Consider the following 72,089-nt stretch of genomic DNA (forward strand, 5'->3'; position numbering starts at 1 on the left):
TTTCTTGGCTGAGACAGGTGTGTGTTTTACTGGATGTTAAGCCTCTTGATTGAGCTTCTTTCCCTTCTTCGTGTCTCGCAGCTTTCCCTCTAGATCAACAATGTTTATCATGAGATTTACTCTTTCTTCTTGTAATAGGGCATAAGCATTTTTCATATATCGTCAATCTCTTGCTCAATTCTCCATTTAGTAGACACATTTCAGAGTATCCAGCAGCAAGTTCTTTGCTGGTGAGTTCTTCAATATAAGTCTCATCATCAGACTCATCCACTTCTTCTGTCGGGATTCTTGTTCTAGGAACAGGAACCTCTAATTTGGTAGTTCTTTCTTGATCTTTTTCTTCATTTTTTTCTTTGGCCAAAGGACAAGTAGTCAGTGACTTGGAGTTTTTAGGTTCCCATAGATAACAATTATTCTCAGATCTGACTCCTTTCATGACTTCTTCATTTTCTTTATTGGTAACAATACACTATTCTTTAGTGAACCTGACATAGAGTCCTTCATCACATAGTTGGCTGATGCTTATAAGGTTTGCGGCCAGTCCTTGTACAAATAAAACATTATGTAGATTAGGAACACCCTGACCTTCTGTCTTACCAACACCTTTGACTTCTCTTATATCTCCATCACCAATAGTCACATAGTTGGTTCCCTCAAGTTTGAGGTTTAGTAGTGAGTTCATACTCCTAGTCATGTGATTTGAGAAACCACTGTCAAGGTACCAGTCTTCTTTGGCAGGCATTCTTAGAGAGGTATGTGCTATTAGAGCAACATTCTTAGCCACCCACAGTTGCTTTCTGTTATATGTATCATATTCAGGTTTGGCTTGATGGATTTGATCTGGATATCCAAATAGTCTGAAACAGAATGGCTTTATGTAACCAAATCTTCCACAGTGATGACACCTCCATTTTTGGAATTTCTTCTTTGAATGCCTCCTTCTTCTTTTTTCTTGATGTTGTGACATTGGAGCTGACATTTGGTTGGTCACAGAAGTCTCGGGCTTTGCTCTCCTGAATCCAGAGATGAATTCCTCTTTAGCCACAAATCCCACTCCGGACATGTCTCCTGTTCTTTGTCTAGACTCCAGAATTTCTTCTAGAGTATCAGTTCTATTGTTCAGTATTTTGAACGACTTGGTCATTTGATCAACTTTGTAGTTCAACATGCTTACTTCACTACTGAGGGAGTCTATGGTTGCAAGATGTTTATTCTTCTCAGTTTCTAGCTCTCTTATGAATATCTCTTGCTTCTCCACTTGTTTGCAGACTTCAGCATTCTTCATACACAACTTCTTGTATGAGGCAGCAAGTTCATCAAAGGTTAGCTCATCATCACTGGAATCATCATCATATTCATAGATTCTTGTTGAAACTATGACATGTCTTGCAGTTTCTTCTTCTGAATCAGAGTCTTCATTAGACCAAGTGACAGACAGTCCTTTCTTTTGCTCCTTGTGGTAGGTAGGACATTCAGCTCTTATGTGTCCAAATCCTTCACATCCATGACACGGAACCCCTTTCCCTTGATTGGGCTTCTCCTCAGCTTTGAATCTTCTGCTTGGATCATAGGTCTGGTTGATGTCATTGGAAGTGTTCTTGACATTTGATCTGGACTTCTGATCAACCCTTTTAATAAGTCTGTTGAATTGTTTTCCAAGCATGGTTATGGCGTCTAATAGATTTTCATCACTTCCACCATTGCTTTCTCTTGAATTATCATCTGTTTTGGTGACAAAAGCTATGCTTTTGTTCTTGTTTTCAACAGGCTCACAGATGCTCAACTCAAAGGTTTGTAGAGACCCAATGAAATCGCTTAGGCAGTGCTTTTGTCCAGCTTCATGTTGCTGATGTCTTGGGCTTCCTCTATGGCAGTTACCTTCATATCAAATCGCTTAGGTAGTGATTTGAGGATCTTTCTTACTAATTTTTCTTCAGTCATTTTTTCTCCTAAGGCTCCTGAGTTGTTTGAAATCTCAAGGACATTCATATAGAATTCATAAATGGTTTCATCCTCTTTCATCTTGAGATTTTCAAACTTAGTGGTAAGCATGTGAAGTCTCAACATCTTTACCTTGGATGTGCCTTCATGTGCTGTTTTGAGGATATTCCAAGCTTCTTTAGCTAGCTCACAGTGTTGCACAAGCCTAAATATGTTCTTGTCAATCCCATTGAATAAGGCACTTAGGGCCTTGGAATTGCCCAAAGCTAGCTCTTCTTCAGTTTTTCTCCATTGAGTTTCAGGAATTAGAATAGTGGTTCCATCTTCCATAATCTTCTGAGGATGTTTCCATCCGCTTTCCACAGCTCTCCAGGCCTTGCTGTCCACAGACTTTATGACTGCTACCATACGGGGTTTTCAATAGTCATAGTTAGAGCCATCCAGGATGGGTGGTCTATTCCCAAACACTAATAGTTCCTTCTCCATAGTACCAGAATTTTGTTATCCCTAGATCTCACCCAGATGTAAATAGGCAGGGTGTCTGCTCTAATGCCAATTGAAAATTCTAGTAACACGCGTTTGATGTCTTGCTGGATGTTATGACATCCAAAATTATATAGCACAGATAATTAAAACAGAATAACATAAAAACAATAAAGAACATACATAATTGTTTATCCAGTTCGGTTCAAACAACCTACTCTGGGGGCTACCAAGCCAGGGAGGGAATCAAATATAAGCCGAATTAATTCGGAGTTAAACTCCCTCGTTTACAACTCCTCACTTAAAACCTACCCAATGCAATTCCAATCTATTCCTAGACCTGAGTATCTCCACTCACTCCCCCTCAATCACAATAGTGATTACAAACAAACATAAACAATTACAGAGAGAAGATACTCTTCAAAAATACACCTTGATCTGCTTAAAAGCTTCAATCAAGAGACACACACTCATGCTTAAAAGCTTAGAGTGACAATTAACAAACACAACCTATTCCAATGCAATCATCAAGGACAATTGCTTGGAGTACAAGAGACAACTACAGAACTAGGGTTCTTCGCAATACACAATCTGCTCTGTCTGCATTCAAATTAAGATTGCAGTCCTTTTATACGCAGCTCTTAGGCCTTGGGCTTTTTTAGAAACAAATTAGGGTTAACCAAGTTAACCTAATTCACACGCCATCTAGTTGTTACAGAATGTGCTGTCAGCAAGATCTTCTGGACGAAATATTCAGCACACAATAAAAGGTTTCCTAAACACAATTAATACAATATAACAGCTTCAACTGTCACATAAGGACGTCATGACATCGGTCATGACATTCACTACAGAACCTGTATTAGCTTAACACATATGCAGCCTGCATAACACAATAGAAACTAGGTATGTTTTACCGCAAATGCAACCAACATGAAAACACCTTCACGATTGATCCAAGAAAGAACCATGTTGTTGGCGCGATCCTAAAGCTGAAAAATTAGGGTCAGAATGTGACGACTTGGTGAGTGTTCCATTGATGAAGTTCAGTTTATTCTTCGATGTCAAGGCACGGCGCATACAACGACTCCAATTTTGGTAGTTATGTTCGTTTAGCGACGGTGTTACGAGTATTGAACTTGGATTTTCACCGAGATGCAGATAGAACAGATTTGAGGGTTTAGCGTCGGATCTTTGGATTCTTTGGATTCTTTATGAGATTTGAGTTCATTATCTGAGGATGAACTGCCATTGTTGGATGCCATGATAAAGAAGGGGGAAAATCAAAATACAGAGAGAGGGTGAGAATGAAAGTGAAGGCGATGATTGAAAGGGACTAGAGTTTTGGTTATGCTTTCGTGATACTATATTACAAGATCTTCGATCTTGAAGCGAAAGAATAGAATTGGACCATTGGACTTTTGGTATTGAATATACAAAAGTATCATATGCATATCTTATTTACAACTGAAGACTAGGTAGAGTATTTATATTACATAATACATAACACACTAGTTATTATGTGGGAGAAATAAAAGCCACTATATTATTATTATTATTATTCTAATAAAACACACACAATCGATCAAACGTAGGTTTCCTATACAAAGGTGTGTCTTTGGGTCTCAATTATACCCCCAAAGTAACTCTTGACGGTTTTTCTATGAGATTTGAAGCCAACAACTGTTGTCCATAAGGTCAAGTATCTGTAGCAACCTGCTTAAAAATTTATGTTAAAACGAGCCGCCGCCCACTTTATTTGGGCAAGTGAGAAACCCTTAAAAAAGAGAGATTTGGGTAAGTAGGTTAATTAGGCAAAGGGAAGGTGTTAGGCACCCTTTCCCTCCCTTGTACTCAAGGGGACCCATTTAGCCTTTAGGTTTTATAAAAAGGTTTAATAAAAAAAATATGCCTTTGGCCAAAAGGGTAAAATCTTAAAGGTTTTAATAGAGTCATTATCAGATCGAGACAACAATGACTACAGACCAAAGACCATGTATGGCAAAAAGGGCAAAACCTCAAAGGTTTTGATAAGGTCATTGTCAGATCGAGACAACAATGACCATAGCTAAACCAAATACAGCAAGAATAAAGTTTTTTTTAATGGAGGCCTCATGTTACATCATTGGCCAAAAAGAGGAACGATAATAAAAACGTTTTTAAATAAAAGGGTGACCTCATACCAAAAGGTTTAATCATTGGACAAAAGAATAAAACCCAAAGGTTTCGACAGAGTCATTGTCAGATCAAGACAACAATGACCAAAAGCCAAAAGCCATATATAGTGAAATTAAAAATAGGTCATTGTCAGATCGAGACAACAATGGTCAGAAACCTCTTTTTTAGGGGAGCCGGCCATTGTCAGATCGAGACAACAATGGTCAGAAACCTCTTTTTTAGGGGAGCCGGCCATTGTCAGATCGAGACAACAATGGCCAGAAACCCCTTTTTTAGGGGAGCCGGCCATTGTCAGATCGAGACAACAATGGCCAGAAACCTTTTTTTGGGGGAGCCAACCATTGTCAGATCGAGACAACAATGGCCAGAAACCCTTTTTTAGGGGAGGCCTCATAGGTAATCATCGGCCATAAGCTTTGAGTTTGAGTGGTTTGAAAATGGCGTTTGAAAGGGGGAAAGGGTTTGTCGGCCGTTGTCAGTTAATCGACAACGGCAGGTTAGGGTTGTTCAAGACAACCCTAAGACAAACCCTCAGAGAGAGAAGAGAAGCGTAGTAAAAAAAGTGTGTGTGAGTGAATTTGTGAAAATTGTACGTGAAAGTGAAAAAAAGGTCCCCCAAATAGGATTGCCAAAGGTCCTATTTATAATGGGAAATTTAGGTTAAAAATCCCAAAAAAGAAATAACCCATATCCAATTGCCCAACAGCCCATATTTTATAAAATTGGTAAAAATAGGAGAAAAAGTGTGAAAATGTCACTCATGGGATTCAAACCCGCGACTTCTTATTTGCAAGTCTTGCTTCCTTACAAATTGTGCTATGTTATTTATTTGTAATAAAAAACCAATTGAAAGTGTTTGAAGCATAGACAAATATTTTCTATTTATTAAAATATAAATAGTTTAAGAGTAAACTATTATACTTTTGATAGAAACAAATAATTACAAAATCCAAAATATTGTAGATAAACCGAGGAAGTTTATAAAACCCGAGTTTAAAAATAATTTTGAATCCTAAAATTGGGCCTCATATTCTTATGAATAATAAGCCCAATTAAATACACACTTTTACTTAATGTATACTCCTATCTTTTGAATTGGACAATTTAAAGAATGGTTACTCTTTTGAAATGGGCTTGCCAATCAAGATGTCAAGCCCACTAGTTTGATATACACCCCTTGTAGAATTTTTACTACGTCCCTGTTAATAAAATGTAATAGCAATAGGCCAAATTTTGGGGTATGACAGTATCAGTTGTAGATATTCTAATAGGGATTAGAGAAAATTATTGATCTTGAATTGGAGGTGGAGAATTCCTCCTTTGCTTGACTTAGTTTAATTCGAGAATTCCTCATAGAGTCTTTGGCATCATTAGAGAATTACACTTGTAGGGTGGATATGTAACTCATATTTCCTCACCAATATACCCATCAACTGGTGTTAGTATCTTTGAACCCACTAAGGTTATAATTTGAACATCGGGTCTTGTTGTGTATGTTGTAGGATTCATTAATCTAAGCGGGTAATATTCTCAATCTTAATATTTATTGTCGTATAATAATTGGGTCAAAATTTTATTCTCCATTGTAAGACATATTCTTTGCTTACACAATATTCTTGTAATGCAAAACTTGTGACACACTAATCCGCTGTCGTGCGCGGATCAAAAACGAGTATTTTGAAAACGTAATATAGCGACAATGGCTCAAGTCGTATCGCAAGGATTCTTATTCTTATTAATTAATTACAATAACGATTAGTGGGGGGTTTGGTTTAGGATTCAAATAAGCTAAAACACAGTATTAAGTGATTAATAAAATAAGCTAAGGGTCTGTTTGGTTCAAATGAGGGGGAGGGGAGGGGGATTTTAATGGAGGGAAGGGGAGGGGAGGGAAGGGGAGGGATTTTTATTAATTATATGTATGTTTGGTTCAAACGAGGGGAGGGGAGGGGAGGGGAGGGATTTTGGTTAAAAATATGTTTGGTTCACGAGGGGGAGGGGAGGGGTTTTATTAATAGTTTACATTTTTATCCCTATGATTTTATATAACTGATATGATATTCAAAGCTGAAAATTTCATAAATAATTTTTTGGAAATAATATTTGTAATATTAAGTGATTAAAAATTTAAAACTTACCACATAACGTTAAAAAAATTAAATACACTTGATACGTATTATAACTTTCGGCGCAAAATTATCTTTCTGTTGATAACAAATTTTGAATACATAAAATAACTTATCGTTATATATTATATATATATATATATATATATATATATATATATAATAGAATGTATAACAAAATGAGAAAAACAATAAATATAAATAAACATAAAAATAAAAATTATAATAAAAAATTGTAGTGATTGTAATTTATATTAAATAAAAATAATAATTTAAATGTAAAAAATAATTATAATAAATTGATATAAGCAATAGAGAAAAAAAAGAAACAAACGAAATAAAATAATAATTTTGAAATAATAAAATAAAATTGAGGGTATTTTAGTAAATATATTAATTTATTAAATATCAACAGTCACATTCCCTCCCCTCCCCTCCGAATCCCCCCGATTCGGGGGGACGCAAAATGTGTGATTTGGAGGGATTTTGCTCCCCTCCCCTCCCCTCCTCTCCCCTCCTAAAAATTGAACCAAACACATTTTATTATAAACATTCCCTCCCCTCCACTCCCATCCCCTCCATTTACCTCGAACCAAACACACCCTAAAACAAATCAACCTACTGTATCGACTTCCGCCTTATAATTGATTCATATAAATTTCCAATTTCCCCAAACGGGTCTGATCCTATTCGATTACAAGAACTATCGACAAGTGCAATAGCAATTATACGAAAAAAGTTTCTGAAATTCGAATTAAGCAAACGGAATAAAAACTATTATGAATCAAGCAAACGCAATTTGATCGAACGCGATAACGCAAAAGCTACGGTAACGCGAATATGATTCAGAAACAACAATAATAATCAAATTTAAGAATTATATCCTATAGCAACAACCAAATTAAACAAATAATTGAGATTATAAGAATAATTCAAAGGAAACAGATTAATATGGAATTTATAAAAGAACCTCAAAGTGGAATTCAATTATAGCGGATTGATTCTTGGAAATTAGTTCGCCATTCGGATGGTACAAAAGCTTGCAAGAAGAATTTTTCGTGAATAGTGAAAACGTGAGATCGTGAATAGTATGGTCAGCCATGGGTAAATGGAAGAAACCAGAATTCGGGTCATAACCCAACTGGGTCAAACATACATAATCCCAGACCCAAAACTAACGACTCAAAACTAAATAAAACTAATGTTGCAGCTTCAAACGAAATTCTGGAAAATATGCGCTCCGAATATAACTTCGAGTCCAACACAAAAGTTGTATCTCTTTCTCTTAACTTTCCAACGATTACTAGAACGCGTCGATCGGATTTCTGGAGCTCCAATTATGATTGTTTCTGTGCAGACTACTAATGCTGAAAATTAAATACGAAAATTAAATAACAATAAAAATAAACTCAAATATAAAAACATAATAAAATAGAAAAATAAACAAACCAAACCATAGAAATGCCTAAGTACAAACATAAAGAAATGTGCATCAAAATGCATTGATCACACACTGATTTGTCAGGGTGTTTTAGGAGGACTCTTAGCCATATGTATTTTTCCAAATAGAAGATTAACCTAATTTAATATCCCATTCTTCATTGACTACCTCCTAGCGTTAGCCTAAAAAGTATTAGATTGAGAAATCAGATGTATAAAAGGTACATGTTATATATGATTTAATTGAAGTTGCAAAAGCTCTGCCATTGCGATAACCAAATGACTTTGGGTTGCTACGTCCATGTGTCCTTGGCACATTTGGATTCATTGAGTGGGGGAGGTAACAAAATTGTCACCTGAATTGGCGTGTTTTAACCTCATAGTGAACTATAAGTGTAAAATTATTTACTAGTTATTAAGAAACTTAATACATGATGTCATGTATTCTCCATATCCAATATGTTGTCCGATGAAAGGTGTGGTTATTACCACTGATTGTTCAGGTGGATCATTAGGTCTATAAGGGTATGAACTCTTTGATGTCGAAGTTGATGCTCAGTCCATGTTGATGAAACTTTTACCATAACACAAGTGTATAGTCTAATTGTACTAGACTCAATCGACTATTTTCATGGGTAATTTGCATTTCTTCCCATTATTTGGTGTACGTGATGTCATGCGTTTTACCCATTATCCCTTTTCCAGATACATTTTTGTTTTCCTTATCCACGCATGAGCTATTATTATCTCAGATCATCCCTGAGTGAAGATGTTTTTACAATTAGTTGTGTTACTAACATGTTACATGAGTAAAAATGTTGAATTATCAAATTGTACATGCCTTTGGTTGTTTTTAACACTCCCTACCTTCATGGACCTTAATAAACTTGAGAAATATTCATTTATCTCGACTATCTTTCATTCAATTATAGAAAATTTGATTAAACTTTATTTCGACTATTTTGTGGTCGGTTAATAACAAAATATTTTTTTGGTATAAACAAAGATAAATATCACAATGATCACCATTCATAATTTCACATATCATTGGAGCGTCCCAAGTAGGTAAACAATCAAAGAAGAGCTTTTAAAGTTGGACGTAACCTTAACGTGTGTCTCTTTGAGATAAAATCATTGATATGTGCAATTAGGAGTGGCAAAGGAGTATACCCTCCTAATTAAAGCTTGCCCGCCAAATTCCATTAAAAAATAGGGTAGAACGATCATAGTAAACATGGCAACATAAAACATTAGCGCGTCCCGCTAAAAAAAAGAGTTGGCCATGCACCCCTTAAATTTAAAAGTAGCAAAAACCTTGTCTGCCATTCTAATGTCCGCTCCCGATAAAACTCATAGAAAATAGGATGAGACCGAGCAAACTTAATAGAGAATACAAACCTAAAATCCTAGTCAACCTCGCAAAAAATTACAGATAAAACAAACATCCCACATAGACCGAACCATTTTATCACTCTTTTGCACAAAGAACAATAGTTATACGAGTCACTTTGGCTCAATATCCAACAATATTCAACATTACTATTTGAACCAAAGCCTTCAACATTTGCAATTACAGTAGCAACTTTTCTTCATCAAACATCCATAGATTCCTCTGTCATTCCCAAAGCCAACACCATCTATCATTCTGCCAACACCCCTCCATTCCACAGTGACATTTAGATCAGTATCAAGAACATAAAGACCGAGATATATAAAATCACAAAAAATCAATTAAATCCAACAAATTATTTTTCTAAAATCCAACTAAATCACCTCATTCCAATCTTATCAAAATGTCATCATTGAATCCATTTGGATATATTCAACCCACAACAAATGCTTCTCAAGAATCGACATAATTCCTTTTGAAATAACTTTTTTTTGAAAAGTAAGTTAGAAAAGTAATTATAATGTTTGGCACAATGGAACAGATTAGGGGTCTACTCTAGCAAAATTAATCAATATGCCTCTCTTATTGAATAAGATTAATCATATCCAATCCCCTAAGGATGAGTTTATTTATGGTGTTGGTTTCCACTTATTGAGAGCATTATAAAAAAAAACAGAATCAAGGTCCCACAAATAATTTGTTTTCATTCCGTGCAATGATTATTAGGTGTAATGAATCATGATCCACAAACATGGACACTGATAAGAGAAAACATGTGGTATGTGGTTTGTTTCTCTGGCATTTGCCGTATCTTTGGCTTTGTTGGTTGGTTTTGGATATCTTTATTCCCTTTTCAGCTTCTTGACAACCACCTATATGCCACATTTTGTAGTAGATAGTAATGTGAATTTGATTCTCAATAATTTTGTGTTGAATTAATTAAACCTATGAGGAAGCATGAAGATGATGTTTGTCCTTTTTTTAAAGTTGTTATTGATATTGGGAATGCTCACTCTCTTTGTCTATTCTTCATTCAGTGAAGCTCGGGTCTCGAGGGTACCGGAAAACAAGATTACATTTAATTAAGGAGTTGTGCTATTTGTACACTCAAATTTAGTACACCGTATATACACCGTATAGGGCTTTAAAGCAAATTATTGTTTTGCACATAAATCAAGGAAACTTAATTATTAAAAAACTAAAATTTGTAGACCATATATCAACATTTACGGTGTAGATGTCAACAAATGGTGTAGAAATAGCTTTTCTCTTAATTAAGTTATCAATTTCTAGAGAGGGGTGTGGTGAAAAGAAAAGATTCTGATTTGTTAAAACTCCCACATCATTTATATGTGAGGCCAATTCACACAGTAAATTCTAATTTTATGGAGTAGTATCAATGAATCAAGTAATATAATGATAGGTGCATAAAAATGTATTCAAAAAATCAATTCTCACGTATTAATAACTTGGGTTATCGATCACAAGTTTAATGTAGTGTTGGGCGTGAGTGAGTTTATATAATTGACGTCATTCATGTTACGAATCAATTTTGTAAAATTGAATTAGGTCCAACTACACATTATTAATTTAACAAGACATCAAGATTCAAGACTCACGTTTAACATTCTATGGACCATATGTTATCAAATTTTCGCTATCAATCATCCACCATTTATTTTCATGGTCCAAATGTTTAATATAAGAGAAAAAATATATTTTTTTTATCTCAAATATAAGAGAAAAAATCATCTTTCATTTTTTTCAAGGTAAAATTAAATGCAAATTACATTTAACTTACATTCTATCTTATCATTTCTATAACCAACAATCAATTAAAAAAATTACATCTTCCAAAGCACTTTATTTCAAGAAAATCATAAGTTAAATAATTGTGTTTTTATTTTTCTTAATAAACGTGATTTTGTTTTTTTCTCTTATAATTTGGGGCAGAGGGAGAATATAACTTAAACATAATTATATAAATGAGACAATTTTTACTCTACAAACCGATTTTATAAATTGAGTTATAGGTCCAACTAGAGGTGACAAAATCGGCCGCCCGCCCCGCCCCCTAAAACCCGCCAAAAACGAGCGGGACGGGCAAGTCCGCCAAGTTAAATGGGCATAAAAATCATATATATCTCGCCAAAATGGCTCGTGGACGAACGACGGGCTTGCCGACTTTTTTTTCTTCTTTTTTTAATAGATTAATAATTTTTTTTACCTTTCAATTAAATTATTTATTTATTTTTTAAATAACTTTTTAGAAAGTATCTTTTAAATAAATTTTACCTAAAACAAATTACATATACTTATAAATAAATGTATAAAATAAAACCATCAAGAATTTGAACTATTGGAATTAACTAAAAAATGCAAACTTAAGGCAAGACGAATTTAATAAATAGGTGAGACAGACTTTAACAGACGACGGAGTTGGCTTAAGCGGACGGCAGATTTTAACAGGACGGGCTTTCACTATTAGAAATACTCGATTTACCTGCGGAATTTTCTGCGGAAAATATTCCGCAGGTATACCTGCGAATTTTCCTGAGAATTTCATCCTAAAATAAAATTTCGTGCGGATCAAAAATTGGCAGAAAATTCCGCAGGAATACCTGCGGATTTCTCTGCGGAATTTATATTTCAAAGAAAATATCTCACTACACTAAAGAATCCGCAGGTAATTTCGCAGGAAATTTTCCTGCGGAATTTACTGCGGATATTTATTATAACAAAACCAAACTATAATACGAAATCCGCAGGTAACGTCGCAGGAAAGTTTCCTGTGGATTTTGCTGCGAATAAATTTTTTAATTGTTATTTTTTTATAGTGTTCTTTATTTAGTTTAATTTTAATTTTTTTTATGTTAGTAATTATTTTTATAATGTATTTGAATTAATTTTTAATTTTTATTTCAATCTTAGATATATTTCATAATTGTTGAAATTTTTCATTTTTAATTTTATTAATTACTTAAACATTTCTCATATTTGAATTGAATCTACTATGTAACTCATATTGGACCAAAGAATTTACCAGTAGGACAGTATCTTAAATTAATATTTTTCTAAAATAAAAGTTATGTATAATTTATTTATTTTTCTATTTATGTCATGTTGGTCCAAAGAATTTACCAGTAGAACAATACCTTAAGTTAATCTGACCAAAATTTAAATTGTGTTTATGAACCCGCATTTTTAATTCTTAAATATTGAGTCAAGAATCTACCAATAAGCCAATAACTTTTAAATGATTGATTATAAAAAATATAATATAATTTTTCTATTAAAATAAAACTTTTTTTTATAAAAAATTAGTAGATTTAAATATTTGTTAAAATTATTAATAGTATTTTATTTAAATTTTATCAAAATTTAATTGATTTAAAAATTATATAATAATTATTTACTAATAATTATTATATAACAATTATATCAGTTTGGTGTTCATTATTTTGCTTAGGTTTTGAATCAAATAAAAAATAATCAAGATTTTTTCAATTTGGTTTAGTTTGTATGGTTGGTATAATCAATTTTTTTTCTTCCACTTAGAGCCCTATTATGGTGATGTCTCGTTTACATTCTTTTATAAATTTTTTTATTTAATGTTAGGTTGTATATATTTTTATTTTTTAAAAGTATATGAAAGTTATACTTAAAAATATTAAATAACATATAAATCTAAAAAAATTAGAAAAATAGTGAAATTTCATATGTTATTGATTCTAAGCACACAAAATTTTCAGCAATGGATAATCCAAAAAGCTCTCAACTCAAAGAATCTCCGTTAGGTATAGACGAAGAAACAGAACAACAATACGCACTTCACTCTAGCCTACTTCAATAATTCACCGCAATCTCTTCTATCGACAAGGCTTGGATTTTCAAATCAGACTCAGGTAAACGAAATTCCACTCTCAAATTTCAAATTTCAATAATCGCGTTTGCGATTGCGATTATTCAACTAAGTTGATTTTGTGTTTTCGCGGTTAAAGATTCTTCACAGGGAATGATGTTTTCCGTTAGTCAACCGAATCTTCTGGCTAACAAGAAACGGAAGTTGATTCTATCGTCTACCGTTACTAAACGGAGTGACGGTTCTGTTAATTTACAGTGGGCTCCGTTTCCGGTTGAGGTGTCTGGAGTTTCCGCTATGGTTCTGTCACCTTCTAGTTCGAAGCTTTTGATTGTTCGAAATCCTGAGAGTGATGGTCCTTCTCGGTTTGAAATTTGGAGCAACAGTTATCTTGAAAGGGAGTTTCATTTACCTCAATCCAAACATGGTTCTGTGTACACTGATGGATGGTAAACTTACTATCATCACTACTTCACTTGTCATTGTTTTCTTTTGTCATTTGATTTATGATTTGAATGATTTATTTGCAGCTTAGAATATAAGCCTTATGCATAAACTATTTCTATAAATAAAATGTCAACTAAAGTTAAATGGTTTTCATATAAGCTACAAGCTATTTTCGTAAGCCATCTTGGAGAGCTTATGAATGTCAACTGAAAATAGCTTATTAGTACTCCCTCTGGTCCTATTTATAAGAAGAAATTTGCTTTTTAGATACATTGAGTAACTAATGTATCAAGACAATATATGGGTCAAATACATTGTCTTTTCAATGAATCTAAAAAGTAAAGTTTTTCTTATAAATAGGACCAGAGGGAGTATATCATAAGTTGTGTATTCATAAGTTCTTCCAAACAGTCTCACAAGTATGAGTTATAAAAGTAGATAGCTGAAATAAGTCAATTCAAATAGGTCGATAACTGGAAACTTATAGTTTTGATATGTCACTTGTTTTTACTTGTTTGCGACCTCTGCGGGAGGTAATACTAAAAACCGTTCAGGCCATAACAGGCCTTGTTCAATATATGTTGTTAAAGCACCGCACAAATCAAAAACCAATGAAAATGAGATCCAGTAAGTTACTTCAGTTTAATTTCTTTTTTAAAGTGATTCTGTTTTATTAAGTTTGGTTATGTTGAGCTGAAGTATAAAAGTATGATGATGCAGCTCAAGTGAAAATGCTCAGGAGCTTAACCTTACTCAAACCATAAGTAGTGCTTTCCTTCCACGGTTCAGGTAAGTTGATACTCACATTCCTAAATGCTAAATAAGTTCTCAGTTTTCATCGCATGATCTAGTTCAACAAGTAATTACTAATAGGTGTGGGAATATGATTTCTACAAATTTGATTCTAGTTCAAATCCTTATAGGTATCCCAAAATTCAACCTTATAGGTATCCTTCTTATTGTCACAACTCAATTATTTGCGTATGGGTTGGTTGGTGCATTGGATTAAGGAATAGCCTGTTCTGTTTCAGAATATAGGGCACAACTATATGCTTATCTCAAGAGTTGGATGAACACCATAGCACCCAATTTGACTGCTATGGTTGGGGAGCTTGTCGGCGCTCGTCTCATTGCCCATGGTGGTAGCTTAATAAATCTTGCAAAGCAGCCTGGTAGTACTGTGCAGATTCTCGGTGCTGAGAAGGCTCTTTTTAGGGCACTTAAGACTAAACATGCTACTCCAAAGTATGGCCTCATTTACCATGCATCCTTGATTGGTCAGGCAACTCCAAAGTTCAAGGGCAAAATTTCTCGATCACTTGCTGCAAAGACTGCTTTGGCTATCAGGTGTGATGCACTTGGAGATGGGCAAGATAACACCATGGGATTGGAGAACAGAGCCAAGGTACTTGTTATAGTTTAAGTTATTTGTCATATGGTTTTTATTTATATCAGACTTTATTTACTCAACTTGCACAGCATCCCAGTCACAATTTTCCAAATATGAAAAAAAAGATATTTACATAATCCACAAAACATTTGGATTATTTATCAAGAAGCACCAAACTTCAACGTGGGTTGGTAAATTCGCAGGTTGTCTCGGATGAAGCAAGAGCAATGTATAATGGAGGAGCAGCAGGGTTAACATATTGGAGTCCAAATGTGAATATTTTCAGAGACCCTAGGTGGGGTCGTGGACAGGAAACTCCCGGTGAAGATCCTGTGAAAGAGGTTTGACTTTCTCTCTTTTGTCCAAAGTACTTGGATGCCATTTTTACAGTTCTTTACATAGTTCTCATTTTTACAGTTCTTTACACCCACATACTCTTTTTGTTAGTCATGCTGATGTGGCAGCAGAAGGGAGAAGCTAGAGATATACATATATCTCCCCCTACCTTTAGGTTGGAAGGTTACAATGTTTTAGTACAAGATATAAAATATTTTGATTAGGATGGCCTAACCTTAAGTTGTTTACCACTCTGACAGGTTTTTCTCGGAAGTTGTTTACCACTCTGACAGGTTTTTCTCGGAAGTTGTTTACCACTCTGACAGGTTTTTCTCTTCTAAATATTTGTTCCGTTTAAAGAATATTTTAGAAGTATCAAGTACATATCTTTGTGCTTATCTATCTTACAAAACTTGACAGGACCTTAAAAAAGAGAGATAATGAAAATAAGCTGAAAACAATTTATCGATTAGGCTTACGGTGAGAATTGAATGGATTCTTCAACTGATTTAGAATTTCTAGCTACATTCTCGCCATCTCGTTGAGCCAGACCTCAGTATACTCCCTCTCTTTTCCCTTACTGTTTGATTGCTTTTCATTGTTCTTGTCAGTCTTTGTGTTGTTCAATTGGTTTTGATTTGAATATTTTCTCTCCGTGTTGCATTTGGTTAATGTTTTTTTTTGGTTGGAAACAGCTATTCAGGCGAGGTTGCAAATGGTGATGGAGGTTAGGGATAGTCTTGAAATTGCTCATCCTGCGAATTCTGGTTCTCCATAGGATTCATTTTCTTCAGCACTCCCACTTCCTTTATATCTTTCTTTTGAAAGTGAACACACAGAGGAACGCTTCAATATGCCGCTCAGTTTGGATATGCCAATCACAACCAAAACGCATAACACGTTCTGTGAGCCTTGAGGTAATCATCTCACTTAAGCATGTTACGTAATAATTCGTTACATTGCTAATTAATAATTAATTTTATAACTAATAATATGAATTATCTGTATTACAGTATAGGACATCCATATTTTGCACTAAGGTTCTATCATGAAGCTTATCAGGTGAATGAATACATGATAGGTACTTTTATTCTATGTTTGTTGAGGATGATTGTTGTTATCAGTTGTAACTTAGAAATTTCTTCAACTTCACCATGTTGGACAAATTCAGAATGTGATGTTAAAAGTTTCTGTTAGACCTCTCATAAAAAATATGGATAAAAAGGATTGGGGTCGAAATTGCTCACGAGATAGTTTAGTTTAGTGGGCAGTTATGTATTTCTTTAGCAGTTATGTCTTTTATATTTCAGCAGTTATTTGGAACGGAGATATTCAAGACACTCAAATTTTTGGAAGGAACCGAACTGTCTATTATGTTTCTGTGTCCTTTTTCACTCATGTTCATTCATGTGTTTTTCAGCATGTTGGGTTTTGGAGAAATAATGGAGAAGAAGAAGAAGAAGAAGAAGAAGAAGAAGAAGAAGAAGAAGAAGAAGAAGAAGAAGAAGAAGAAGAAGAAGAAGAAGCAATTACAGCTAAAACTGGAAGTACTCAAAACCTTCTCAATGCTGAGGTTAGTTAAGCTCTTATTAACTAAGCACTTATTATATAATTCTTCTAGGTTAGTTTCTATTACTAAAGTATGAGTTGTTGTGAATTTTTTCATTGAAATAAGTTGGAAACAAAACAGTTTATGAACATGTTAAACATAAGCTCTTTCTATTAATTATTGAATTTTGTGGCTTCAGATCTTAATTTTAATAATGTGTGCACTTTTTTAATTGTGTTTGCAATGTTGAACTGGAGCCTATAATTGTGTTCCCCTCGCTATCCACTGCTGTAATTTTAATGCGGCAATTGGACGTCGGGGAACTAAATTTTTAACATAGTTTAGCTTTTGTAGATAATGATGAAGATAAATATTTAATCCAACACTTGATCTGATTTTTGTGATGCTAAATATATTATGTTTCTTTTTTTTGGTAATAAATATATTATGTTTCTGAATCTACACTAGTGAAACTTTTGTCCAATAATTGTGATGCTAAATATATTTATATGTTTCTATAATTATAATTTCACAATCTAATCCAATTTATAAAATACATCATGGGATGAGCTTGGAATAAATCTTAGGACACCTTCCTACACAACATATGTTGTGGATGAGATGAATTATCCTTACTGATGATGCACCTATTTTAAACGAGTTTCTCATTTAAATGTCATTTTCATTTGATTTCTTTGTAATTTTTTCTAGATACTGGCCTTCATAGCTAAGGAAATTGTTCCTTTGCAGGAACTAAGTGGAAGTAAATTGCAAAGTGGCTCAAATGCTATACCACTAGTTTATCATGAGGTACACCTCTTTCTTTATCATGTGGAACTAAGTTGATGATAACAGCAATTTCTACTTTCATATAGATTGTGATTAGTAACTATTTGCTTCTTAAGTATTCTCCAACAGGTTGTAGTAGTGATGCACGATGTTTCTAGCTGCTATCCATTTATTTTGTGTGTGCTGATTTGATTTGAGTTAAGAGTGAACTAAATGGATGCTCATGCAATTCTGTTAACATTTGTTGGATAGCTTGCAAACCTTTGTGTCAACAATATTCTTTGCTTTTGATTCAAAGAGGTGGGCAATTTCATTCCACAATGACTTGAATCATTTTGTAAATACTCTAGCAGTTTGTGATAAATGAGTAGGACTCGTGCTGATTGCAATTTTGTGAATCCTTGTAGTTGGGAGGGAGTCACATGTGATCATGTGACAAAGTCTATCAACCAAGTAAATCTCACCAATTTTGGACTAAAAGGTACGCTTCAGAGTCTCAATTTCCCGGTTCTGTTACGGTTTCGATAAATAACCACATGAGCCATGAGGTGCTGAATCAGTTAGATTATTCATTGTTCCACTCTTTGTTTCAACTAGTTTAATAGGTATGTGACTTTGAAGATTTTTTTGTGACTTTGAAGATTTTTTTTGTGACTTTGAGGATTCAAGAAGGGATTCCCTACTAAGATTCCAAATGCTAGAGTTGAAAAGTAGTAAAAAAGTTACTGTTTTAATATTTAATTTATAATGATTCAAAAGTAAATTAAAATAAAAAATTATATTTTATAGAAATTACCTGCGGATTTACCTGCGGATATTTCCTGCGGATTTTGCTGCGGATGTTTCCTGCGGATTTAGCTGCGGAATTACCTGCGGAACTTCCTGCCGAAAATATTACCCACGAAGGTTTTAGCTGGGGACAAGGAACCGCAGGAAAATCCGCAGGTAACGTGTTTCCTGCGGAAGTTTACCTAAAATCCGCAGGTAAATCCGCAGGAAATTCGAGTATTTCTAATAGTGTTTGATGGACGACGGCTCAAAATCTTAATCCAACCTACTATTTTTTAGCGGGTGCGCAGGCTACCGCCCTTTTGCAACCCCAAGTCCCAACCATGATTCATTGTTGGATTGAAAAGACGGTCTATATTTTGAAGTCTCTATTTTTGTTATTTTTAAAAACTTTAATCTGTATTAAATATAAATCGCTTGACCTTAATTTATCAATTATAAATATTATAACCGCTTGAATGTGGCAAAATGTTAACGTAGCGAATCCAATTATTTTTTTTTAAAAGACAATAAAGATTCACTTGTCTCTCCCATAATAATTATGAGTACATGATAACCTAGTCGGTGTCCAATTATTTTTAAAAAACTAATCAATCTAAAAGCTCAACTTATCTTTACTAAAAAAAAATATTAAAATAACTTAACAAAAAAATTTATTCTAAAATAAATTTTATTTTTAATTTTTAATATAATTTTAGTTTTTATCTTCTAATTATATTCTAATATATATTATTTATAATTTATTATTCTTTTACTTTATATTTATGATAATTAAAATATATTAATAACTAATATTTTTTTTATTAGTTAAAATTGATTAAACAACTAACTTTTATAGAAGAATATAAGTAGTAAGTAGTAACACTCACCTTAACTAACTTTTTTTTTCCTATATAACGAATTCGTATTATCGTATATGACCATTTTTAAATTTGTGGTACACACATATCCAATAAAAAAGTCTTATAAAGTAATTGTAAAAGTGAGTATTACTAACCTAATCATTAAACATAAAAATGTCAATTCTCAATTTTAAGCAAATTTTAACCATCAGTCCATCCATCCATCCATTGTGTTATGATACAAATGAGAATAAAAGTCTCTCTTCCCATGTATCCACTTAAGTATATATTCCCTCTGTCCAAAATTATAAGAGAAATTCACTTTTTAGATTCATTGAATAATTAATGTATCTGGTTTATATATATACCAAATACATTAATTATCCAATGAATCTAAAAAGTGAATTTCTCTTATAATTTGGGACGGAGGGAGTAGCATATTTTAAGAAGTAAACACCTCTCTTAGTAGCGGGATCTTGAGAAAAAATAAGAAAGATAATTTTATTATATTTTTTCTCAGGAACGGGTCTATCACATAAATATTTTTTTGTGTTGAATGATAGCTTTGAAAAGATAAATTATCTATCTTTTCTTTAATTTCGGCGAAAGACGATCAAATGGGCCAATTCAAAACCCTTCGATAAAATAAATATCTGCTTGAAAAAAAATAGAGGTTATCAATATATAAGTGAGATGATCCATAAATTTAACGTCTTAAAATTTTAGGTGAAGATGCAGTGTCATTATTACAATAATATATTTTATGACAATTTTCATCTCAGTACAAAAAATCGAGCTATAATGCTAAGGCGCGCCATTTTAAAAAAAAAAACAACATATTTCCTTGATTTGTAAAGTAACCGAGGGAAAAAGCAATTCAGGACACGCTTCGAATCTCAACTATTGCAGTTTATGTTTTTATTTCTTTATAAGTGTAAACTAAATTATCCATCTCTTCGGTTTCCTTAATAACCAAATGATAAAATAATCAGATATTACTATAAAACTGCTTATTAAACAGATGTTATTCTAAACATAACTTATATGTAGTCGCCTCAAACCAGGGTCGGCCCAAAGCAGGAGCAACCAGCTCTGTTGCACAGGGCCCCCAAACTTATTGGGCCCATTTTTACAATATAAATACAAGCCTTGAAAAAATTTATACTAATTATAAGTTATTATAAATGGTCCCACATAGTTTTGGCAAGACAGTGTTGGCACATTCAAAGCGCGAGATACTTTTCATAGCTTGTTTTTCCTTCAGACCATTTCAAATATTCGATGTGGAACTTTCCTTTTTTTTTCTTTCTCTATCTTTGTTTTCATTAGTATTATAAGGAAGATAAAATTACACTGGTTTGCTGAAATATAGCATCACTTCTTATAAAGCTCTTTTAACATTTGGTTTTTTAATCAATTAATTTTCAAAATTGATTATAATGACACGATATCTCCTAATTACTGTTTATAATATCTCATTTATTGCTACATAACTTTGCTCATGCTGTAGTTAGAATATCTCAAATAAAAATCATTCATAGTTTTTGTTTTGTTTTTTAAAAGTCTTTATTCTTTTGTGATAGATTAAAATTCTAGATGCATCACAATTTAATTTCCTAATACTTCCTTCTTTCTAGTTTCTCATTATTTACACAAACCCTTATTTGCTTTCATTTCTTTTATTATTCGCTGTTTGATTTAATCTTCAAATTGTTATACTTTTAAGTATTTATGTGATGTTCTATCTCCTATGCAAAAGTATAGAGTCCTATATTTGGGGAGATCTCAAATTTTGGAAGGTTCAATTTTATATTAGTATTAATAAAAAAAAATATTATAAGAAAAGTTTAATAAATTAAAAAAATCTATAACAAAATATATAAAAAAATGTGATTGAGCAAAAGTCATTAGTTAGTCTATTTTCAATTAATATATAATTATATTTTTAATGTGTTTATTATTATTATTATTATTATTATTATTATTATTATTATTTTATTTTTTAAAAAAAGTTGGATCGATTTTCAAAATTAGAACAGGGCCACCAGTTTGATTGAGCCGGCCCTGCCTCAAACGTGTATGCATCACTCTTGTGGGATGGATGACAAGAAAGAAAAAATCTTCAATGTTCTACAATCTTGAACTAAATATTTTTTTTGCCATTGCAATTTATCTCACATAATGGTATTGATGTTGTTGTTGTTGTTATATTTTTGGAATAACTTTCCTATGTTGTCAATAAAAAAACAATATTACTTTCCTTGGCTGACAACATGGAAAAATTTATTCTTAAACTTGCTGTAAATTGCACACAAATAATGGTGTATGGTAAAAAAATTGAAATGGAAACATGAAATGTTACTTTCAAATTTGTATCATTTACAATTTTTGCTTCAAATATATCACCTCGATTTTTTCTAAAACCGAGAGATTTACTTATTTTATTTTTCTATTTAAAAAAGAAAATATGTTTCCCCTCTGGTTTTTTAACAAAATCGATGGGAAATGTTACACAACTACAATAACGAATCTCTACCTTATATTCATAAAGGAACAATGCTTAAGATATTGTCAAAACAGCAATACATAACAAACCATCTACATTCACCACTGTGTATATATATATATATATATATATATATATATATATATATATATATATATATATATATATATATATATATATATATATATATATATATATATATATATATATATATATCTTTCTTGTGAAAGCATAAAAACATTTGTTCAAGATAATGAAATCTTGGAACTTAAAGAAGCTTGGAAAAGTTCTCTATGATGGATTGCAAGTGCAGAAAAAATATTTCCTATAGTTGGAACAGATAATTCCATAGTTTTAACAGATAACTCCTTAGAAGTTGGATACATGCAATCCATAGAACTTAAAAAGAATGAGCATAAAATGTATCCAACAGAATCTGAATTACATCGAAGATATGTTCTTCTTTGAGAATAACAGCTACTATGATAACACTGCATTTGATGTAATAAAGTAATTTAATATTTTATATAAACAATTTAATATTAAAAAAACTTATTCACCTAGGTTTTCTACTGAAATCGAGGGTAAATACATTTTATCTCGGTTTATGTAAAAAATTAGGGGTATAATTTTGGCGGGATTATTGAGGATATTGATCACTATTCTTAAACATTTTTTGTCATCCATTTCATGAGTATTAATGCTCAAGAAACTTGCATTAGTGATCTGCGTGAAACCTAACAGACATCCATTATAAAAATATGTTGAATATTAATAATTATTAATAAAATATATAACATGAAAACTTTGAAGCGTAAAAAACTTGGTAAGGTTCTCTACAATGGATTGCAAGCACAGAAAATAAATTGGGTTTAAGGTTTGTGTTCTTCAATAATCATTTTTTTGACGTGTTCTTCAATAATCTTATATTTATTTTATTTGACTTTTTTATTTCTCATCAGAAACAGATAAATGCAAAAAGGATCTCGAATGTATTGCACCCAACATTTTTTCTTCTCCGACATTTCAATGAAACGAGGATCCAACATCTGATCTTCACTAACAGTGTTAGTTGGGATTTTTCGACATCCTCAAATCTCTGCATACCAAGAAAGATATTGAAGAAGCATTTGGTGGAATTTGAATGGTTATGGAGGTGCTTTTCGACAGACATATAGAGTCCTATATTTGGGGAGATCTCAAATTTTGGAAGGTTCAATTTTATATTAGTATTAATAAAAAAAAATATTATAAGAAAAGTTTAATAAATTAAAAAAATCTATAACAAAATATATAAAAAAATGTGATTGAGCAAAAGTCATTAGTTAGTCTATTTTCAATTAATATATAATTATATTTTTAATGTGTTTATTATTATTATTATTATTATTATTATTATTATTTTATTTTTTAAAAAAAGTTGGATCGATTTTCAAAATTAGAACAGGGCCACCAGTTTGATTGAGCCGGCCCTGCCTCAAACGTGTATGCATCACTCTTGTGGGATGGATGACAAGAAAGAAAAAATCTTCAATGTTCTACAATCTTGAACTAAATATTTTTTTTGCCATTGCAATTTATCTCACATAATGGTATTGATGTTGTTGTTGTTGTTATATTTTTGGAATAACTTTCCTATGTTGTCAATAAAAAAACAATATTACTTTCCTTGGCTGACAACATGGAAAAATTTATTCTTAAACTTGCTGTAAATTGCACACAAATAATGGTGTATGGTAAAAAAATTGAAATGGAAACATGAAATGTTACTTTCAAATTTGTATCATTTACAATTTTTGCTTCAAATATATCACCTCGATTTTTTCTAAAACCGAGAGATTTACTTATTTTATTTTTCTATTTAAAAAAGAAAATATGTTTCCCCTCTGGTTTTTTAACAAAATCGATGGGAAATGTTACACAACTACAATAACGAATCTCTACCTTATATTCATAAAGGAACAATGCTTAAGATATTGTCAAAACAGCAATACATAACAAACCATCTACATTCACCACTGTGTATATATATATATATATATATATATATATATATATATATATATATATATATATATATATATATATATATATATATATATATATATATATATATATATATATCTTTCTTGTGAAAGCATAAAAACATTTGTTCAAGATAATGAAATCTTGGAACTTAAAGAAGCTTGGAAAAGTTCTCTATGATGGATTGCAAGTGCAGAAAAAATATTTCCTATAGTTGGAACAGATAATTCCATAGTTTTAACAGATAACTCCTTAGAAGTTGGATACATGCAATCCATAGAACTTAAAAAGAATGAGCATAAAATGTATCCAACAGAATCTGAATTACATCGAAGATATGTTCTTCTTTGAGAATAACAGCTACTATGATAACACTGCATTTGATGTAATAAAGTAATTTAATATTTTATATAAACAATTTAATATTAAAAAAACTTATTCACCTAGGTTTTCTACTGAAATCGAGGGTAAATACATTTTATCTCGGTTTATGTAAAAAATTAGGGGTATAATTTTGGCGGGATTATTGAGGATATTGATCACTATTCTTAAACATTTTTTGTCATCCATTTCATGAGTATTAATGCTCAAGAAACTTGCATTAGTGATCTGCGTGAAACCTAACAGACATCCATTATAAAAATATGTTGAATATTAATAATTATTAATAAAATATATAACATGAAAACTTTGAAGCGTAAAAAACTTGGTAAGGTTCTCTACAATGGATTGCAAGCACAGAAAATAAATTGGGTTTAAGGTTTGTGTTCTTCAATAATCATTTTTTTGACGTGTTCTTCAATAATCTTATATTTATTTTATTTGACTTTTTTATTTCTCATCAGAAACAGATAAATGCAAAAAGGATCTCGAATGTATTGCACCCAACATTTTTTCTTCTCCGACATTTCAATGAAACGAGGATCCAACATCTGATCTTCACTAACAGTGTTAGTTGGGATTTTTCGACATCCTCAAATCTCTGCATACCAAGAAAGATATTGAAGAAGCATTTGGTGGAATTTGAATGGTTATGGAGGTGCTTTTCGACAGACATGTTGGAGATATTTCGACATGACTGCTTCAACAAGGAAGGTGTCAAAGTCCTTGTGTTCACAATAGCGCTTATGACTTAGTAGTTTTAAAACAAGAAAATAAACAAATAGTTTGACAAGGACGGTGGAGACCTTCAGCAAAGGCAAGTAAGTGTTTTTTGTTCTTATCTGCATTAGGAGATACACGTGGAAGATGAAATGAATGTGAAATACACACTGAAATGACGTGTCGATTCCTTAGGAGTACAACGTTACAGGCAGTTAGTTTTACATTTTGTATGAATAGTAGTTCTAGAGTTAGAATTCGGTGTGTTGAATTTACTACAAAAGCTCATTATACTCAAAATACCCAAGTAAAGCGAGAAACGAGTAAATTGAGTGCAATGTATGTATTCGAACATCAATTTCATTCAATGCAAAGTCTTTTATTTTAACTTAATTTTTCTGCATTTCAAGTTCATTTCTTTTCAATTCAGTTTCATCTATTTTCAACTATCAAGATTTTGACCACTGTCGAAGTCCTTTGCATTTCCAGCAATTTTCACTACTAAAAATATTACATTTGGTTACAAGATTTTACATCAAGTATAAAGATAACTGATGTGAAAAATATATGTCAAAAAATTTTACATCAGGTTTTATAACAAATTGATGTGAAAAAAAATTGATTTAGGGATTTTACATCAGATATTTAATGGAGCTGATGGAAAAAATAACTCAAAAATTAAAAATGCAATACACGGTGGCATTACTGTAAATAAAACTAATTTTTTTATAAAGGCTTTTACATCAGGCCATATAATATCCGATGGAAAAAGTATACCAGAAAAGGGTTTCCCATCGTCTAATACAATACCCGATGGGAAAAGTCTACACGGTGGCATTACTGTAAATAAGACAAAAAAATTTTATAAAGGTTTTTCCATCGGCCCATACATTACCCGATGGGAAAAGTCTACCAGAAAGGCCTGTTACATCGGCCCATATATTACCCGATGGAAAAAGTCTCCCACTAGTTCCAACTTAACCCTAGCCTCCTTCACTCACAAAATAAAATTTCTTTTCTTTCATTTCTGTGCGCGACCACGACAGCTTCGCCGTAGATCTCCCTCCACGACACATCGAGCCACCACGACACAGCAAGCCACCTGCCCACGGCGAAACCCAGTCCGACGGTGACCCACCTCCGGTTCAGCCTGCCTGTGCGACTGCATAGCCTCCTTTCCAACACAAAAATTATTTTGTTTTTCTTCTTTCTTTTGCCGAAACCTCTTCTTTCTATTTAATAGCAAATGAAACTGAAACCCTAGTTGGCATTGTGTTCGTTCTTCACTCTCTCAGCCGCGAAAGCATTTGCGATTATGATAATCAGCATTAGCCATGGCTTCTTTGATAACCGTGAAGGAATTTCTCCTCACGAATTCGCCAAGGCTTACTCCGCTCATCTCAAACGGCAAGGTATGATTTCTTTTGGATCTTTTTATGTTTGAAATTTTGGAGAAGATTTGACGTCTGTTTGAAATTCATCGATTTTTATTAGTGTGTTACACTAGAAAATAATTAAGTTGATTAATTAATCAATTAGTGTTTGATATGAAGAATTTTGGTTTCTATCTCCAACTGGTGTTATTGGCTTAACTTCTGTTTGGATTAGCTTATTTCAAGGAAATAATCAGTTTTTTGTTGCAGCATCCTAATAGAGCTTTCAATTTACTTTTCTGATTAAATTATGAACCAAGCATCCCATTATTAATTGAAAATATAGAGTTTGTAGAGGTGATTTATTCAAGCCTCATCAGCTTTTTGTTGATATATTTTTGGAGTAAATTTTGTTAAGCTTATCCATACATAGAATTGTTTTGTGATTTTGGGAATCAGATTTTTTTTTTATATGTTTTTGGAGTAAAATCATTTTTGTTAAAGCTTATCCATACATAGAATTGTTTTGTGATTTTGGGAATCAGATTTTTTTTCATTCATTGAATTGGGAAATAGGTGGTTTTTGTCATTTTTGTTTTCATGACTGGTGGTATTGTTTCTAATTGCTATTTTTAAGTTGAAATTTATTTGTTTATCTTCTAAATAGATGGAGCTGCCTGAATAGACTGATATTGTGAAAATTGCAAAGTTCAAAGAATTGGCTCCCTATGATCCCGATTGGTATTACATTAGGGCTGGTGAGATATATTCTCTCACAACTTTACTTCATGAATGTTATTAAACACTATACTTGGATTTGATTCCCATTTTGAGGCGCTTGTGACAACTTTTGATTTCAAACTCAGTTTTGATTTTTTGACCACATGCATTTTTATTATTAGAAAAGTTTAGCATTTCATTTTTACATAGCATTTTGTATTATGAATTGGTGGTTTGGTTTCCTCTTTGATATTGTTTTTGACTCATGAGTTGTATCTACTGATAGTCTTGGATCAAGTTTTTAAACGTTTAATGATGTTGTTTATGTTATTTAGGTGAAAACTGTTGTCCATGATTGCATTTGTGGTTGGTTTGATCCACTTTTTGTGATAAATATTAGACAAATTAATTATTTATAAATTTCTTAATTTAAAAAAATCATTTTGGTTTCTTTACAGTATTATTTTCCTACACTGTGCCTGATATGAAGTGAGTGTAAATGATAATGGTTATAATGATTATGATGGTAAGATTTAAGAAGTCATGCTAAACTTTATTTATTTTAGAATTGAAGGTTCCAAAGGGTTGTGTTGTGTTACTGTATAGGAAGGCTGGGTCAATATCTTTGAATTAGAAAGATTGATTTTAACTACATATAAGTTGATAAGTTGAAGTGGATGATAAATGGTATCTAAAGTTATTCTATAGTTGTAGCTGTAGGAAATATTCTAAAGGTGTGGCAGAGACTTTGATTCTTTGATAAATCTATGTAATGTAGCTGCAGGAAATATTTAAGGCTAGTTTTAGAAATCAATCGTATCCAACTTTAGTTGGTCTAACTATTTGTTAGCAATCCATGGTTTTGGTACTGGAGCATATATAGTAGCCAATTTTTTATGGTTGTTGAAGTGATATTAACCTTATTTTAATTGGTGATTGTTTCATCTTAAGAATGTCATGTGCTTGGGTAGTGTTTTTTTATTCTTATTATTTGGAATGTTTTTATTCAATGCAACAATGGATGATTTGAATTTTGTGACGGATCTTGTTGTTGATATCACTTTAGGATGGATGTTTTTTTGTAAACCATAATCCACACATTTGTCGTCCAATTATGATTTGTGCTTTGCCATGGCAAGGACTGGGTATTGCTCTTAGCTTCTCATAGATGATGACTTAGAATATACAAACTTCAAAAACTGCCAGGACATGAAGTTTGATTACTTGGGAAATATAAATTTTTTGTAGTGGATCTTTTTACTAGAACTTCTTTGATTTTGATCTCAATCAATTTGTTACTTTTGGTTGATTATGTAATAGAATGAATGTTCTCTTTGCAGTCTATCCCGGATGTGCCATTATATGGAAGAATTGTTACGCTTGAACTTTTTCGCCCTCATGTGAGAATAATACATCTTTATTTCTTGGATGCTATATAATATTTAGTTTATTTCGCATATACTAAAGTGTTCATGGATTAAACAGGGTGAAGCACAAGATTTTTTGTTTATTGCTACTGAAAGATACAAATTCTGTGTTCTTCAATGGGATACCGAGACTTCTGAACTTGTTATACGGTATGCATAAGAAGACACATTCTTTTGTTTAGAGCAGTTTTATGTTTTATGATTTATTTTGTACGAATCGATATTATAATTTCTTTTCATAAAATGTTCAGCAACTGTTGATGTAGTTTAGTAGGGCTGAATCAGAAATAAATTGTGGATATATATATATATATATATATATATATATATATATATATATATATATGTATATATATATATATATATATATATATGTATATATATATATATATATATGTATATGTATGTGTGTGTGTGTGAGATTTTAGTTTATTGATTTTGGTGTTGTCTGCTGATGTTAATTGGTGTTATTTTTTATTGTCAGCAAATGTGTGATTTTGGTGTTGTCTATCGAAGCTACAAATGCTCTTATTGTGGATTGCATGTTGGTATTTCAAGGACGGGAAAAGACTTATAAATGGTTGGATTTTGTATGGTTTCACTTGTTTTGTTATTGTAGTATTCCACCATAACTTATAATTTTGTACAATTGTGTGTAACCTAGATTGATACTTGTAAATCATTTACTTGTAAATCATTTGTTCATTTTGAAAGAATATATATATATATATATATATATATATATATATATATATATATATATATATATATATATATATATATATATATATATATATATATAATCTCCTAACAATTTCGTGCAATGAAATTATGCTTCACTAGTTGTTAGAAAAATATAAAATAGTGATCTAAGTGTGGGTTGTGTGATATTGGCAAAATATGAAAAATTAGGTAAAAAAACTTACAGGAGATGAAACTGGCCTTTTCATGAAAAAATTACAGAAAAAATTACATCAGGCCAACTACAAAGCCGATGTAAAAACATACTTTTTACATCGGTCTATACGTGAAACCGATGCGGTATCATGATTTTCACATCGGTTTTTGGACCGATGTAAAATGTACTGGATTTACTACATCGCTTGGATTTACATCGGTTTCAGACCCGATGTAAAATGTACTTTTCGCCCGATGTAAAAAGTATTTTCTGCACTAGTGTTTACTCTTTATTTATCTTACTTTAATTTTTCAAGATTTCGCTTTTGTCGAAGTCCTTTACTTTTTAATGCAAACTTGTACAAACTTAGAAGAACTTATGCACTTCGATCCTACAAGTAACCTTTTTTAAAAAAAGAAACTAGTGGTTGTTTACCAAATTTCACGGTAAACATAGTGATAACGATGAGTCGGATTTAAAATTTGTTATATATTTTTACAGAAATATTTTATATAAACAATGTAATATTCTGAGTAAACAGTCAATTTATTAATATTTTGTAGTTTGTAACGAGTTAAAAAAAACAATATATCTTACCCCTTGGTTCTACTGATAAACTGAGAGGTATGATGCACTAGTTTTGAAAATATTAAAAGTGCAGAAGCTAGGGTTCGAACCTATGTGCATATGAATTTTCCCTTGGTGTTTTAAACCGAGGGACAATGTGAAAACTTTTCACGACGCCCTTCATTACCTCGTTTATGTAGCCAAAGTTAGATGTATTTTGCGTCCGAGGTAAAATGTTTTTTTTGTAGTAATGTGTCTTTCTCACTTGTGTAGTTTCTTTTAACTCAATATGAATGCTCCCCTCATGATCTAATACACTGCATACCAATACACATGCGACACTTATTCACTTAGCAACTATTCGTTTATATCAGTAATGTTTACAATGATCAAAACCAAACGAAAATGTTCAAGGGTCATAATTTTTTTTAGTCTAGGAAAGACAAAAACAACATCAAGCATATTACTCCAAGGAGAGAGACGCCACTTCTTCATAAAGGCCTCATATTTTTTTTAGGTTTTGGGCTTCAAAAATTATAAAATAAATTATCAATATATATTGTGTGTTGAATAAGTATACAATAATGTAGCTACAACACAGTGGTCCTGCGCGTTTTCTCTTATGGTAAGGTTGTGTGATTGATTCCTGAAATTTGTATATACATTTTTTTCCATTTTATTTTAAAAACTGTCAAAATAAAAAGCTACAGCAAGACGATTCCTGAAACAAGTATATATGCATGTTTTTTCTTTTTATTTACAGTAAGTTGCCAATAATATAATATGGCCATTTTCTAAATCAATCAAGTGATTTTAAAAACTGTCAAAATAACAAGCTACAGTAAATTGACAATAATATGGCCATTTTCTAAATGTGATTTTTTTATTTATTTATATAATGTAATTTTGTGCTGAATAGTTAATCATTTGGATTTTTTAATTTTTTTATTTCATTTTTTAAAACATAAATTTTACAGAATAGTGATATTTTAAGTTATTTTACAGAAAAGTTTTACACTGTTATTTAATAAGAACATATCGTTTTTTCATGTCATATACATTTTTTAAAAATTATCGTCTGACTTGACGGAATTCATGATCGTGGTTGGTCATTTTCTCTTAAACTTTTATGATAAAATATTTTTACGAGTCATATTTCTAATAAAAAAATTTAGGTTAAATAAATAAAAGAAAAAAAAAACTATAATTTTAAAAAATAAATGCATGCACCATCAATCGTAAGAACGTTTTTAGTTCGGACATTGAAATATTTATACATAATTTTTTTTTCTTTTTTAGTTTTTAATGTTAATTACAACTAAAATAAAATATGATTCTTGTTAATTTATTTTAATTTTTTTATCAAAGACCGACTTTTAAAATTGGAAGATGCTTTTAAATTATTTGAGATGCTCCTGATACCAAATATTAATTAGAATATCACATTTTTTTAATGTTAGTTACACGCATAAATGACTAATTTTGATGTTGTTGATATTATTTATAATTTAAATAGATGATATTCTTTTTTAAAAAATTATATTTTTTACTAAGACTCTATTGTTATTATATGCCCTAGGCCTCTAAAATGTTAGGACCGGCCCTGTTTCTCCACACAAAATCTTAAGACCCTCGCATTCATAAGTGATATGGAACTTAACTATTCACTCTTTATACGTTTTGTTTTCCACTGAGTCAAATTAGACTCTGATACTACTTGTTAAGGAGTTTGGAAAAGGTGGAAGCAATGATTGACCTAATGCTCCAAGACCATAAGAGAAAGACACCTCTATTATAATTCCATTATTCTAACCATTTATAGGTGATGTGAAACTTAACCAATCATACTTGAATTTAACAATAATAGTCATGTATGTTAAAAGAGGTGTTATTTGGATATTTTAATATCATATTAAACGCCGCAAGATTGTGTGTATTCACAAATATCCCTGTAACATTTTTTACTTTAGGCAATGAAAGAATAAACCATGGCTAAACAATTGTAACCTAAAGAGATAAAATACTACTATTTTGCATTGGCAATTCTCAATTTTTTTGATAAAGTTTGTCCCCTAAATACTTTAAGCCACAGTTATAGAAATGAGAAATGATATGTTTACACCCCTTTTTAACACCTACACCTATTTTTATGCATAATACATATTAATTTTATTTTTAATATTTTATTTACCTTGATTTCTGTGCAAAACCATTTAAATTTATTGTTTTATACGATGTAAGGTGTAAGATACGCAGGTGTAGGAAAAAATTGTCAAAATAGCATAGCTCCATAGAAATATGAGAATAGCATAACCAACACTTATTAATTAAATGCACTAATTTTTTTAATCGTAGATGTTTTAAAACACATTCTAGAAGCATAGTGTTTTCTTATCCTGAAAGCAACAACTAGAAAAATTGTGGTTAAAACGTTAATACTTGTAAGATAGACCATACTTATGATTAATTGTTTGTTTTATGATTGTGATGGTAAGAAATGCTTCAGTAGAAAAAGGAATATGAGGAATATTACTTAATTGAAAATGTTTCATGAACCTTTAGTATATGACTAATAGTTGTATATTAATTGTACACTTAAATATCACAAGATGATCATAGTCTTATGATGTCAGTGCTTAAGGACTGCATCTATTTTTTAAGAGTAATGATGTTGTTACACTATTTATTACACCAAATACTTACATCAAACACTGTTCATCGTATTTGGTTAATGTAGTGTAAAAATTTGGTTAATGCAGTAATGAAGTTGGTTAATGCAACATTCAGGTATTAAAAATAATTATTAGCAGTCACCAAACTTGGTTAATGCAGTGTAAAAATTTGGTTAATGCAGTAATAAAGTTGGTTAATGCAACATCCAAGTATTAAAAATAATTTTTAGCAGTCATCAAACTTGGTTAATGCAGTGTAAAAAATTGGTTAATACAGTAATGAAGTTGGTTAATGCATGTTTAGGTATTAAAAATAAATGTTCGTACATGAATAGTATTCACGCCGTACATGAATAGTATTCGTCCGTACATGAACAATGTCATCCGTACATGAACAATGTCGTCCGTACATACGGTGTAGGTGTAAGAATTGGTGTAAGAATAGCATTTCCAATTTTTTAATGTTTGTTGCAACTTGTTTACTCAGTACACTTAAATTTATTCATCTCTTATTTTCTCTCGTAATATATTGTTTCCATTTTTGTATTATGTATAAGAGGATCTATTGAAAAAAGAAATAGAACTTTAAATTTTTTAACACTCTACTGATATAGAAAATCTATTTGATCATGATGTGCAATATTAATTAATATCTCCTTCAAATTCTATTCCTGGTGCAGGCATATGTTGTTGGTATGATATTTGTCCGCAGCCTGCTTCAAATTCCTTAACTATCAACTTTAGTCCCGATTAATAGTAGTCCAACAATTGCATTCTCGTCGTATCAGTAGAAAAAAAATCAATAGAAGACTATAAATTGGAGTGTTGATGGTTTCTTTATTATGCTTTGATCACGTGTTGCTCCATTTTTTTCTAGAATTTTTGCTTTATGTAAACTATTTTGATTTTGTTTGTTGAAATGACACAAGGTTCTCTTTGCTTTCATATTACTTGTAAGGGATTCCAACCATCTATTACATTAAAAAAGAGTTCAAACAAAGACTTGCACATCACAAACTAACGGGTTATGTAGTTACATTAAAAAGCCTAAAAGATATTGTTTTTAGGGATGACAACCGGTCGGATGAGAGTTTTGCACTATCCAAACTCGTACCCGAACCTAAAGGTTGTTTGGGTGGCAAAATAACACTCACACCCACGCCCACACCCGTTGGATTCGAGTTTTTTCACCCAAACCCGAACCAGCAACAAAATACATAAAATACATTTTTTTCTACAATTTTCCAATATATATATATATATATATATATATATATATATATATATATATATATATATATAAGCGAGTGTGATTTTGAATTTCGGGTGCGGGTTTCATACTGCCCAAACCCGCATCCGAAGTATCGGATAACATCCGAACTCAAATCCAGTCAATTCAGATTTTTATCCGTTGACTCGGGTTCGGATGCAGGTGAGGCCCGCGGGTTTGGGTCTACTTGTCTTCCCTAATTGTCTTTAATATAACTATAGACAAATCTAAATTTATATAGTTAAATTATCTTAAATCTATTACATTTCTATATAAGTACGATAATAAACTGTATCATCTCATGGGTCAATAGGTCATTATCAATATAATTTATATATTTTTATTTTAATCAACAATTTCTTTTATTTGAAAGACAATATTTTATTTAATACAATTAAATTTATATAATAATAAATTTTTTATTTAATAAAAATTAATTTATTTTAAATTTAAATATATTTTTAAATATATTTTATATTATATTAAATAAATTTATCGCACGAGTATCTTACTAGTTTTTTTTTTATAAAATCTGTCCCTTAAACACTTTAAGCCGCATTTATAAAAATGTGTGAATAGCATAACGGACAATTATTAATTAATTTATTAATTTTTAAATTGTAGATGTTTTAAATCACACTCTAGAAGCATAGTGTTTTCTTATCCTAAAAACAATAATTAAAAAAATCGTGGTTAAAACGTTAATACTTGTAAGATAACCTCATTTAAATAATGGTTGCCAATTAATTTTAGTTGTGAAATGGATTTATATCAATCTATTAAAAATATGTATAAATATTTAATTTATAAGGAACATTTTTTTTAATAATTAAATTGAAATAATAATTAAAATAGAAATATATTTTGAATAATTGCTTCAAAAGTATTATTTTTTAGAGAATTTATTTATTAAATTATGTGATTTTTTTTAATTAAAAGAGACTTTTATTAATTCAAAAAACAAGCTATACAAGGCGATCGCTTGGATCCAGCCCAAAAAAGACAAATCTAAATCAAGAACTCTTATAGCATTAATCTAGCTACATAATCTCTTAGCTTGAAATTGTTCCAGGCTCTATAGACTATAGTGTTTATAATTTTCTCATTAATGTTTGTATTATTCACAATCTTTCTAAAGCTAATGTCGTTTCTATGTTGCCAGGATTCGTATAGTGTTTTTGCAATCGCCATTCTTAACAGAGTGGCTCTTTTTCCCTTCCCTTTGCAATTCTGGATTAGCCAATTAACCTTTCCACTCCAATCTTCAGGTTCATGGGTAACTTGCAGCCATCTTAGCACTTTCCTCCAAATCTGCTTCATCTTGTCAAACTCAAAGAACAGGTGTTGGACTGTTTCAGCATTGGGGCAGAAGTTGCACATGTTGTTATCCATAAAACCCAACTCGTGGAGTCTTCCTTTACTCGCTAGCCTTTCGTGACACGTGAGCCAAAGGATAACAATGGCCTTTGGCCTAGCATCATTGTGATACATCAGATTGATCCAGCTAACCTTTTGCTCAATATTCAACAGGGCAATATACATGGTCTTCATGTGGAATACTTTCTTCTGTTGCATCATATGCCAAACATGCATCTTATTCACACTGTCTCTCTACTTTAGAATTGCTTTCAAGATCCAAGATCAGCTTACTCTAATCTTCACATCCATAATTTTATCTTTCTTCATGTAATAGGCATGAACCCAACGAACCCAAAGACTGTTGGGTTTACAGCTTATGTTCTAGAGCAGCTTAGATAATGTAGCCTGATTCTAGATTTGCAGAGAAATTAAATTCATTCCACCATTACATTTCGGCCTACAGACTTTATCCCTCGAGATTGGTGATTTTATGCTAATTTCCTTGCCACCTGTCCATATAAAACTACGACAAATCGCATCTATTTTGTGGATCACATGCTTAGGGAGGGGAAAGCATTGCATCCAATAGTTGGTGACTGCAAACGTGATGCTCTTCAGTAATTGAATTCTACCTGCATAGCTTAATAGTCGAGCACTCCAATGGGTTATCCTCCCAACTATTTTCTCCACCAAACTTGTATAATGATGACAATTCAGTTTCCTAGTTGTTATAGGGACTCCTAAGTATCGGAATGGGAGTGGCCCTTCAGAAAAACCTGTTAAGAGTTTTATCTCCTGCTTGGTGTTCTCATCCATACTGCCAAAATAAATCTTACATTTACTAGCATTCATCTTTAACCTAGTAGCCGCTGAAAAACTATGGATAGTCTTCATTATGAGATCCACAGAAATAATGTCTCCTCGAGCAAATAAGAGTAAATCATCAGCAAAGCTAAGGTTTGTGATGTTTACCTTCTCACACTGGGAGTGGTAGTTGTAGTCTAGATTTTTCTTCATTTTGTGAAAACATCTATTCAAATACTCCATAAATAGAACAACGAGAAGAGGGGAAATGGGATCCCACTGTCTAAGTCCATGTTTAGTTGGCATGGCAGAAATTAACTCTCCATTGATCTGAAAATGATAGGATACAGTTGAAACCGTTTTCATGATTCAATTAGTGAATTGTCTAGGGATGCCCACTTCATTAAGAATGCATTCGAGAGCTCTCCAATCAACCGTGTCGTAGGCTTTTTGTAAGTCTATCTACATCACACATCTTGGAGTCCCCTCTTTCCTAGAGTATCCTCTAATAAGCTCAAAAGCCAGGAGGATGTGGTTGTGGATATTTTGCCATGGTACAAACGTTGCTTGGTTGCTACTCACAATACTGCCTATTACTTTCCCCAATCTGTAGGTTAGAATTTTGGATATGATTTTGTAGGGTGTAGAGCAACATGAGACAGGTCTATAGTCTCTTATAGTTCTGGCTTCCTCCTTCTTGGGAATGAGAGTCACCATTGTGTAATTCATGGCCTTATATATTCTGATATTCATGGCCTTATAGTTGACCAACTTGTTTTAAAAAATTTGGCACCAAATCCATCTATCCTTGGAGACTTCAGGTTTCCAAGACTCCTGAGGGCATTGTAATTCTCCTCCTCAGTCACAGGCTGTATCATGTATTGTCTTTGCTCCCAAGTAAGTTGTGCACCTTATCTCATAGCATGTGCATCAATACCATTCAGATGATCATCAGCCCTGCCCATCAATGTTTGCGGTAAAAAGATAAAACCTCCTCCTTGATTTCCTCATCTGTTAGCACCTAAGTTCCATCATCTCTGTATAGACCCTTCATAGTTTGTTGTTTATATCTAGCTTTTATTGTGGCATGGAAATATGTGTTATTCCCATCCCCTAATCGAAGCCACTCAATTTTTGATTTTTGCTGCAAGTTTTGTTCCTCTACCTCATGCCATCTAATCAAAGTCTCAGCGCATCTCTTGACTTTATCAATTTTTTGGACATTCAATCTGCCAGCTGCAAGGCTATTTTGTGCTTCAAGTAAAGCTTCCCTAAATCTTATTGGGCAGGTCAGTTAGAGGTTTAGTAATTTCCCTTATGGTTGCTTGTAGTCTCTTTAATTTGTGCCAAAGAGTATACATTGGCCTCCCTGAGATAGGCTCTTTCCAACTTTTCTCCACTCCTGTAGCATATCCTTCAAGCTCTATACAGCTGTTCAGAAATTTAATTGGTGATTCCTTTTTTTGTTCATAACAGGATACTACAAGCTAAGTTATTAAATTATGTGATTTTTACTATATTAAAATATTTAATAATTGACATCGAAGTTATTAAATGTCAAATTTTTCTTTTAAGTTATAAAAAATAAAATTAAAATACTATTTTAGAAATCAGGAAGCAATATATTTATAAATATTCTTATAAAATTATTTAAAAAAATGAAAATCACTTTTTTTAAAAAAAAAAAGAGACTCAATATTATATTATTAAAATGACTTTATTATATCCAATTGAATTATATGTGGTAAGTTTGTTTTAATTTACTTATGTTATCTTAATGATATCAGGCATCGGCGATTCAATATTAATTATATGGCTAAGAAAATAATTTACCTTTTATTTTATAATTAAAGAAATATTAAACTTGAATAAGGTCGTTCGATCTCAGTTAGATGGATATAAAAAGGTGACTTTGTGACTGGAGGATTTTGTTAGATGCAATAAAAATAAATCCTAGTCCCTAATAAAAAATTGTTACATTACTTTAGAAAAATATATAATTTTCTCTGTAGCCTCCCCTTCTCCTCACTCTATGCGCACAAAACTCAACATCTCTTTTCTTCCTCTTTTCTCGTATTTATAGTCACTAAAACCTTACAATTATGTAGTCATGTATGTGTTGTGATTGTTTTATTAAAATTAAAGGTCTTGATTTAAAAAATAGTATTTAAATTTATAAATTAAAAATAAAATCAATTATTTTGACTCATCGGAAAATATTAGATGGCTCGTAGTGTCTTGACTATGAGATTATTTGAAAATCCAATGGTAATAAATCCATATCTAGTAAGCAAAATCTAAACTACTTCACCATTCGATAATATTCATCATATTTGCTGTAAAAACATCTCACTTTTTCAATGTTAATTTTTTTAAAATTATTGATCAATAAATATCAACTATTTATATATAATAATAAATAAATATAAATAAATATTAAGGTCAGATGTTAAATTTTAAATCAATAATTTATATTTATTTAACTCAACTAACATAACACAGAGTAATAGTTAAACTATCCAACCACCCATTTTCAATTTTCAATTGTACTATAAAATTAATAACATTACATGCAAAGTTTACAACTTATTAATTAATCGAAATGTATCAATAATTAATAAGCGGGGGTACTTCGACGTCAAAAATAATTATGAGATTACGAGATAACTTACTTTGCTTAATAAATAAACCTTATTAATTATAAATTTTATTAATTGATGTCAAATTAATTTTTTTATTGAATAGATCAAATTCAATCACACAATAACTAAATAAAAAATTATAATCTTTCTTTTATTTATACATTTTTTCAATTTATATCAAAATTGTAAAATGCGATATTGGAGAAGAAGGGACCAAAAAAGCCCAATAACACAATCTCATATAAGAAAGCCCAACGGAACATGGACCCAACCTGGGCCGGGTATAAGAAGAGAGTAACGGCCCAACAAGTAAGAGAATTGGCGCCAACATTTTCCCGCCAAAAAACGGGAACTCCACCGATTGATAACCCTCAGAAGTTACAACCCTAACCAGAGAAAACCAAAATCAAATCGAGAGAGAGCGAGAGTGAAAGTGCTAGAGTTCAGAAGACAACAATGGAGCCAGGAATTCCCCCTTCAACTCCCGATTCGCCTACATCTCCATCCATCGGTTTCAACACCGATCAACTTCCTCACACTCACACCAGTCGCGCCTCCGACGACGAAGCTTCCGTCGATCCCGACATCATTCGCGACGAGCCTGAGCCAGAGGAAGATGAAGACGGAGAAGATCTCTACAACGATAACTTTCTCGAGTCAGTACTTTTTTCATTTCTGTTTTTTTTTTTTTTTAAATTTTATGCTCCTTTTGTATTTTGTGTATTTTAGTTATGTTGTTAATGGAATGAATTGGTGTTGAACAGGGATTATCGGAGAATGGATGAAGCTGACCAGTTCGAATCTGTTGGATTGGATGATTCTGTTGAAGACGAGAGAGATTTTGATCAGATCATGGAGGATCGTAGGGCTGCTGAAGTTGAGCTTGACACTCGCGATGGCCGTACTTCCAATAGGACTAAACTTCCTCAGCTTCTTCACGACCAGGGTAACCATTTCTTTTTCTTTCATTTCGCCGCCTTATCCATGCTTAATTACGATTTCTTTTATTCATTATTGTATTTATTAAATTATGAATTGATTTAGGGTTTGCAATTTTAATTGTTCAAAATTGGCTGATTGTAACTAATTGTTTTAGGCAATCTCTCCTTAGTGGGTGTTGAATTATAACTATTGAGTGAATTGGTATTAATTGTAGGATTTAGGTGTATTGTTTGTGACAGTTATTCCTGGTGATTTTTTTAGAATGGGCATGAGTTAGGATATATCACGATTTACTCTGACAAATTAATCATTATTGCTAAAAGTTTATATGATGTTTGGTCTCTTTGGGTTAGTTTGAGCATGAATTCTATGATGTTTGGTCTCTTCGGGTTACTCTGTGAATGGATTGGTAGCTGTTTGCGTTCTTCTGGTTACTTTATACCCTTTATACCGGAGGTCGTCACTGGTAGCTAAGTTTTTTGTTAGAGCATTAGGGTTATGGTGTTGATTGTTAATCTGTAATCTATTGCAGATACTGATGATGACAGTTATAGGCCTTCTAAAAGGGCCAGAGCTGATCACAGGTCATCTATACCACCAAGTGATGATGATCTTGATGGGATGAATAGTTCACCTGGAAGGTCACAACGAGGACAACACTCAAGGGAGGATAATCCAACCACTGATCAAAATGAGGATGATCAGTATGAGGTACTTTCAACTTTGAACTTATTTTCCTTTCGAAAAAGATAACTTTGAATTTATTTTCCTTTTGAAAAAGATATTCTATAAGCATCATTGTTGATTTTATTTACTTGGTCATGTAATGTAGGATGATTTTGATGATGAAGCTGGGTATGAGATGTACCGAGTTCAAGGAACCCTTAGAGAATGGGTTACAAGAGATGAAGTCCGCCGTTTCATAGCCAGGAAATTCAAGGATTTCTTACTCACTTATGTCAATCCGAAGAATGAACATGGAGATTTTGAGTATGTGCGTCTGATTAATGAAATGGTGTCGGGTAATATATTTTCTTCAATCTTTGTAGTTGTGACAGTCATCAGTATCTTCTTTTTCGCCAACTTATTTTTTGTCTTTTACTGTAGCTAACAAGTGCAGTTTGGAGATAGATTACAAGCAATTTATCTATGTCCATCCCAACATCGCCATTTGGCTGGCTGATGCACCTCATTCTGTTCTAGAAGTGATGGAGGATGTTGCTAAAAGTGTTGTCTTTCAGTTACATCCAAATTACAAACATATACACCAAAAGATTTATGTTCGCATTACCAACTTACCAGTTTATGATCAGATCCGAAATATTAGGTAACATGAAAATTTCAACTGATATGTTGAACCATTCTCCTTCCTCTTGTCTTTTCCATTGGATAAAAAACTAATTGTTGCCTTCTATGGAGCAGACAGATTCATTTGAATACAATGATCCGAATTGGGGGAGTTGTAACTAGGCGTTCTGGAGTTTTCCCCCAGTTGCAACAGGTGAAGTATGACTGTAGCAAATGTGGGGCAATTTTGGGGCCATTTTTTCAGAATTCCTATTCGGAGGTGAAAGTTGGTTCCTGTCCTGAGTGTCAATCAAAAGGACCATTCACTGTCAATATTGAACAGGTACTACCCTTGCAAATGCTTGAAGTTTGAAACTAATATTTTTGTAAAAATTAACATGTTTCTTACTTCTATTCTATAGACAATTTACAGGAATTTTCAAAAGCTCACTCTTCAAGAGAGTCCAGGCATAGTTCCTGCTGGGCGACTGCCAAGATACAAGGAAGTGATACTATTGAATGATCTGATTGACTGTGCTCGACCTGGAGAAGAGATTGTATTGTCCTCTACTTTGACTTTATTTTTTGGTCTTGTGTGTTGTGGAATGATTTTCTTATGTTGTTTTTATTCTGACAATTTCAGGAGGTCACGGGTGTTTATACTAATAACTTTGACTTGTCCCTTAACACAAAGAATGGTTTTCCTGTGTTTTCCACTGTTGTTGAGGCAAATTATGTTACAAAGAAGCAGGATCTCTTTTCTGCCTACAAACTTACACAGGAAGACAAAGAAGAGATTGAAAATTTGGGCAAAGACCCTCGAATTGGAGAAAGGGTATGTTCCTTATAACTTCTGGTGGTATATTTACCATTTAATATTTGTTGTTAAACTATAAATTGAATTTCAGATTGTCAAGTCTATTGCTCCATCAATTTATGGTCATGATGATATAAAAACTGGAATAGCTTTAGCTATGTTTGGAGGTCAAGAAAAGAATGTTGAAGGGAAGCATCGTCTGCGAGGAGACATTAATGTTCTTCTTCTCGGCGATCCAGGAACAGCAAAATCTCAATTTCTCAAGTATGAACTTATCCTTTGTTATTTTATAGGCTTTTAATTTGTTATAGCAATCAGTTGATTGTTAAATTAACACAATTCTGTTGATAGGTATGTTGAAAAAACTGGGCAGAGAGCTGTATACACCACTGGTAAAGGAGCTTCTGCTGTGGGTCTCACTGCAGCAGTTCACAAGGATCCTGTCACGAGGGAATGGACCCTTGAAGGGGGAGCTCTTGTTCTAGCTGACAGAGGGATTTGTCTCATTGATGAATTTGACAAGATGAATGACCAGGATCGGTAAGAAAATAGATAGTGTAATCTTTTATGTTATTTCTGATTATTGTATGTTTTTCAGTTATGTCTGACCATTCTGATAAATATATTATCAGAGTAAGTATTCATGAAGCCATGGAGCAGCAGAGCATAAGCATATCAAAAGCTGGAATTGTCACATCTCTGCAGGCACGCTGTTCTGTCATTGCTGCTGCAAATCCAATTGGAGGAAGGTAAACGAATAAGCTTTTATGTTAAGTTACATGTATCTGAGAGCAGGTTGGCACTGTTCATCAGTGTCCAATTTAAGCCTTCATCTCCCATGTCATTCATATTAAAATCAATTGAAGTACTTATTTATGGTTTATGTTCTCCTAGCTTCTAACTAATGAATTGGCAAATTGAACTCTGTTGGATTTGTAGATATGATTCCTCAAAATTGTTTACACAGAATGTTGAATTGACAGATCCTATTATCTCTCGTTTTGACATCCTCTGTGTTGTGAAGGTTGGTTAAATTCATAAATTCTTCTATAAACTCTTTACTTGTTCATATATTGATTGATTGAGGGAGTTCTTGAATTTACAGGATGTGGTTGATCCAGTCACTGATGAAATGCTTGCAAAGTTTGTTGTTGACAGTCACTTCAAGTCACAACCCAAGGGTGCTAACAATGATGATAAGTCTGTTAGTGAGTCCCAGGATGCATCTGGCATGCCAATTGACCCAGAGGTCCTAACTAAAACCCTGCTGCTGCAGTAACCTCACTTTAAGTAATATTGATTGTGTCTTCTGTGTCTCAAGGAATTTTGGCTTGTTTGCAGATACTCCCTCAAGATCTGTTGAAGAAGTACATTACATATGCCAAGTTGAATGTTTTCCCAAGGTTTAATGATGCTGATTTGGATAAACTTACTCATGTGTATGCAGAACTCCGAAGGGAATCATCGGTAATGTCCTGTCTCTTTTCACCTAGCAAACTTTTGTTTGTAGTTATTGTTTGTATTGGTTAACATGCTGCTCTTATTCTCTTGTTTAGCATGGTCAAGGAGTCCCCATTGCCGTAAGGCACATTGAATCAATGATAAGGATGTCTGAAGCTCATGCAAGAATGCATCTCAGACAGCATGTCACACCAGAAGATGTGGACATGGCAATCCGTGTTCTACTTGATTCGTTCATTTCAACCCAGAAGTTTGGGGTGCAGAAAGCACTGCAAAAGGTATGTAAAAATATTGAAGAAGATTTTTCAAACACAGGTTAACACATACAATTTTGGCGTGTTTTAATTTTTTCTTCCCAGAGGACAAAAAACACTAAATAGACATTAATTCATAGGGTTTACAGTATCTTTGTTCTGTGTTTAAATATCTGCGCCACGAAATATTCTGCATTATTTCAAATTACCTTTTCTTCTGACTTTTCTTAACATTTGATCACATTGCTACAGTGTTTTGATTGGCATTCATGGTTTTGTAATGGACAGAAACTCTTCTCTTAAACAATTCTCTTGTTATTGCAGAGCTTTAGAAAGTATATCACTTTCAAGAAGGACTATAATGATATGCTCGTTTATATTCTCCTAGACCTTGTAAAGAGTGCTATTCAATTTGAAGAAATTGTTGCTGGGTCCACTTCTAGTCTGACGCATGTAGAAGTCAAAGTAGATGATCTCTTCATGAAGGTAATTTAAACCAGTCCTTTAATTATGTTTGTTTTCTAACTCGGATGATTGTGGCTGACTCCCCTTTTGTTTAACACTGTAGGCTCAAGAGCATGATATATATGATCTGAAGCCGTTCTTCAACAGCAACCAGTTTTCAAGGGCCAATTATGTATTAGATGAAGAGCGAGCAGTGATCATACATCACCTCAGGTGAAAGTAGAGTCAGATGTATGGATTTTGTCACACTCGTAGCATGTTGGAGAGGACCTTTGAAAATCATATATTTGCATTAGACCTTATTGATATTTTGTATAATTTAAACAAATAGTCACTTGGTTTGGCTAGTATGCGGCTTGTTGGGTTGAACATCGATCCTCTCTTTGAAAGGATTCTGTCACACAAAACATTCACATCAACATTATTGATAAAAAGCTTATGATTCATTAGAAAACATGATTGTTAATATCATGAGATTTCACCAATACAAGCTGAACTGTGAAGAGTGTAATGAATTTAATGGAAAAAAATCTCTGAAATTTCTGTGTCAAATCTAAATGATATATGCTGTAACTTTTTATTATTTGAATCAATATATAATAATATTATTTCAACAGAAATGGAAGGGAAGTGTACAATAATTTGCTTGCTCCTTGTAATAAAAGACTAAGTTTGAATTTGCCTTCGTTTAATAAATTTAGGACTAACAGTATTATGTTACGCCCTGCCCTCTAAAAGACTTGTAGTATTTACCCTTTTCTTCCCTGTCCACCATCCTCTACAGCAACCGTCTTTGTTGGTCACACCGCCGGTCACCTTGTACCATAATGTCAGCCACAGCCTTCTACCTCTTATTCTACTTGCCAACCGGACTCCCCCACCAAAAAGGTAAAGACATCAGATTCTTACTCTAAAACCCCCTAAAAAGAATACGTTTCTATTTCTTCAACTGATGCCATTCTAAATTTGTTTGGGGGCACTCTAGATTCATGTCTGGCAAGCAAAATCCAGAGTTTACTGTTGGAAATTGTTGACAAATCAAGAAGAAAATAGTTAAGGGCTATGAAGTTCCAACACGTCAATTACAAAGTGTGTTCCCGCACCAGATATGTTTCGGACACACGCGACACGTATTTGACACGTTTTTGTAGTGTTCAACAGAAAAAAATTAAAATATAACGGAAACGGATACAACACACGGAAACGGATACAACAAACTATTTCAAACTTCGGACACAACATCTTCTCAAATTCTCATAATTTTAAAAAATAAAAAACATTTCTTATCTTTTATATTTCATTTCCCTTGTATAAAAAACAACTCGTACTCCTTTTGTTTTTTCATCTCTATTTATTTTCATCTTATTCGTTTGTTTTCATCTCAGCATGCCTATATTCAAGTGTCACCGTCACTGATATACTACTCTTTCCTTTTTGATATTCAATCTTTTTCTTTCTTAATTGAAAGGACTCAATTTAACTTTTTTAAATTGAAAATATTAAGTTTAAAAAAAAAAAATATTGTTTGACCCAATTTTTTATTTACTTTTCTTCTCCTTATAAGAAAATGGAGGGCCAAACACATTTTTTTTAAAACTCTTGTGAAAAAAAGTAATTTTTTTTTAAAGATAAAAAAATTGAATAAAAGGAGCTTTTAAAAAAGGCATTAAAACTAACTTTTTTGGAGTTTAAAACATGTGATCGCGGTTCGAATCTCAATGAAAGCACTAGACGACAATTTTTCAATTTTTTCTACAGTTCATAACATCTAGAGTTATGTTTTATTTATTCTTTTTTTCTTCTTGTCTTTACATCATCATTTTTGTAGATACTAGTATTGTCCAACTTTTTATTTATTTTGTATATTATATCTTGTTTTATTGTATAATGATTTTCAATAATAATATTATTAATTTTTTATATTATACACTAAATTATAGATGTCAATACAATAATTAATCAATACGAAACAACTTATAAATTAAAAATAACTTTAAAATTTAAAAAATAATCATAACAAAACAACTTTAACTTTATTTTAAAAACTTTTGTTTTTAACTTTAATTTTAAATATTTTTTATAAATTATGCTTATAAATTGGATTATTTTATTAATATATAAAATATATATAATGGTGTCCGTGTCTTATATTTTTTACATTAGTGGTGTCTTCGTGTCCATGTCGTGTCTCGTGTTCGTGTTAGAGTCCGAGCTTTCTAAGTTAAGGGACTGTTCTTGTGAGCGCTGAGATGGTTGGGTTTAATTACTACTCCCTCCATTTGTTTATAAAAGATAATGGAGGGTGTATGTGAAAAAGAAAGATCAACACTTATTTCAAATTGTTTCTTCGTTATGGACTGTATGCTTACTTCGCTTTTGTACAAATACTTGTTTCCCTTGCGTGGAAGTGCTAGGATTAGGTTGCAGTGGCTTTATAGAGCAGAAGATGGAGAAGAAATGTGTAATGAAGGACACAGAAGCAAAATAGACTATTCAAAACTAATGTTATCCTTGGTTTAATTTTTTAAAGAGCCAGAAACAATTTTTGGGTGTAGAATTAATTTTAAAATGTTTTAAAAATTGATTCTATTTGAAATTAAAAATTATAATTTTTGAATTTAAATATGATTTTTATATTAAAATTTACCGTTCAATTTAATTTTTGCATAAAACTATTTTAACATAAATAACTTTATATTTAATTCACTTTTAATCTGAATAAATTTTACATAATCAATTAACTCAAAATCAATTTTTTTTTCTACAGAATTAAACTTATTTCACGTTAGTTTTGTAAAAAAATGTGCATCTACCATGAAGCTTCAAGTTATAGCTTTCCTAAATCCACCTTAAATGTGCATCGAAATGTGGTAATTTTTATTTGGACGAGTTTCCAAAAATAGGTCTTTTGTAGGCCATATATTATAGTGATCCATCATAATTTAGTTGTGAATTATAGTAAATTGTAAAAGATTAGGGGTTGCTTTTTTAACCCAGGTGGTGAAGAATCACCCTAATGAATCTCAAAATTGCCCTTCCAACATTCCAAAAGTACACATCCGGATGTCCATAATGCCCCACCGAAATAAATTGTAAGTGAGACACTCTTTTTTTTTTCAAAAACTAGTTTGAAAGTGTTTCTTTGGACTAACCCCTACACTAATTACGTTTATTTTACAGCTCAATGAATAATTTGAAAGTGCGGTTCCATATTTGTCAAGCGGGAAATTGAATAAACACCACCTTGCATGTATTATTCATTCATGATCATACCACCACTCTTCTTCAAATCCTACCAAAACCTCTTTTCATTCTCAATCAAGTTTTGTATTTCAAAACAACATTCTTCTATTTTTTCACATCAAATGTGAGTGTCCTTTTAAGTTTTGCGGGTACCTTATGATGAATAATACATGGACATTTAATGTGATTTGTGGTATGCATAATCATAACTTGTGTTATGAGTAAGTCGATCATCCTATTGCATGTCACCTTAATCTTGAAGAGAAAGATCTTGTTTTTGACATGACATCAAACATGGTGCAGCCCAAAAATATACTTTCAACTTTGAAATGAAAAAGACCTTAATATGTCTCAGATATCAAGCAAGTATACAATGTTCATGTCTGAAACAACAAGGCGATAAGCGGTTCAAGAACTGAAACGCAACAACTATTAAATCTTTTGGATGATTATCATTATGTATCTAGGTACAGAGTGTGTGAGGATGAAGAGATCGTTTGAGATATATTTTGGACTCATCCTGATTCTATCAAGTTGCTAAACACAACATGAACCAAATGATCCAAAATCAGCATAACGAGATACAGACGTCACTTGGTCGTAGTAATATAGTATTAGAACTAGTATTTAGAGACAACAATCTTTATTCACTGTTAGTGGGCAATATATCTTAGGTGAGATTGAATTTTATTTATCACAAGCCAAACGAGCAGAGAAAATAGGTTCAAATAGCTTAAAGTGTAGTTGAACACTTAGGAAGACGAATGGTCTTCCGTGTACTTGTTTAATTTCAAAGAAGACGAAAGTTGATAGACCCGTACGTGTGAATGAGGTTTACACGCACTGGAAAATACTACGGTTTAATGATGATGTTGGTGTGATGGAAAATACTACGGGAAATGATTCACGAAAGATTTTTGAAAGCAGATAATAACATGAAATTGCACATGAAAGAGTCGCTGAGGAAGATTGTCTATCTATAAACCACATATTTGAAACCACCCTCAGAACTGGTAAAAAACAAAAGGTGCTCCTAAGAAATTCAAACCAACATCGAGTGACAATTCAATAAAGTGGTCTCCTTCCTATTTCGAACATGTTGACACACATTTTCTGGATTCTCCAACTTCAAAATCTCAAGATAGTGTTTTCAAAGGTGCTCGCATTAGCAAACCATATCATTCACTACCTTTACCAAAAATCACACACATTGAAGATATTTTGCTTTTTATGCACAAATACATTGAACGAATTATAGATGTTAAGAGTTACAGTAATTGTGGTTATCACGTTGTTTCAACTTTGCTAAATATATGAGAGAATAATCATACAATTGTTCGCCAACAACTTCTCAATGAGTTGAAGGCGCATAAGAAATCATACACAACTCTATACAGTTAAAAAGAACATTTTGATGCAATTCATGCACCTTCTATTCCTTGTGTCAGCGGTCAGATATCGAAGAAAAAACCTATGCACTTCTCTAAAATGGAACATCTTATAGCAAGTACATATAATATACAGTGTGTACTGATCTGAAAAGATATAGTTTCTCGAAAATATTTTGTTCAAAGTGACCACCTCAAAATTCAACGGGACACATTATGTGTATTGGGTGGCTTTCAAAATCTCTATATTTTGTTCAAGTTTTTTTGAAACGCAAGTGTCCTATAACACAAACATAACCGTAGTAGACCAATTATTCCATAAAATAAGCACAACCTTGATCAAATAACTTTATGGAAAGGATGGTTGAATTCACCAAATTGAGCGAGATTGAAAGAGAATTAAATCAGCAAAAGTCAAAAGCAGAATCACCCATACATTTAGATTTAGATGGTTACCCATGTTTTGATATATTTTAGGTTTTATGTAACAATTTATTTAGGTGGTGACTCGATTTTGTATGTAATGTTAATTGATATTGTCAACGATATAATCTGGATACATTTTGATACATTTTAGGCAAAATACTCTTTTTTGTCCCTTAACTATACCCCAAGGTCCATTCCGGTCCCTTATCTTTAAAAAGTGTCAAAGTGGTCCTTTAATTGTTCAAAAAGGTCCACGTTAGTCCTTTCCGTCCAATTTTTGCTAACGACGTCAACTTTTCCATGCTGGCATCTGACGTGGCGCTGAGTCATATTATTATTAGTTATTATTACTCTCTCTCTCTCTACAACTAACGAACCACCCTTACCCAGAAATCTAAGCAACACTTCAAATTCAAGAAGAACAAACACCAACCTCAACTTAAATCGCATCCCAAACACGAATATCAAGTCAAATTAAATGAAAGCAACAAGAAATTTCCAGATCGAAACCACCTAAAACGGAACCCTAATCTCATTACCTTGTCAAAAACAAGATGAAACCTAGAGCTTCCAACACCAAACCAATTCGAAATCATCCTCTAAACACGATTCTCCACTCGAAACTCAACATGAACCGATGAAAATGAGAGATCAAAAGTCTAGAGAGAAAAACCATATAACCTCTCTTCGTCCTCAGACCTCACACTGTTCTGCCGACTTATTCTCACTTCACTGCCAATATATTCCAACCTCATCATCGTCCTTACTCACTCGTTCATGTCAAATACTGGTTTGGTTTGTGTTTGTTAGGATTTTTTAGTTCCGTATCTTAATTTCAATAGGATTTCTTTTCGATTTTTTTCTTCTGTTTTTGTGTATTTGATGTTGAATATTGTGCGGTGATGATACTATGGTGGACTAGAGTTTCTGATTTGGGAATCTTCACCCACGAATTGATTACAAACCCTTGGCTGTTTGAGCACTCTTAATTTTTCCCATTTTCATTTTCTATTTTTTACGTTATATTTTATTTATTATTTAATAATTTTGATAATTAATAAGGCTTATGATGATAACATAGTTAAATCTTAGCGGATTTCAGTGAGATTTTTAATCAAGGATCTGATTGTTACACATACTGAGGCCTTTTTTTCCATCAAAATTACTAATTCCATCAAAATAGTAATAATAATATGACTCAGCACCACGTGAGATGCCAGCATGGAAAAGTTGACGCCGTTAGCAAAAATTGGACGGAAAGGACTAACGTGGACCTTTTTGAACAATTAAAGGAGCACTTTGACACGTTTTAAAGATAAGGGACCACAATGGACTTTGGGGTATAGTTAAGGGACCAAAAAGAGAATTTTGCCTACATTTTAATGTATATTCAATATTAGTTATATAAATATTGGTTGTTCCATTTTTCTAAATTTTTATGTTTCAAATTAAAACATGGTCCCATAGTAGGTTATGTGTGAACAGTTGTGTTTGAGAGGGTGAATCACGAACTGTAATTTTAGACTCACTCTATTTTATTGCAAAAAATACTAAGATGAGTTCGGAACTGCATTTACGGAGAAACCTTCTTTTACATTAGCCACCTAATATGGGTATTTTATCTTAATTATAAAGTTGACGTTTCTCACCTTGTAAACTTCTTCATCATTTCTCTTCTCATTGCATGCCTTGTGTTTCCTTTGAGATGTTGGCTTCCTTGTGGAATTAATGACAAGGCGGTGGTATCTATTCATGACATGTTAAAGGGTGGTGACTAGGAGAACAAGTATATGTTCTTCCTTAACAGGATACAGAGGTGCCTAGCTTGGTGGCTTGATTGTTAAAGGGCCAAATTCAGACTTCCTTCAAGTCCTTTGTGGGAGTGAGCCTCTTGTTTTTTGTCCCTAATTTAGGGTCCCAACTTGCGACATCTACCTCTCGTGCTTCTGGCTGGAGGATCATCTATGACGAAGCATTTCCTTCTCATTTCCAAGGTATTTTGATAGCATTCACGAACAACCTCCTGATCCCACTGAACAAATTTAACTCGCCCATCAGATAATAAATACTTTGTGCTTAAATAAATGGTAGAAAGGACCCCCCTAACAAGTTGAGGGAGGGCCGCCCCAGGATGACGTTGTGTGGGGACAAGACGTCTACCACATGATATTTTACATTAAAAGTTCTCGTTTTTACCTCTAAGCCAAACATTTTTTCGAGCGTTATGACCTTTCACTTGTACTCGTTCACCTAATAGATCAACTAGAGAACCTTGAAATGCTCAGATGTGTTCTAGGTCAATACGTGACAACTCCTTTATAATGTAGGGCTGTCAGAAGTTTTTAGGGTTGCTATGGTGTTAGAGCAAGCTCACACAACACAAGAATGGTGAAAAACTCGGTGTTTTGTGTAATGGATTGAATATTCCATTCAACCCCATAGTTGATATATTTATAAAAATCATTGAATTTGGACCTTAGAACTATCGAAGTTATGTTTTACTGTTGATGTTATCTAGGCTTTTTGGGGGGGCTTATTTTGTTTGAATATGGATTAGAATTATCGATCTCAGTTTGAGACATTTTTTATGTCTGTATTTTTATTAGATTGAGGTAATATTTTTTTTATTATGTTTGACACTATTTGTAAGATTTATAAGATGTTTTCTTTTCGTGTACTATATATACCATTACATTACACTACTATGATATACTATGGAAAAATCATGATTCTTAACTGTTTCAAGCAAATGAATACACCATTAGAAGCGAAGTGTCACCGTGAACTCGATTCTATAATTTATTTAAATATATCAGCAATTCTTCCGTAGGTAAAACTACGACTTTTTGAACACGTTTCGTAGATATACCTACGGAAGAATTATGCATCTAAAGAAGAAACCAAATTTTTTGAAGAAAAAAATGTGTTTCCGAATGTACATCTACGAAAGTAGACGGCATAAATAAAAATTTGTCAAGTGTCTGAGAGAGTCGTGGGGTGCATTGAAAAATCTTCTACTTAAATACTCTCTCTGTTTTTTATTATAAGTCGTTTTAAAACTTTCACACATATTAAGAAAAATAATAATTGTTGTATGAAAATGAGAAATTATGAACTTTCTTACAAAATTATCTTCATTAATGACATGTGAAAGATAAATTTATATAATTGAAAGGAGAGAGAATAATAAATATTTAAGGATATAATAGAAAAAATAATATTAATTATTCATTGAAATTGTAAAGCGATTTATATTTAAATACAATTTTTTTCAAAACGGCTTATAATAAAAAACGGAGGTAATAGTAAACTCTTGATCAAATGAGATTATTAAAAGAAGAGAAATGTTAATCATTGTCCTTGAGACACTCTTTAAGTGATTAAAGTGGTACAAAAATTAAAAATATGTGTATCCAATAAATTAGAAATGAAAATATTAATTTTTATAAATATTTTTTAATTTAATATATTAAAAAAAATATCCTGAATGCACTCGTAAGCGATACCTTTAAAATAACATAGATTCTATCATAATTGAGGTTATTAAGTAATTTTCATCATTACAACTCACATCCCACTCATCACTTAACAAATACAATTCACCTAAAAAATTTATCAATTCCGAAACCTAGAAGTGTTCCAGAAAATCCAACGCAAAACCAATTTAGCCACTAACTTTTTTCAACAACATAAAAACACGATTAAACACTACTAACAATTAATTATCCAGAGCAAGATGATCAAAAGCTAATATACGAATCAAACCATCAAAGCTAACACCGCCGTTTCCATCACCACCGCCCAACCTAATCATAGCGTTTATATCTTCATCGCTTGCCTGAAACCCAGCCAACGCCATATAATTCTTCAAATCCTCATAACCAACTTTACCGTCACCGTCTCTATCCATCACCTTGAACACATCTTCCATCGCCCCACACCCTAACGGTCTCTTTTCTCCTTCACCGCTAACAACCTTCTCGAATTCCTCGTACTCCACGAACCCGCTCAAGTTCGTGTCCGCCACCGACATCATCGCACCGATCGCGTCATCGCCGCCGCTAACACCGCCGCTGTTGGTGGCGTAGAATGAACGGAGATCCTCTCGGCTTATTTTACCGTCGGAGTCGGTGTCGAGAACGTCGAACGCCGGACGGAAATCGGATGTGGGAGGTTGTAGACGGAGGTTACGGCCAGAAGGACACATAATGTTTTTTTTGTGTGTTTGGTTTTTGTTTGGCTTTTGTTTGTGTGAGTTTTGTGGTTGTGTTTTTTGAACTATGGTTGGTTATGGTTATAACTTAATTATTCCTATATACGTGTGTTGAATATATAGAGGGTGGAGTGGGTTTGGGCTCCGGGAATTTGGGGGCCCACGCAGTATTTGTGAGGCATGCAGTGATTCCTATACGGACAGAATCACGGGACTTGGGCAGCAAGGTTTTGGACTACGTTGAAATTTGGAGAAATGTGCTGGGGTTCTTACGTATGTCGTGACATCATTGCTCTTGTTTCTTTCGGAGATGTGATTCTGTTCTACCGTCTAGAATACTCCTCGTGGTTGTTGTGTAAATTGCTATGTAATGTTCACTTTACAAATATGAGAAAATGTGGTGAAGTGGGGGTCACACCACTCACGAGATATTGGGAGTTTAGAAATTCAAAAAGAAAATGATTTGGAAGTTTGATGGGGAGTTTTTTTTTTTTCTTTTTTTATTTAAAAAATAAAAAAGTTCATTCTACATAAAATTATTTCTTTAAATATTTTACTTTTTAGCTGAAAAAATAAAATAAAATATAATAATATTTTTCTTGGGAAACACTCTTCCACCATATTTATGTTAACGAAAAGCCTTATTTAACCTTTTTTTATTAGTGTTATTTATGTTATGAGTCGACCTTATGTTCAAAGACGGAGGGATTCAATCAAAAGATGGTTCAATCCAATAACACAAATGCTAAGTTGCTAATGATCAAGTGGTTATGTTGCTAATTGCTCACCGTTAGATTTAATCGAAAGGTCCCACTTAATCCACTTCGGACGATCTGGGGTGGTTCTAACCGCCTTCAATATATAAAGCTCTATAAGCAACATCATTTAGGTAGTCTAATCATTCATATATTCAAATTATTTCTCATTCATTCATTAATTTGAATTTCAAAGTGCTAACTTTGTAGGTCTAGTTCGTTTTGCCACATGAGAAGTACACTCCACCGCAACTGAACCATATTTCTGTCTATCATCAAATGTTTTTGGTTCCTAAACGAAACATTGGCACCACAAGTGAGAATCAACTTCAGATTCTCACGAATTTTTCCAGTCAGATCATTCTGGTTCTGAAGTCATGAATAGTTACAACGGCCTCGCTCTAAATAAGACAATAACACTTGATCCATCTATAGAAGTCACCATAGGTTTACCAACCTTAAAATCATCTTCTTACTTCACAATTTCTCTAATTGACAATGGATCACCTAACAAGGGGGAATTAAACAAAACAACATTTGACATAAGGTTTTTTAAGGTCGTTGACGACGACTAGCAGGCGGGAAAAATGTAATCCTATCTTAGCATTTATAGATTGCGACAATGTGGATGAGATTCCTAGTGCCACACTTTTGATGGTCGTAGTTACTAATATAACGAACACTCAGTGTTAGGGATCCTTATTGACAGAAGGAGTTTTTAAAACACCGTGTACTTCGGCATCTTTGTGAAGTTATTGTTGCACAATTGAGACCTAATGTCATTTGGAGGGAAAAATCTTCTAGCGTTCAACGATTCCACCATTCGCCTTTGCGGAGCAATAGAAATACCAATTTTTGTCAAAAAGAGAAGGACAAGAGTACAATGGACGTGTTTTTCTTACGTATGTCATGACATCGTAGCTCTTGTTTCTTTTGGAGATGTGATTTTGTTCTACCGTCGAGAATACTCGTCATGGTTGTTGTGTAAATGATTATACAATGTTCACTTTAACAAAATGAGAAATAAATGTTATGAAGTGGGAGTTTAGGAAAAGAATGATTTGTAAGTTTTATTAGGAAATTTTTTCTCACAATAACCTCTTTTACTAGTATGTGTATATATATATATATATATATATATATGTATATATATATATATATATATATATATATATATATATATATATATATATATATATATATATATATATGGGACGACTCAAGTGAGAACACTTGGTTATTATGAGAAATGAGAACAATGAATCACGACCATTAAATTTTAATTTTGTTGATTTTAATGGACTGGATTGGTTTCTCTTTCTATATTGATTTAAAATAAATATTGAGGATCATAGAAAGAGAAACCAATCCAGTCCATTAAAATCAACAAAATTAAAATTTAATGGTCGTGATTCATTGTTCTCATTTCTCATAATAACCAAGTGTTCTCATTTGAGTCGTCCCCATATATATTGTTCTCATTTCTATATTGATTTAAAAATGTCATTCTCATAAGATACGTCCTCAATATATATATATATATATATATATATATATATATATATATATATATATATATATATATATATATATATATATATATATATATATATATATATATATATATATATATATATATTGAGGACGTATCTTATGAGAATGACATTTTTATATGAGAATTTGAGAATGAATCTGAACAATTAGATTTTAAAATAAATATTAGAGATTATGTGTTAATATTTTTCTCTCTCTCCTCCATTATTAAAATAAATGATGGAGGAGAGAGTAAAAAACAATAACACATAATCTCCGCCATTTATTTTAAAATCTAATGATTTCTTTTTTCTCTTAAAAGAGTATGATTTTTTTGTCTTTCCTCCATGATTGCACATGTAATTTGGATTTTTGACATATAATTGCACGTTTAATCTTAACTGTTTCTTTTTAATCTGATGGTTCTTATTCTTCTCACATTTATATATATATATATATATATATATATATATATATATATATATATATATATATATATATATATATATATATATTCATTCGATGTGAAAATTATTTCTTCTAATATTTTATTTTTAAGTTATAATAATGTTTGTCACTGATTGAATCAATGGACACACTTTTTGTTTTTGTCCAATAAAAAAAGGATGAAAAAGATAAGTGACACGTATTATTCATTGAAAAGTACTAAAAAAACATCGGATATATTGTCATTAGACATTGTTTTTTTATTAAATTAACCTTATTAATGTATTGAATGTAGTGTATAAAATAATAATAGAATGACACAATTGAAAAAATAGCAATTATTTCTACGTTAATAAAAGTGAAAATGACATTATTCTGGTCCAATCCGCTCCTGCTCCCAGGACGACCCAATAACCTTGACCCATTCATCCAAAGGCAGTGAGAACATGACCTCCCATGCCCTACTGTCGGGCTCATTTCCTCGCTCATGTCGAGGATAGCTACACGCCAGCAACGAGACATGCGTTCTGCTCTCAGTCGAAGAGCGAAACCACCCATGCTCGTTAAATATCTCTGTCGACCAGAGATGTCGTCTTGCCCGATCAACGACTAGTTTCGGGCAGCCTCTCAAGGTTCCTAAACATACTCCTAAAATTCTAGCAGTCACGTATTTAGGGTCTGAATCCACAATCCAACCCAAAACATGGACCAATGGCTAAGCACTGGGGGACAATATAAAAATCCTCTCATTTGAGAGGGTCAGATAACACAATTTCAAACCCTTGAAGCATTTTCACGTATCTCTGCTCCTACTTACTTGCTCGTCAGAGGGCCTTGTAAGTACACCCCCTTCTCCTCTTCATCAGCTTCGTACAGACGTCTATGGCCAACTTTCAGATTCCGATCACCCTCTAGATCAGACATTCATTTTGATTTATTAACTAAAACGACAGTTAATGTGAAACAAAGGGAGTATAAATAATATGTAAAATAGACTTGTTAGTAGGAGTATTTGTGAGTCAGATAAAATCAATTAAAAAAATTATTCAAACCAAATTAAACTAAACAAAAAAGATTTATTTTTTGGTTCAATTTTAGTTTTTGAGATCTGTTAAACCAATAAACTGAACCGATGACTATAGTTATCCTTTTTCATGTTTCAAGTTCTCTTGGTTAGTTTTCATCTGCTTTTTTATAAATAATGTTTACTTCTTCTTTTTTAACGAAATTTCTTCTAGTATTAATACAAAATAGTTTTAATATGTATTTGAGGTGTGAATCTTGTTAATTTATGTTTCGTGCAGGCCAAAGATCCGGGATCTACTCTTTTGCATTGGTCAAAGGTCCAATAACACGAGACCCATTATTCAACCTGCCTCGTTAGACCCAAGGTATAAATACATTCGTAAAGGGTTTTCGAATAAACAATCTCTAATCTTTACTTTTATTACAACTATCTAGAATCTAAACTGACTTGGGCATTGAAGTGTTAACTATGCAGGTACCCCCTAAGTCCATCGTACAAGAGATAACAAACGCCTATTGACAGCATCATATCAAGACTGATACCTTTGGTTCATGATGACGGTGCCAGAAACACGAGAAATTGGGGCTTGAATTAGGTTGCACCAATATAATCTTTTCGCAACTCAAAACACAAAGCTTAACAAGTGAATACAAATAAATGAACACAATTATTTTTATCTTGGCTCACTGTTGTAGCAACCTGCCCTAAAAATTTTAGATTTTAGAGTCGCCACCTATTCTGCCAGAGCGAATAGAAAACCCTACGAAGTTTAAAGATCTGGGTAAGTTATTATAATCAGGTCAAGGGAAGGTGTTAGGCACCCTTAACCCTTTCCTAAGGTTTTATTTAAGGCAAAAGTTTATGGCTTAAGAGTATTAAGGTAAGGTTTGTGGCTATGTAAAGAAAGATGACAGAAAGTTAATAGGGTAAACCTTAAACCTATTGAAGTTTTGGGGAAGGGGACTCGCCTTGGTTATCCAAGTGCCTACGTACCTCCTTAAGGAGGATCAGAGTCTACGTAGTTCGGGATATGTTGGTGTTTTTTAGAGGTTGTATGCCTTTGTGATTTATATGTTGAAGGTGGGTTTTATATCAATTGCAGTACGCAGTTTTGTAATCGATCGCAGTTTTGTGTAATTCGTAGTTTATGAAAAGATTAAAGATTTATTATATGGCATACAACCCTATTTAATATTGTTTTAATGTTTCATTAATCGCGTTGATCAATCGATTTGATCAACATAATTAACAAATTAATCCATGAAATAAAATGTTAATCTTATTACTAACTATTATAAGTGATCAATTCGATTAAAACAATTAGTAAGTTGCACCTTGATTTGTATAGAAAATTTTAATTAGCTTTGACAAAAATCATTTTTGTCGTTAATTATTGTAATCGATTGATTCAATTAAAACAATTAGCGAAGTAAACCTTGATGTAAACGTTTTAATAAGAATTAATTTTAATATATTTTTGTTAGAAAAAATATGATTTTTTTTATCAACGCGATTATTAGGCATAATCGAATCGATTAAAAAATTTGCGTAAACCCCATTAAACAAATTAATTAAAACTTAATTAGATAAATAAATTAATCATTATTATTCTTCAAAAAAATATGATCGTTACTCAACGTGATTATTGATTATAATCAGATCGATTAACAATTACCTAAGAACCAATTAGAACAATTAAGGGTTAATAAATAAATTGATTTTATTTTCTGGCGTAGGGGGTGTGTTTTTAGTTTTCTATTAACTCAGGGGGTGTTAATAGCGTGAAGCCCAGCCCAGTAGACCCAGAGGTCCGTTTTGACTCTATGTGGGCATGTGTACGACATTATTGTGGAATGCAGTGATCAGGATCGTTGATCCAGATCCAATGGCTCTCAGAATAACGATCTGGAGCATGGATATGGAATAGGATGATCCCTAGGTCTGCATGCGTTTTGGATGAGAGACTACGCTAAGGGAAATGCACTGAATCACGTTCAGTATGCAAACCATGTGGCCATCAGAAGGCCACATGGCACCCATCGGACGACTAAGGGAGAGATTATCTCCCAATCTCTCAAATTTTCATTTCATTTTTCTTCTCTCTTTCTCTCTCTCTTCGGTTCCCCATCTCTATCTTTTTATCTCTCTCAAACCAAAAACGACCACCATCCACCACCGGTCGGAAATCGCCTTGGCCGGTGGCTCCCCCATAATCGCCCAAAAACCACCATAAAACCCAGAAATTTGATGAACTCTAACCCTAACCCTATCAATTCAAAAACCCTAACCCCAAAATCGCACCCAGATTCAAACAAAAACAACAAAATTGTATACACATTTAAGCTAAGTGGATCGATCTATACCTCTTTCGCTTTAATCCTCCTTTGCTTGTCCCGATTTGCTTTCTGATTTCTCTCTTTCCCTCCTTTTTGCAGGTAACGACGCACAGGGGGCTGAGCTCTGGGAATTTAGGGTTCTAATGATGAACCCTAATTCTCTTTGGATGAAGAGCTTTGGTGTGAAGGTATGGGAATCGACGCGGCAAGCTTCCAGGGTCCCCATTCTTCATCTCAAATTTTTTGTTTTATAGCCTTAGGTCTGATTTGATTTAGGAAATAGATTTTAAGTTTTTGATTCACAAATTAATTGTAGATTTTGTTTAGTTTTAGGTTCTGATTTGATTCGATTGTATATTAAGGTTAATAAATTTTGTTCTTTTCCTTGCTTTTTTTTTGTTTTGATTCGTTTTCAATCTATGGGCCTGGGCATTCGTTTTCAGATCTAGGGTTTACATTAGGTTGAGGTGGTGGTGATGAGCTGGGCGGCGCCGTTGGGTTGATGATGATGAACAGTGGGTCAAAGAAAACCCTACTTGAATTGTTGACTTCGGTCAACTCCACTTAATTAATTAAAATATTAATAAAATTAAACAAATTTTTAATAATAATAATAAGACTTATATACCTTTTAATCAGAATAATAATAATAATAATAATAATAATAATAATAATAATAATAATAATAATAATAATAATAATAATAATAATAATAATAATAAGAACTATCATATGTTAATTGAGATTAATATATAAATATAAATGACTAATAACTAGATTAATAGTATGATAACAAACAATAAATAATATATTTTAATAAAGGATTAATTTAAAATTAAAACATAATATTTACTATTTTAATAAAGGATTAATTTAAAATTAAAACATAATATTTACTATATATATGGATGTAAAATTAGTTTATATGTATAAAAATAGAAATTAAATAACAAAGTTTTAACATGAGTTAATAAAGAACTATATATTATTATTTTTAGATGTAGATGAATAACAAAAATAAATGGGTCAAGTACTTGACATGGGGCCAAACAAATGCTAAATACACCTCAAGTTTATTTTTTTTTAAAAGTTTATAAGGGAATGGGCTTAACAATCAAAATGTTAAGCCAAATAACACCCCTACTTTTGAATATACCCCTCAAAATAAAATCGATATATTAAAATAAATAGGGTAAAGAGATCACCTGCCATGGTTCTAGCAAGCTTACCTGCGTAAACAGGACTCTTGCTATAGTGCTAGCAAGATCATCTGTGTAAAAAGATTCACTTGCTATAGTGCTAGCAAGATCACTTGTGTAAAAAGATTCACTTGCTATAGTGCTAGCAAGCTTACTTGCATAGACAGATTCACCTGCTATAGTGCTGGCGAGTTTATCCGCATAGATTTCTTGACACATCCGTAGAAATCAAAAGCATAGGAGCCAGTAACCTGGCGCTGTATACATTGTATGTACGAAGTCGTGTTGTATGATTGTAAGTAACTTGTATTGTAAATGCGTATGAACCATGTGCATGCATGTGATCCTGTTGTTTGTACAATGTGGATGTATGAACCGTTTGTATGTGAGTAATGCCTGATAGTATGATGTTTGTACGCATGTATAATCATTGCAGGTGCATGATGTCTGGATGTCGAGTGTAAATGTTGCATGTATGCTAATGCGTATGTATGTATGATGATCCCAAAGTTTATCTCCTCATGACCCATTGAATTTGTTTAACCCTACTTGGCCTTGTGCCACGGCTTTGCTTATGCCGGTTCGTAATGTTTATGCGTAGAATGTTTCTGAGCGGAACTTCGGGTTTCAGCCTCCTTCTAGACCATTAGGTCCTGGATCAATCCCCTGGTACCCTTTGACTTTTTGAATTGTCTATACGTTTTGAGATGTGTGGGATGTTATTTAGAATAAATCCTAGTTTGGATTGTATTTGAATGATCCGTTGATAATGTCTTTTGTGATTGTAAAATATCCTTTGTAAAAGGATCGTGATGTATCAAAGTGATCGCGGCGTAGGGAGTATGTTATCTTCCGAAGATTTTTCGCAGTTTCGTTTCGTTGCTTTTGTGTTGAAATTTTTGTTTTGTAAGTTCCCCATAATAAATTCAGTATAAAGTTTATGAAAATTTTGTCCTTTGCAAATGGTATTGAAATAACGAGAAAGCGCGGTATGAAGGAAAGAAAACCTTTTATTGACATTGCCTTGAATCGGCGGATGTACAAGGTGTGAAAAGAAAATGACAAATAGAAATGATATTAATACTATCGTTGCTCCTTTGTTCTAGAGGGTCCCAGAAATCCTTTGCCTTTAGAAGTGAATGATTGCACGAATCCTTATCCTTTATAGTTCGTCTTCGGCTCATAGCCTATGATCCTGCCTTTGTTAGGCGTAATATTTCTTGACCGCATCAGAATTGATTGGGTGTGGTAGCTCATCCCCGTCCATTGTTGTGAGGACAAGTGCTCCTCCTGAGAATAACGTTTTTATGACATATGGACCTTCGTAGTTAGGTGTCCATTTTCCACAGGCATCAAGTCGAGGTAGTAGAATCTTCTTGAGAACGACATCTCCTTCCTTGAAAGTTCGAGGACAGACCTTTTTTATAGAACACCTTCTTCATCCTTTTTTGATAGAGTTACCCGTGACATAAAGCCGTCAGTCGCTTTTCTTCAATAAGATTAAGCTGATCAAAACGGGTTTTTACCCGTTCCGATTCTTCTAGCTTTGTGTCAGCCAGGACTCGTAATGAAGGAATCTCAACTTCGACAGGGAGGACTGCTTCCATACCGTAAACCAAGGAAAATGGTGTTGCTCCTATGGATGTGCATACCGAGGCTTTGTAACCGTGTAGGGCGAAGGGAAGCATTTCGTGTCAGTCCTTGTATGTTTTCACCATCTTTTGTATTATCTTTTTAATGTTCTTATTCACAGCTTCGACAGCGCCATTCATTTTAGGCCTGCATGGTGAAGAATTGTGATGTTCAATCTTGAAATCTTCGCACAGCTCCTTCATCATGTTGTTATTTAGATTCGACCCGTTGTCGGTGATAATCCTGTTTGGAACCCCATACCGGCAGATGATATTATGCTTAATGAACCGGGTGACTACTTGTCTTGTCACGTTGGTGTAAGAAGCGACTTCAACCCATTTGGTGAAGTAGTCTATGGCAACCAATAAGAATCGGTGTCCATTAGAAGCTTTTGGTTCGATCATCCCTATCATGTCAATTCCCCACATTGCAAACGGCCACGGTGAACTCAGGACGTTCAACAGATTAGGCGGCATATGTATTTTGTCAGCGTAGAATTGGCATTTGTGACATGTTCTTGCGTATTGGAAACAGTCAGCTTCCATTGTCAGCCAGTAATATCCTGCTCGTAGTATTTTTCTCGCCATTGAATGTCCATTTGCATGGGTTCCGAAGGTTCCTTCATGTACTTCTTTGACAATCTCCTTGGCCTCATTTTTATCCACACACCTCAGTAATACCGAGTCATAATTTCGCTTGTATAGGATATCTCCACTCAGGAAGAATTTGACTGCCAATTTCCTTAGTGTCTTTCTGTCAATCGTTGAGGCATTCTCCGGGTATTCTTGTTTCTCCGGGTACCTTTTGATATCATGGAACTATGGTTTGTTATCAGGCTGTCCCTCGATTGTGAGACAATAGGCAGGCTCATCGAAGTGTCTAACCGTTATTTTTGGTTCATGGTTCGACCAATTTACTTTGAACATGAAGGAAAGTATTGACAGTGCGTCAGCCATTTGATTCTCTTCTCTTGGGATGTGAGTGAAAGTGATTGTTTCAAATTCAACCATTAACTCTAGTATGAGGTCCCGGTATGGGATTAGCTTTGCATCTCGAGTATCCCATTCTTTATTGACTTGGTGGATCACCAATACCGAATACCCATATACCTCAAGCAGTTTAATCCTTAGATCAATCGCAGCTTCTAACCCCAATATGCATGCTTCGTATTATGCAATATTGTTGGTGCAGTCGAAGCATAATCTCGCAGTGAAAGGTAAGTGACGATTGTCAGGAGATGTCAAGACTGCCCCTATACCATGTCCTAGAGCATTTGAGGCCCCATCGAACATAAGTGTCCATATTGCCCCTGGTTCAGGCCCTTCGTCGGGTCCTGGTATTTCGTAGTCCCTTATCACCATGATGTCCTCGTCAGGAAAGTCGAATTTCATAGATTGGTATTTTTCGAGGGGTTGGTGGGCAAGATGTTCTGCCAATACACTCCCTTTTATTACTTTCTGAGTGACTATTGTATGTCGTATTCTGACAGTAACATTTGCCACCTTGCGATTCTACCTGTGAGAGCTTGCTTTTCGAACACGTATTTCATAGGATCCATCCTTGATATCAACCATGTGGAATGTGTCAGCATATATTGCCGTAGACGTTTTGAGGCCCATGCTAGGGCACAACATGTCTCTTCCAATGGTGAATATCGAGATTCGCAATCCTTGAATTTCTTGCTAAGATAGTAAATAGTGTGCTCCTTTCTGTCTGTTTCATCCTGTTGCCCCAGTACAGATCCCATAGACCTTTCGAGAACTGTGAGATACATGATTAGTGGTCTCCCTGGCACGGGAGGTATGAGAAACGGTGGCTTTTGTAAGTATCTCTTTATAGCTTCGAAGGCTACTTGACAATCGTCATTCAACTTGATCGGCTGATCTTTCCTTATTAACTTGAATATAGGCTCACACATGGCTGTTAGATGTGAAATGAACCTTGAGATGTAATTCAACCTACCCAAGAACCCACGAACCTCTTTTTCTGTCCTTGGAACAGGCATTTCTTGTATAGCCTTCACCTTGTCGGGATCTACTTCTATGCCTAGCTGGCTCACAATGAATCCCAAGAGCTTTCCTGACCTCACACCAAGGAGCCTACCCCTCCCATTGGTATGTTCTAAAAGGTTTCCTGGGGTCGTTCGTAGCCTCCGAGACTTTTTGTCTCTTTGGATTTTATAACAACTCATTTACCCATGAGGTTCGAGTTTTAGGGGTAGGTTCCCCGAGAGATCAGCTAAATACCAAGTCCTGGCCTCAACAAAGTCAAGCCTTGTTTTGGACATTTCTGGATACTTAACCCACTCTGAGTGGAATTATCATTAAGATTCGTAGGCGATGCAAGTCTCCTCTGGTCTTAAAGTTAATTCCCACACTTACTTTTAACAACAATTTTATATTTCCCAAAAATGCAATAAAAACAAATATTCACTTAAATACAATTAAACAGATATTTATTCAAATTACTGTAAATAAATAAAAAACGAATATTAAATATCAATGCAAAAAACCTAAACCTAAACCCAAAATCCTAACCCTAAAAGTTAGCCAAACCTTAATAATTAGCCATATACCCTAAACCTTAAACCAAACCTAGGAGCATATTAATTCGCCTTAGCCATATACCCTAAACCTTAAACAAATAAATGAACACAATTATTTTTATCTTGGCTCACTGTTGTAGCAACCTGCCCTAAAAATTTTAGATTTTAGAGTCGCCACTTATTATGCCAGGGTGAATAGGAAACCTTGCGAAGTTTAAAGATCTGGGTAAGTTATTATAATCAGGTCAAGGGAAGGTGTTAGGCACCCTTAACCCTTTCCTAAGGTTTTATTTAAGGCAAAAGTTTATGGTTTAAGAGTATTAAGGTAAGGTTTGTGGCTATGTAAAGAAAGATGAGAGAAAGTTAATAGGGTAAACCTTAAACCTATTGAAGTTTTGGGGAAGGGGACTCGCCTTGGTTATCCAAGTGCCTACCTACCTCCTTAGGGAGGATCAGAGTCTACGTAGTTCGGGATATGTTGGTGTTTTTTAGAGGTTATATGCCTTTGTGATTTATATGTTGAAGGTGCGTTTTATATCAATTGCAGTACGCAGTTAGGGATGGCAACGGGTTGGGTCGGTGCGGGTTTTGCACTACCCAAACCCGCACCCGAAATCAACACCCGAACCCGAACCCAAACATTGTTCGGATGACAAAATAGCACCCACGCTCACACCCGTTGGGTTCAGGTTTTTTCACCCAAACCCGAAACCCGCAACAAAAATACATAAAATACTTTTTTCTACAATTTTAAACAATATATATATATATATATATATATATATATATATATATATATATATATATATATATATATATATATATATATATATATATATATATATATATAATATAAGAGTTTAATGGATATGCACTGACAGTGTAAAATAGTTTTACACTATCATCCAATAGAAAACAAGTAATCTGCCATGTCATTAAAACTTTTTTAAAATAAAAGTGTTGTGTAATTGGATACATGAGTGTGATTGGTTGACACTGTAAAATTATTTTACACTGTCAGTGCATCACCCCTTTTCTCATTATGTATATATATATATATATATATATATATAAGCGGGTGTGATTTCGGGTTTCAGGTGCGGGTTTCATACTACCCAAACCCGCACCCGAAATATCGAGTGGCACCGAACCCAAACCCAGTCAACTCGGGTTTTCACCCGTTGACTCGGGTTCGGGTGCGGGTTGGGCCCGCGGATTTGGGTCTGCTTGCCATCCCTATACGCAGTTTTGCAATCGATCGCAGTTTTGTGTAATTTGTAGTTTATGAAAAAATTAAAGATTTATTATATGGCATACAACCCTATTTAATATTGTTTTAATGTTTCGTTGATCGCGTTGATCAATCAATTTGATCAACATAATTAACAAATTAATCCATGAAATAAAATGTTAATCTTATTACTAACTATTATAACCGATCGATTCGATTAAAACAATTAGTACGTTGCACCTTGATTTGTATAGAAAATTTTAATTAGCTTTGACAAAAATCATTTTGTCGCTAATTATTGTAATCGATTGATTCGATTAAAACAATTAGCGAAGTAAACCTTGATGTAAATGTTTTAATAAGAATTAATCCTAATATATTTTTGTTAGAAAAAATATATTTTTTTATCAACGCGATTACTAGGCATAATCGAATCGACTAAAAAATTTGCGTAAACCCCATTAAAACTTAATTAGATAAACTTAATTAGGTTGAGGTGGTGGTGATGAGATGGGTGTAACACCCTGGATTTCCACTTACCCCGCAGGGCTTCCGGCCTACCAAGCATGTCACCAGCTTAATCAATAATCCCCCCTAGGTCCGCTTATTGGCTGCCCAGGAAATATTGTTTTTGCCTCCCGCAGGAATCGAACCATGTACCTAGGGGTTAAGTACATATTCATAGCAACTCCTGCTACCACTTGAGCTACTAGCTCAATTGGTAGCAGGAATTGCTATGAATATGTACTTAACCCCTAGGTACATGGTTCGATTCCTGCGGGAGGCAAAAACAATATTTCCTGGGCAGCCGATAAGCGGACCTAGGGGGGATTATTGATTAAGCTGGTGACATGCTTGGTAGGCCGGAAGCCCTGCGGGGTAAGCGGAAATCCAGGGTGTTACATCAATTGACCATATGTACTTAACCCCTAGGTACATGGTTCGATTCCTGCGGAAGGCAAAAACAATATTTCCTAGGCAGCCGATAAGCGGACCTAGGGGGAGTATTGATTAAGCCGGTAACATGCTCGGTTGGCCGACACGGTTGATGCGTGCAGCGGATATCCACTAATGTAACACCCCAAATCTACCCAACGTTATATTTAAATCAGAATGCGGAAATTTCAAACATTAAACATGAGGCATTACATTCTCAACTTATTCCAACAAACAACCAACCTATATTTGCTTTTATTATGACACATAGCATTCGGCGTTCACAACTTATAAATCATATACAACTTTATCCAACTAAAATCAAAACTTCAATTTATAATTATTCAAGAATTATTGTAATAACAACAATTAGAAACAATTTCAACAACAAATAATAACAACTATTCATCGTCTTATAATAACAACAACATGACCGACATAAACAATCATAATCCCATCCCGAGTGCTACTTATCAGAGCAAGACACCAATCGACTAACAACAACTAAAGACTTCATAAAGTTACTTCGCTTCCACAGCTATTCTTGAGTACCTGCTCAATTACCCATAATAGGTAACATCATTACAGAAGGGGTGAGATATCATACAATATAAACAGGTGTGTGATAAACAGTATATTAGATTAGGATTATACAAATTCTACCACTTTACATAGCAATTATACATCAACGAGTAAGCGACTTAAATCAATACAACTTACTAGCAACAACAACTTAGTAACAACAACTTAATAACAACAACTTAATAACAACAACTTAGTAACAACGACTTGATCACAACAACTTAGTAACAACAACTTAATAACAACAACTTAATAACAACAACTTAGTAACAACGACTTGATCACAACAACAACTTAACAGTAATGACAACTTAACAGCAATAACAACTTAATGGCAATCATAACTTATAACCAACAATAACTTAATCACAAAAGCAACTTATAACCACATCAACTTATATCAAACGACAATTTATCAGATAGCAACAACAACAACAACACGATAACAACTTAAACATCGACAACAACAACAACAGTAACAACTTAAACATCAACAACAACAATGGTAACAACTTAAACATCAACAACAGCTCAGACATACAAATCGAATGTGACTCAACTATGCAAATGCATGTGGTACCATTTGGAGTAAAACTCCCAACGTAAACATATGCCAGGTTATCGAGGCATTTCAACAACGTAAACAGGGTGCCATCAAGGCCAACGTAATCAGGTGCCATCTAGGCCAACGTAAACAATGCAAATGTATGCATGCGACAACAACCACAACGTCATAACAACAACAACGAAACAACAACAACAACGACAACAACAACGTAAACAACAACTTGAACATGCAACAGATGCATCAACTTTATCCAACATTGGTCATACGACCTACAACTTAAACATGCCCACAAGTCAGGACAATAACAACGCTGAACAACATAATTAATTTTCAACTTATTCAACATTGGCCATAGGCCTACAACATCATCAACGTAATCAACGACAATTCAACAGCAACGTATAACAACAACATTTCAACATAGTAATAACAACTTGTTCAACAACGACAACATATTCCCAACAACTTACTAACAACATATTCAACTATATCATGTTCAATAATAACATACTAGAAACAACATAACAACAACAACTCGACACAACGCTTACTCATACCGACTATTATTATAAGTCTTATTTATACTACTTATTAATAGAAACATATACTACATTCTACTCAACAACTTATACTTAATTGTCCACCAACTTACATCATCGGTCCTTATACTACTACCAAATTATTCATACCAAGGTTGTAACAACTCTGCAGCTATCAACTTAATATCGCTATCAACATCTACCACTGAGGCACCAACAACTTAATTATTATTTGGGGGAGAGTTGTAACGCCCCAAATTTAATTAATTAGTTAATTAAATTATGGAAGGAATTATTTATTGGATTTAGCTGAAATTGGATTGTTATGCTGATCGAAGATATTAAGTTTAAGTCGGATTTATTTAGTCGGTTTAATTGGAGGATAATAGTAAGAATAATATGATTTATTTATTGGACTAATTGATTTAAGTGAATTGGGTTGGATTAGTGTGTGGTAAATAGCAATGAGGAAGTGTGAATGATTGGTCCAAAAAGAGTTATAGGAGTTATTTGGATTATTTGGAAAATAAAGAAAAAGAAAAGAAATAGGTTTTTGTTGTACTGTACGAAGAAAATAAGGGTTTGGAGGAGAGGTGAAGAAGAGAGCCATGGCGGAAGAGAAAAGCCAGGGGAAGTCCAATTTTCGCAGCAAGTTTCTGTGGTGAGACACCTTAGAAAAACAAACGTTTCTCCCGATCCAACCGTTGGATCGTCGCGGTTCTTGGACACAGCGTTCCAGACTCGTAGAGGTAACTTCTGACCGGAGCGATTTTCGTTTTGATGATTTTAAGTCCATCTGAAAAAACGATTTCTGAACAGGTTTTTGGTGCGTCTCTGCACGTTGTTAGAAAAGATTTTCGGAGAAAAGTTGGAAGCGGCGGCATAAGCTATGGCAACCGGGAGAGTAGAGGAATCTCCAATCCAAAGGTAAGGGTGGGGTTCTTACTCTATAACCGGGGTTATGATGAACACATATGTGGGATGGGGTTTATGAATTTGCCTCAGTGTCGGTGTTTGATTATGTGGTTGATTCTGAGTCCTTGGTTGTTATTCATAATTGGTTGCTCCGTGTTGATTTGGGGATGATTTGTAGGTTGCTGTTGTATTGTGTTTTAGTGGTGGAAAATTGTTATGTTGCTGTTATAAATGTTGTGTTCTTGAATTAAGTTGTAGAAATTCAATCAAATGAATTGGTAGTAATGCTTATTATTAGAAATAGTTGGCATGTGGTATAAGTTGCAGAAAGTGGAAAATAACACGAAGGAGCAATGGCAGAAGTATAAAGTAGCAGGCTGAATCGGTAGCCTAATTATAATGCGATAAAAGTAACTGTAGCAATAATGATGGCTTATATAGCGGTAATTCAAGTAACGGAGTTGTTGATAATTAACAAATAATAATAATTAAGTTGTTGGTGCCTTAGTGGTAGATGTTGATAGCGAATATTAAGTTGATAGCTGCAGAGTTGTTACAACCTTGGTATGAACAATTTGGTAGTAGTATAAGGACCGATGATGTAAGTTGGTGGACATTAAGTATAAGTTGTTGAGTAGAATGTAGTATATGTTTCTATTAATAAGTAGTATAAATAAGACTTATAATAATAGTCGGTATGAGTAAGCGTTGTGTCGAGTGGTAGCAGGAATTGCTATGAATATGTACTTAACCCCTAGGTACGTGGTTCGATTCTTGCGGAAGGCAAAAACAATATTTCCTGGGCAGCCGATAAGCGGACCTAGGGGGATTATTGATTAAGCTGGTGACATGCTTGGTAGGCCGGAAGCCCTGCGGGGTAAGCGGAAATCCAGGGTGTTACAATGGGCGGCGCCGTTGGGTTGAAGATGATGAAGAGTGGGTCAAAGAAAACCCTACTTGAATTGTTGACTTCGGTCAACTCCACTTAATTAGTTAAAATATTAATAAAATTAAACAAATTTTTATTAATAATAATAAGACTTATATACCTTTTAATCAGAATAATAATAATAATAATAATAATAATAATAATAATAATAATAATAATAATAATAATAATAATAATAAAAAGAACTATCATATGTTAATTGAGATTAGGGGATAGAAGTTTATTGAAGACGATATTCGAGTCACTTGTCGCTATTTACGGTGGACCGGTATGACTAGTTATGACTGGAGACTAACAATACATGGCTCCATTGGATTAACCGCTATAGCGTTAGCGTTTCTATATTGAATTGGAGCTAAATTCTATGTAATCTATCTATATCTTATAGAAATCTATTTTAGAAATGTATAAACAAGTATTAGTGCAGTATTTTATGTTTCTTGTAATTATTAATTTAATATATATATATATATATATATATATATATATATATATATATATATATATATATATATATTCATATTTTAAATTAAAATAAATACTTATTATAATTTAATGTATTAAATAAATATATAATAATTATAGTACGCTGAGATGTTTGTGTATAGTGATAAAGTAGGATATTAGTTTGTTATTATTTTTTTAGCATAAACTAATAAGTATTTTTAAAGTTGGATTCAAATTTAGAACATCTAATTAAATTATAATAGATTAATTACACCACTTTTTATTGAAATAAATTTAATTTTAATTTAATTTGATATAACTAAATTTTTGTATGCACATAATATATATATATATATATATATATATATATATATATATATATATATATATATATATATATATATATATATTATATTATATATATATATATATATATATATATTATATATATATATATATATATATATATATATAATGTTTTTATATTTTTTATAGGACCGGGTCAACAACCATGCGGGTTAATTAATGACCCGTTGGTCCGACCAGTGACCCATTAACCCAGTGCATTGACCGGGTCAATCACCGGTCCGAATTTTAAAACACTGGTTGATTACAAAATTATACATACAAAGATGCTTTAAGCAACATGAAAGTGTTGAAAGCAAGATATGAATAAAAATTTTTCGCTAAAAATACAAAATTATACAAATAATATCTCTAACAGAGTTTTTGCACCGCTCTGGTATAGTTTTGTAGAACTGATTAGTTGCATTCAAATTCTTCCAATGAATTCCTTTATAGAGAAGGATAGATCTGTTAGAGGGTAGAATAGGTAATACAAATATAGTTATAAAGTCCTTAACGATCATGGTGGGAATGGTAGATAACACATACAAATAAGATTGTTCTTACGCCATCCTATAAGAGTAAAGGCCACAATTTACGTTAGTACTTTTATGCTCATCATCATATGCGAGCCATTTTTTATCTTCCAAGTCTTCAGAGACTTCTGATTGTATGTTAATT

General features: G+C 33.0%; 5 protein-coding genes and 4 non-coding genes across 35 annotated transcripts; 7 read left to right on the plus strand and 2 right to left on the minus strand.

The window, feature by feature from the left end:
* Nucleotides 1-13,288: 13,288 nt before the first annotated feature.
* Nucleotides 13,289-18,639, plus strand: LOC131630787 (probable nucleolar protein 5-2). 26 transcript variants are annotated; one of them, XR_009292493.1, is made up of 7 exons: nucleotides 13,289-13,463; nucleotides 13,560-14,814; nucleotides 14,899-15,272; nucleotides 15,461-15,598; nucleotides 15,854-15,919; nucleotides 16,014-18,231; nucleotides 18,339-18,639. XR_009292493.1 is itself a non-coding variant. In XM_058901534.1 (6 exons), exons 2-5 carry the CDS (start codon nucleotides 14,751-14,753, stop codon nucleotides 15,881-15,883), a joined length of 606 nt encoding a protein of 201 aa, XP_058757517.1. In that variant the 5' UTR covers nucleotides 13,289-13,463; nucleotides 13,560-14,750; the 3' UTR covers nucleotides 15,884-15,919; nucleotides 16,014-18,639. The 26 variants fall into 26 exon arrangements, 1 of the variants encoding a protein (XP_058757517.1); XR_009292526.1 differs by having other exon boundaries at nucleotides 13,560-14,494; nucleotides 14,588-14,656; nucleotides 14,791-14,814; nucleotides 15,461-18,231; XR_009292502.1 differs by having other exon boundaries at nucleotides 13,560-15,272; nucleotides 15,461-17,166; nucleotides 17,893-17,952; nucleotides 18,061-18,231.
* LOC131645573 (small nucleolar RNA snoR136) lies at nucleotides 17,332-17,473 on the plus strand. The gene has a single exon (XR_009297174.1). It is a non-coding gene; the product is annotated as a small nucleolar RNA snoR136 (small nucleolar RNA).
* LOC131645564 (small nucleolar RNA snoR31) lies at nucleotides 17,494-17,569 on the plus strand. Its single transcript, XR_009297166.1, has one exon. It is a non-coding gene; the product is annotated as a small nucleolar RNA snoR31 (small nucleolar RNA).
* A 7,574-nt stretch (nucleotides 18,640-26,213) lies between the features above and the next one.
* Nucleotides 26,214-29,362, plus strand: LOC131602339 (uncharacterized). 2 transcript variants are annotated; one of them, XM_058874432.1, is made up of 5 exons: nucleotides 26,214-26,606; nucleotides 27,235-27,325; nucleotides 28,628-28,687; nucleotides 28,773-28,864; nucleotides 29,199-29,362. In XM_058874432.1, the coding sequence occupies exons 2-5, from the start codon at nucleotides 27,296-27,298 to the stop codon at nucleotides 29,344-29,346; spliced, it is 330 nt and encodes a 109-aa protein (XP_058730415.1). In that variant the 5' UTR covers nucleotides 26,214-26,606; nucleotides 27,235-27,295; the 3' UTR covers nucleotides 29,347-29,362. The 2 variants fall into 2 exon arrangements, with proteins under 2 accessions (XP_058730415.1, XP_058730409.1); XM_058874426.1 differs by lacking the exon at nucleotides 27,235-27,325.
* Nucleotides 29,363-35,891: 6,529 nt separating this feature from the next.
* LOC131660760 (uncharacterized) lies at nucleotides 35,892-37,001 on the minus strand. Its single transcript, XM_058930108.1, has 2 exons — nucleotides 36,867-37,001; nucleotides 35,892-36,614 (listed from the first exon to the last, which is right to left on the minus strand). Exons 1-2 carry the CDS (start codon nucleotides 36,999-37,001, stop codon nucleotides 35,892-35,894), a joined length of 858 nt encoding a protein of 285 aa, XP_058786091.1.
* Nucleotides 37,002-39,295: 2,294 nt separating this feature from the next.
* On the plus strand, nucleotides 39,296-44,691 carry LOC131630860 (DNA replication licensing factor MCM2-like). Its single transcript, XM_058901607.1, has 17 exons — nucleotides 39,296-39,582; nucleotides 39,691-39,872; nucleotides 40,401-40,579; nucleotides 40,701-40,890; nucleotides 40,976-41,195; nucleotides 41,291-41,498; nucleotides 41,578-41,712; nucleotides 41,799-41,990; nucleotides 42,064-42,236; nucleotides 42,324-42,512; nucleotides 42,605-42,721; nucleotides 42,912-42,996; nucleotides 43,078-43,221; nucleotides 43,314-43,439; nucleotides 43,529-43,711; nucleotides 44,012-44,173; nucleotides 44,256-44,691. Exons 1-17 carry the CDS (start codon nucleotides 39,383-39,385, stop codon nucleotides 44,367-44,369), a joined length of 2,799 nt encoding a protein of 932 aa, XP_058757590.1. The 5' UTR covers nucleotides 39,296-39,382; the 3' UTR covers nucleotides 44,370-44,691.
* Nucleotides 44,692-50,099: 5,408 nt separating this feature from the next.
* Nucleotides 50,100-50,196, plus strand: LOC131645481 (small nucleolar RNA Z157/R69/R10). The gene has a single exon (XR_009297100.1). It is a non-coding gene; the product is annotated as a small nucleolar RNA Z157/R69/R10 (small nucleolar RNA).
* A 73-nt stretch (nucleotides 50,197-50,269) lies between these two features.
* On the plus strand, nucleotides 50,270-50,356 carry LOC131645487 (small nucleolar RNA R11/Z151). Its single transcript, XR_009297104.1, has one exon. It is a non-coding gene; the product is annotated as a small nucleolar RNA R11/Z151 (small nucleolar RNA).
* A 2,360-nt stretch (nucleotides 50,357-52,716) lies between these two features.
* Nucleotides 52,717-53,518, minus strand: LOC131602350 (calcium-binding protein CP1-like). The gene has a single exon (XM_058874438.1). It carries the CDS (start codon nucleotides 53,414-53,416, stop codon nucleotides 52,928-52,930), a length of 489 nt encoding a protein of 162 aa, XP_058730421.1. The 5' UTR covers nucleotides 53,417-53,518; the 3' UTR covers nucleotides 52,717-52,927.
* Between the last annotated feature and the right edge of the window lie 18,571 nt (nucleotides 53,519-72,089).

The sequence above is a fragment of the Vicia villosa genome, linkage group LG1, assembly GCF_029867415.1.
Source record: "Vicia villosa cultivar HV-30 ecotype Madison, WI linkage group LG1, Vvil1.0, whole genome shotgun sequence".
NCBI lineage: Eukaryota > Viridiplantae > Streptophyta > Magnoliopsida > Fabales > Fabaceae > Vicia > Vicia villosa.

Coding starts and splice junctions, on each gene's coding strand:
- LOC131630787 (XM_058901534.1), top strand. CDS start 14,751: ATGATTTCTACAAATTTGATTCTAGTTCAAATCCTTATAGGTATCCCA. Junction 14,815..14,898: donor CCCAAAATTCAACCTTATAG/GTATCCTTCTTA, acceptor GTTCTGTTTCAG/AATATAGGGCACAACTATAT. Junction 15,599..15,853: donor GTGAAGATCCTGTGAAAGAG/GTTTGACTTTCT, acceptor CCACTCTGACAG/GTTTTTCTCGGAAGTTGTTT.
- LOC131602339 (XM_058874426.1), top strand. CDS start 26,529: ATGGCTTCTTTGATAACCGTGAAGGAATTTCTCCTCACGAATTCGCCA. Junction 26,607..28,627: donor CGCTCATCTCAAACGGCAAG/GTATGATTTCTT, acceptor TTCTCTTTGCAG/TCTATCCCGGATGTGCCATT. Junction 28,688..28,772: donor TTGAACTTTTTCGCCCTCAT/GTGAGAATAATA, acceptor TGGATTAAACAG/GGTGAAGCACAAGATTTTTT.
- LOC131660760 (XM_058930108.1), bottom strand. CDS start 37,001: ATGGTGACTCTCATTCCCAAGAAGGAGGAAGCCAGAACTATAAGAGAC. Junction 36,615..36,866: donor GGAAAGTAATAGGCAGTATT/GTGAGTAGCAAC, acceptor TATCATTTTCAG/ATCAATGGAGAGTTAATTTC.
- LOC131630860 (XM_058901607.1), top strand. CDS start 39,383: ATGGAGCCAGGAATTCCCCCTTCAACTCCCGATTCGCCTACATCTCCA. Junction 39,583..39,690: donor TACAACGATAACTTTCTCGA/GTCAGTACTTTT, acceptor GGTGTTGAACAG/GGATTATCGGAGAATGGATG. Junction 43,440..43,528: donor AACTCCGAAGGGAATCATCG/GTAATGTCCTGT, acceptor TCTCTTGTTTAG/CATGGTCAAGGAGTCCCCAT.
- LOC131602350 (XM_058874438.1), bottom strand. CDS start 53,416: ATGTGTCCTTCTGGCCGTAACCTCCGTCTACAACCTCCCACATCCGAT.